The 72089-nt window shown below is 41.2% G+C and overlaps 1 long non-coding RNA gene across 1 annotated transcript; it reads left to right on the forward strand.

The window, feature by feature from the left end:
- Window positions 1–3601: 3601 nt before the first annotated feature.
- Window positions 3602–19902, forward strand: LOC117079185. Its single transcript, XR_004435299.1, has 4 exons — window positions 3602–3646; window positions 15053–15184; window positions 15542–15720; window positions 19678–19902. It is a non-coding gene; the product is annotated as an uncharacterized LOC117079185 (long non-coding RNA).
- The last annotated feature ends 52187 nt before the right edge of the window (window positions 19903–72089 follow it).

The following is a 72089-nucleotide window of genomic DNA, read 5'->3' on the forward strand; positions in this document are numbered from 1 at the left end:
ATAAAAATGCATATGAATAGGCAATTTTATTGCTTGATTTGAGCATTAAATTTTATTAGCACAGTGGGTGTGTTTTGTCATATCCATTATTGTCTGTTAACAGCAAGGATCAGAGTGTTGTTCTAGGTTGCATGAAGAGAGACATTCAGGACAGTGTTCTAGGGGAGCCCCCTGCAATATTTCACCAGTTTTCCAAAGCACCAGTCTCATGAGTCACAAGTTATTTGATGCTCTATTTCTGCAAGCATTACAGGAAGTTGTCTCCTTGTGGGCAAGGAGTACTTGTTAACTCTATCTGGTATGTGCCTGGTGTACAGTTGATGCTCAGTAACTATCTTGATTTCCATTTCCTTCTTTTGATTCTGATTGCAATGTTTTCCCTTCTGTCCTGTGCTGCCCTTAGAGATAGATCAGACTTTTTGTGCTTCCTCCAAAGCTTGTGCTTTATCATTCACCAAACCATCCTTCCCTGTGCCCACGGTAATGTGTCCAAGGATGGCGTGTGGCCTTGCTGATGCAGCATTCCTTGGAGAGGCTGTCTCCTGTCCAAGCCCCTGTGGGAGCAGAGGCCGGCAGGGTCCCATCTTGCCACAATTCATCTCTGCGTGATCTGCTCAGGAAATGAATTGGCAGGCAAGTTGGGAAATGTTGCAAAACGAATAGTCACTTATAAGGGATCAGGAGTTGGAGCCAGAGTCCAAGAGAAACTTATTACCAAACACTAAGACTTAGGGAGAGGTTCCCCAGGATGCTAACTTCTGTGCTGAGAGCTCTTGTTAAGCTATTTAAGCCCCTGCAAGAGAGATGTCTGCAATCATAGAAGAAATGAAGAGTAATCCTGAGTCATGGCAGGAGAGGCCCTGGAGCAAGGCGGACCTGAGTTCAGATCTGCCCCCTCCACTTACTAGGAAGGCTTCCAGCAGGCTGCTTAAGGTCTCTGAGACTCAGGCTCTGTAAAATGGGTAACAGAACACCTTTTTCTGTTAGAGGTACATGAATTAGTAGAGATCCGGTGGTGAATAAGTAATCTGTTGAATGAATCATTTAATATAAATCACCTTTCCCATTGCCTAGTTCCTCATTTATGCTTTTAATGAGTGAATAAATAAATCAAGAATATATTTTTCCTACCATAATGCATGATATACAGTCTGTTTTTAAAAATAAAAAGTTAGCTCTTTCCCCCACTAAAATTTCACTCCCTTCAACTTCTTTTGTTTCGTGATTTGTAATGTCCGGCCCAGAGAAATGAAATGATCTTGTGAAGGTCACAGAGAGCCAGCAAGTCAGAACTCGCTCTACCACCCCTCACCCCAACTCCTTTTCTCTATCTGGCACCTTGTGTTTTCTTTTCTATATAATTTACTATCGTGTATTGAATTTGTACGCCTTTTGTCTGTCTGGGAACACCCTGAGGGCAGAGATTCTCTTATTCATCTCACATGTTGTAGCATAGAGCAAAGTTGTATTTTAAAAAAAGGAAGGAAGGAAAGAAGGAAGGAAGGAAGGGAGTAAGAAAGGAAGGAAGAAATGAAGGAAGGAAGGAATGGAGAGAGGGAGGGAAACAAAATGGCCCAAAAGAAATGCAATACTGGCCTCCATTGATGGGACCGTGTCATAGGAGCAGAACACAGGAGAAGAACCAACTGGAAGCGCTCCTGATGGCCAAAGCTGGAACAATATGAACAAGGAAATGAATGAATATTGGATTAAACCCAAAGTAGAAAATATTCATGAGCATATGCTCATATAAATAACTGAATTAAGGAATGAGGAAAATTTTCAAATAATTTACGTAGATATTATTTCCTCCAAGAAGAGAAACATAACTTTCTACTTCTTAGGTGTCAGTCATACATAGTGACTTTCTTCTAAAGAGAACAGTCAGGAAAGAGGGAAAAATAGCAACTTTTCAGTGAAGAAACCTGACAAACACTACCTCAACCAGGTGATCAAGGTTAAACATCAACAGTCATAAATCATGTTGATTATGTGTACCCTGATATGATGTGAAGAAAATGGCACTTCATCTCTTCCTCCCAAAAAGTCCAATCATGAGAAAAAAAATTAGAAAAAAATTCAGTAGTGGAACATCTTACGAACCATCCTCAAAATTGTTAAGGTCTGGCTGGGTGCAGTGGCTCACGCCTGTAATCCCAGCACTTTGGGAGGCTGAGGCAGGTGGATCACCTGAGGTCAGGAGTTCAAGACCAGCCTGGCCAACATGGTAAAACCCCGTTTCTACTAAAAATACAAAATTAGCCTGGTGTAGTGGCCGTCACGTGTAATCCCAACTACTTGGGAAGGTGAGGCAGGAGAATCATTTGTACCCGAGTGGTGGAGGTTGCAGTGAGCCAAGATTGCGTGACTATGCTCCAGCCTGGGTGACAAGACCGAAACTCCATTAAAAAAAAAAAAAAGTCAAGTTCAAGAAAAACAAGGTAAGTCTGAGAAAGAGCCAAGTAGAGCCTTAAAGAGACATGACAAGTAAATGTAACGGGGTATCTCAGATGAATACTGGAACAGAAAGAGAACATTAGGTTAAAATTAAGGAAATCTGAATAAACTGTGGACTCCAGTTGGCAATATGGTATCAATATCACTTTATTAATTGCAACAAATGTATCATGCTAATGTAAAATGTTAAAAATAGAGGGAACTGGGTGTGGAGTACGTGAAAATCTGTAATATCTTCTCAAGTTTTCTGTAAATCTAAACTGTTCTAAAGCATGAAGTCTATTAGAAGAATAAGAAAGAAGAATAAGAATAAGAAAGAATAACATTAGCCTATAGCAAGGTCTTGAACTTCCTTATTTGGACCTTGATTCACAACAAATAAACGACAGCAAGGAGAGAGAGTGAGAGAGAGAGAGAGGAGGAGGCAGAGAGAGAGAGAGAGACAGAGAGAGAGAGAAGAGTGAGGACAGTGGGAAAGAGAGAGACAAAAAGAGAGAGCAAGAGGGAGAGACTGGGGAAGGGGAGAGGGGAGAGAGAGAGAAGGGGGAGAGAGAAGAAAAGGAGGAGAGGAGAGGAGAAAAAAGAGAAAGAGAGAGAGATTGAGAACCAGGACTCAAACCCAGGGCTGCACCTTTCAATAAGTCTATACTTATTACCTGTGAAAAACAAAGTATTTTTATTTCTTCTACTTATTTTCCCTTCTTGTAGAAGATTATACCCAGAGCTTAGTTTAAGTAGCAAATTCCAGTTTAGCCTTAATCTTTCAGGTTTGGGAGACTCATCTCCTTTCACCCCAAGCCTAGCCCATAGCAGTGATTTTTATCCTGAAGAGGGAAATCAACTAACAAATAGGATGAGTGAGGACAATAGCCAGTTATTAGCTCCTCCTCATCAGCCACAGAAGTTTGTGTCTACTCTCTAGCTCCACCTACTGGACCTTGTGTAAATCACCTGAATAAATGCACAAGCGCTCACTGCAAGACCCCATGCTATGCAACGCACTGAGGGAAAGGAAGCAACATGCATTCTTTCAGGGACTGCTAGGATTAAAATAAACTATTAAGGTGAATCTCCTCTTTTACTGAAGAGAAAACTAAGTGCTAGATGCATTGGGCATTTGCTGCATGTGAAGTCAAATTGGCCAGAGTTTGAACCACGTTCCTGCCACTTTCTGATAATGGCAACTCAGGTAAGTCACTAACTCTTTGGAAATCGGCTTCCTCCTCTGTAAAACGAGGATAGCAAACCTATACTCTGTGGTTGTTGTTATTGTAGTTTTTAATTTTTATTACTTAGTTATTAACCTTTAATGTGAGGGCAAAGATATTTTTGGTAGATATTTCTTGATGGATACTTGAACTTATAACTGTCCTTCTTTTGGTCCCCCTACACACACATGTGCACACACACATTCACACATATACGTCATCTTTCCCTTGGGAGTTTTGGAGAGTGGACAGACAGCAAGACTTGAGTTGGACCATTTCAGTCTAGGCTGGGCCAGGTTAGAAGGAAAAAAGGCAAAAGAAAGACAGTTGGGACCAATAAGATTAGCAAAGTGAACGTCTGGCTCCATCTCACTGTCACATTGCATGAAACCCACTATATATTCATGCATCCAAAAATATTGACTTCATACCTTCTATGTGGGTGATCTCTGCCCTCATGCCACAGCATCACTAGCTATTAGACTTTGATTGCAAAGAAATTCCTATAAGAATGGTTTTTGGTTTCTCTAGTAATGTTCTCAAAATGTGAGTGATTGTCTGGCAATCAGTATCTGGTCAACTGAGAACGTCAATCTTTAGGCAAACATGGCCATCAGGCTACTATTGCTCCAAGTCCATAGTTATTAAGATCCTAACTAACTCCCCTAACCCCGCAGCTCATGAGGAGCAACTTTCAAACTAGTAACAACAAATCTGAATGTAACTCTGCTTCCAGGAATCAGATGTTCTGCCCAACAGATGCCCACATTCTGGTCTTTCTCTTAGTTACACATTCTAGTCACTGTCACCTGATGGTAGGACATAAGGATTTCTACATTGTAGAAGCTCAGTTTATATCTGTTGAATGAATGAATGAATGAATGAATACCAGCCTCTACATAATGTAATACTTGTAAGTTAAGAGCAAGAGACAGTTCACCTCTCCACTAGTCAAATGGAGATTTTGACTTGAAGATCAGACCTTGGGGTTGTACTAACACCAGGAAAACTTTACCCATTTGCTTGTAAATGAAGCACAGAGACAGCCTCAGTTTCTTATGACTCAGTACATGACACCCAGTTTACTGCTTGATTGCATACCTTTTAAAGGTCATATTGCAATTTTTACCAATATACTTGCTTATATTCTTAGTTAGATTGTGAACTACTTTTGAAAGAAAAATCCTCAGAACATGTTCTCAAACTAAGGCACTGGGGTCCTTGTCCATCGGTCTGACTCTTGCTTCTACCTGATTCATTCACTTTTATCTACTGAGAGTCCACTGTGAGCCAGGCATTGCACTAGGCTCTTTGAAATAAGGATCTACACCTTTTACCGCAACACTTTTCCCCCTCTCATTCCTTTGTGAAGTATTGCAATTCGGTGTCTTTCTCCTTCTACCAACATAAATGTGTCTGATAAGGCAGTGGTTTCCAACCTTTTTGGCACCCAAGACCGGTTTTGGGGAAGACAGGTTTTCCACGGATTGTAGTATGGGGGATGGTTTCGGGATGAAACCATTCCACCTCAGATCATCAGGCATTAGTTAGATTCTCGTAAGGAGCACGCAACCTAGATCCCTCAAGTGCACCCTCTCATAATAAGGTCCATGCTCCTATGAGACTCTAATGCCACCACTAATCTGACAGGAGGCAGAGCTTGGGGTCTGAGTACTGGTCTGTGGCCTGGGAGTTGGGGACCCCGTAACAAGGGAAACCATTGGCCGTTTTGTTACAAAACCTGATAAATACAACTCTTTATTACTCTATTAGACTTCTCTGTGATATCCAATTCCATTTACCATTCCTTTCTTACAGAAAGTCCTTACTTTTAGCCAGGTGCTGTGGCTCATGCCTGTAATCCCAGCACTTTGGGAGGCTGAGGCAGGTGGATCACCTGAGGTTGGGAGTTCCAGACCAGCCTGACCAACATGGAGAAATTTTGTCTCTACTAAAAATACAAAATTAGCCGGACATAGTGGCACATGCCTGTATTCCCAGTCAGTTGGGATGCTGAGGCAGGAGAATCACTTGAACCCAGGAGACAGAGGTTGCGGTGAGCTGAGGTCATGCCATTGCACTCCAGCCTGGGCAACAGGAGTGAAACTCCATCTCAAAAAAAAAAAAAAAAAAAAAAAGAAAGCCTTTCCTTTTTCTGCTTTCCATGTCAACACTATCTTCTGGTCTTCTTCACTTTCTTTCTGGAGCTTTGAAATAACAGATCCAACTCTATCCTCTCAAGCATTGTAAGTTCAACATATCCGAAATTAAACATGTCATTACATTCCACCAAAAAAAAAACGGTACTGAGAATAAAGGGGTGTTTTCTGAATGGGGCACTCAGATTGGGTCGAAGTGCAGATGGTTGCATTCCAAAAAGATTTTGAGGTCAAAGGTGATACCACTACTCCAAAGCTAAGTGATCAGTGCAAGGATCTAGATGCAGAACAGGAGGAGATGGCTGTAAAAACAGGAGCACTGCAGCTGAGTGGGAGATGGACGGCAATATTAGAAAATTAAAATGCGGACGTGGAGATGCTAATGAAGTAATTTTTAAGCTGCTTTATGTGGATGTATAAAGTTCGTTTAAATGGGCCGGCTGTCTGCTTTCAAAGCCCAAGTCTTTTAAACTATGAGAGATTTCAGACAGGGGAAAGTAACATATGGCCAATGAGAATGATATTAATGGAAACCCAATAAAGCCATCCTCGAAATGGGCCCTGCAAACTCTACGGTAAAGGGAACTTAGAATTCTCAGTGCAGAGAAACAAACACATTGGTGACCACATGCATGGTGGTCTTCTCTTTCTAAAGGAATTTGACTTCAAGTACAGAAGTCCTCATAGCCATATGCTGCAGACTTCCAACTGATAGAGTCCAGGAAAAAAAAATTGGCAAGAATTGTCCTACATGTTACATGCTTTTGCTTTAGAAGAATGAGAGAAGAGAGAGAAAGAGAGAGAGCAAGAGAGAAAGAGAGAAAGATATGTGAAAAGGTTAATTAGTATTTAAACACACAGTTGTGTTTTCTATTTGGTCTGACTGGGAAAATAAATTATGTTCTTCAAAGCACAGGCTTGCAGGCTATAATTGAAAGTAGGCATGGTGAGTACAGCTTTGCCAATGTGGCACAAAGAAACAAAAGAGAATCAAATAGAAACAAGCAGAACAGTTACCCCCCATCCCCAAGCCTGGGGCTGAATGAGAAAGCAGAGAGGGGGCTGCAGCCGCGGAGAAGCTCGCTTTTTACTCTGGCTCTGCCACTTTCCTCAGGTCACCTTGGGCAGGTGACCTGGCTTTTCTGAACCCCGGGATTTTCATTTATAAAATGAAGGTAATAATGCTTTTTTCTGAGTGTTGTTAGGAGTTAATGAGAAAGTGTTTGGGAGAAGGACTGGCATGGTGTCAGGCACAAAGTGGTTATTCAGGAAGTGCTTGTCCGCAATAACTGTCTGTTTAGTCCACTTTCATCTCCCTCGTCTCTGAATTTCTGTAATCCTGTAAAAGCTGGGAGAAGTCCTTAATGCGGTGGAGTCTCCTATTGTTCTTTAATTGTATCATGTTTAGGTTGCATCTTTGTCAATTCAATCCAATTTCATTCCATTTACTTTAGTTCAATTAAAAAATATTTGTTAATAAGTGACTGTGTTCCTAGAACAATGCTTGGGAATACAAACATGAATAAGAACCAGTATATGCCTTCAAAGACCTTAAGCACATTGCGAGAAATAAGAAAAGTATTCGAGGGACTCCAATCAGCATTTGGACACCCATTATTAATCAGTGGGGAACTCCTACAAAGACGTGAATCAACAGGTTCATCATGATTTTCATTGCAATCTCATGAAGCAGTGACCGTACAGATCAGGAAACTGAGACACAGAGAAGGGTAACTGACTTGCTCAAGGTCAAGACAAGAGGATGGGCCCTGAATACACATCTGCTCGCCGGAGTTCTCTCTGTGCTTTGGCCGGAGTTCTCTCTGTGCTTTGGTTTTCTCCAGGACTGCTGTACCACCCCTGCTCAGCCCAAGGCATCTCTTATCTTCCTGCGCTCAGTGGTGCCTGTGTGCTAAAGCTCAGCTATTTGCAGCTCTTCATACTAAACCCATGGGATAAAGACATACATAATATATCAAATATGCTCATTGCTAAAGACAGTAGCATCAGGGTTCTCATCAAGAAGACTTTCTTTTTCCAAGACCATCAGGGAAGCACCCTAATATAGTTTGCATATTTGTCCTTGCCCACATCTCACATTGAAATGTAAGCCCCAGTGTTGTAGCTGGGGCCTGGCAGGAGGTGTTTGAGTCATGGGGGCAGAGCCCTCATGACTTGGTGCTGTCCTTGCAGTAATGAGTAAGTTCTCACCAGATCTTGTTGTTGTAAACTGGGACACTCCCCCGACCACACAACTCTCTCTCTTGCTCCTGCTTTCACCATGTAACATGGCTGTTCCTGCTTCACCTTTTGCCATGAGTAAAAGCTCTGTGAAGCCTCCCCAGAAGCCAGCAGATGCCAGTCATGCTTTTCCGTACAGCCTGCAGAACTGTGAACCAATGAAACCCCTTTTCTTTATAAATGTCTTCTTTCTTTCTTTCTTGAGGCAGAGTCTCACTGTTGCCCAGGCTGCAGTACAGTGGCACAATGATAACTCACTGTAGCCTTCACCTCCTAGCCTCACGCAACCTTCCCGCCTCAGCCTCCCATGTAGCTGGATCTACCATAAGCTGCTAATTTGGGGGTTCTTTTTGGTAGAGACAGAAAAGATTTCCAGCCTCGGAAATTTTTTACAGCAATGCAAGAATAAACTAACTCATATCCAAAAGGCAAGTCCCTCCCCATGTAACACTCTATCTATAGTTTATGTGCACCACCTCTTTCTAGAAAAAAAAAAAAAAAACTAAAGTGGGTCTCAGCATTCTTGTACGTAACCAAGGTGACTCTAGGAATACATTACAATTTACATTAACAAATCCATGCAAAAAAAAGACTTTTCCATCTTGCTCATCTCTGTATCATCAATGCCTAGAAGAGGGCCCCTAACAGGAAGGTGCCGGATACTTACATTCACTGCAAGATGATGACGATTTCCATTTTTTCTGCTGTTAAACTTTATTTCCAATATTCACACTCAACCAATTGCTTTTCTAACAAATTTTACATTTATTCTTTATCTCAATCATTCTCATAAGGCACATATTATCTCAGACACTTTACTTATTAAACACCCCAGTATCTTCTTTGTTATTAATTTTAATTTCACCACCAGTAAAACACACTATAGCAATCATTATTAATTTCTTGAAGTCAATTGTTAAACGTACTTTCCACTATATTTTACTACTTTCTGTGATCACCTGTATTTTCTCCCTCCCGATCCATCCTCTTGCTGATTGTTTTTTCAGTAAGGGCCAATGAGTAGTGGATTTTTTGTATTCCTACATGTCTTTATTTAACTCTCATTATTAAATAATTGTTATGCCAAATACAGAGCTCTAGGCTACCATACAAGTGTTCAAAAATGGATGCCTACTATTTATTGTTTATATTGGATTGTTAATCATTTCTCCTCAGCATTTTCCCGATGATACACCATCTTTCCTGACATCTGTTGTTGGGGATATAAGGTCTACTGAACGTATAATTGCCATCCCTTTGTAGGTAACCTTTCCTTTTCTCTGATGACTTTGAATACTGCCATTTTCACTTTGATGCTCTGGGGCTTGTCTCTGAAAAGTCTGGTCAGGGGCTGCCTGTAATCCACCCTTTGCGCTTCCCACCTATGGGGTGCTGAGGGGCATCTCCTGACACTCTTGTCTTGGGGCTGGAGGCATCAGTATCTGATGTCAGCTCCTCATCCTCTCCTGACAGTGTGTCCCTAGCATACACATCTCCTTCCTTTCAGTCACTTGGAAAGATCCATGGTGGTTCCTCACATGCCAGGTTCTTTCACAGCTTCTCGCCAGGGCTGGGGCTAGGGTGAGGCATGTGAGGTACCCAGGGTGCATGACTGGAGGAGGCTCTTACTCCCAGGCACTGGCCCCACACTTGCACAACCCTGTAAGCTAAAGTCATCCTGAGTTAGCAAATAAGAAAACCAAAGCAGCCCAGCACAGTGACTCCTGCCTGTAGACTCAGCTACTCAGGAGGCTGAGGCAGGAGGATTGCTTGAGCCCAGGAGTTCAAGACGAGCCTGGGAAACACGCAAGACCTGTTTCTTCCAAAAAAAAATTGGCTGGTTGTGGTAGTCCCAGCTACTTGAGAGGCTGAGGCAGGAAGTTTGCTTGAGCCCAGGAGGTGGAGGCTGCAGTGTGTTATGACTGTGACACTGTACTGCAGCTGGAGCAATATTGAGACTGTCTCAAGAAAGAAAGAAAGGAAAGAAAGAAATAGAAATAGAAATAGAGAAGGAAGGGAAGGGAAGAAAGGAAAGAAAGGAAAGGAGAGAGGGAGGGAAAGAGAGAGGGAGGGAAGGAGAGAGAAAGATAGGAAAGAGACAGAAAGAAAGAAACAGAGAAGGAGGGAGGAGAGAAAAGAAAGGAAAAGAAAGAGAGAAAGAAAAGAGAGAGAAAAAAAAAGAAAAAAAGAAAAGAAAAGAAAGAAACCAGGGCAGAGGAAAGTAAATACATTGCCCAAGAGTTGGTGGCTTATCAGAGACAAAACTTGCATTGAATCTCTGATCAATGTGAAGTCAAAGTCATTCTTTCTAACAATCCTGGGCACAAATCGTTATCCAGCTCCTGCTCACTGAGATGGGGATGGAACAATTGTCATACACAGGCAGAATGGGCATGGAATGCAGGAGGGTTCCTGGTTTGCCCACACACAGGGCTCACTAGCATGGAGGCATCATATTGCATTGCTCTGTTTTTAGCTACAATTTGGGTTTCACTTTTGCATCAAAAAGGTCCTTCTGGGGCTATAGACTTTCTGATGACTAGGAGGGGTTGGGTGTTGCTGCTCAGAGAGGCCCATGTCCTGCAGACTCTTGCTATGTCAACCTTTATTCCAGCTCTGAGCCTCTGTACTTCAAAGACCGAATTTGGCCATGGTTTTCAGAATCACAGATGGAAGCCAGTGTCTATCGGCAAAAAAAGTGGTGTACATGGAGCTCTGGGCTAAATTCCAGCTCTTACACCACATGTGTGCGCACACACACACACCACAAGCACACACACACAGGGGCATTGAACAATATCCTATTGCAGACTTACAGGATAACCTGGAGGCATGACATTTATTTCTTCTCTCAGAAAATCAGGTTTTTATTGAGTAGCTTTTATGTGCCAGGATCATTGGTGATATATATATATATATATGTATTCTGGGTGAATAAATACATAAGTGGGCTAGTATGATAATCACAACACAATACCATGCTCATTAAAGCCTGGTATTTATCTTACAGCCACCCTCCCTTCGTCCCAAGACTGCCGCATGCCTAACTGTTCCATCATACATATCTCCCTACCACCTTTCAGTGTCTCCTTTCTCCTACTTATTCCTTCCAGATTCATTGTGTTAAAGTTTTTGATCATGTGATTCCCTTGCCCAAAAATACTTATTGACTTCCCTATTGCCTACTTGGTTATGTACCGATTATCTGGCTTAACTCCTAAGTCCATCTATCTGGGAGATCTGTCCTTCAATTTTTGCCTCTGAAAGCTCCATTGTGTTTACCTTCACGAGGCTCTTCCTAAACCCCTAGTGAACAAGAAGCAACATGCACAGCATAGCCATCATGCTGGATCCAGCTAGCGGGCTCATCCTTCAGCTCTTCTGTTTACCAGCTGTGACAGGATCTTGGGCAAGTTGTCTATGACAGCATCAGTTTCAGAATGGCATTGTGAGTGAGATGCATTGACTCAGCGTGAAGCCCTCATAACACTGCCTGGCACGTGCTAAGTGCTCTGCAATCTTTTGTCCTGGCAACAAAGTCCCTGGGCACTCTGTTTATAATAGACTTATTTTTAGCTTTATGCCTAACATTGTAGATAATTGCATTATTTTTAAAAATCTTCTCAACTGTTGGAGGATGGAGACAGTGTCATGTTAATCATCTATAGTACTTACAACAGACATTAAACTAACACTAACGAATGTCTGTGAAATGGAATTACTTATCAAATGAACATCCAGAATGTATATGTTCCGCTCTGTTGGGTTGTGCCAATAGCCTACTTGGATGAGTCAGTCTTCTTTGTTAGCTCGTTTATTCTACCTTTGATTGTAAACACTGTCCAAGAAGCCTATGTGACCTCCCATAGAAAATGAAGAATAAGTGGGAGAGGCCTGGTGTCTGAGGGTCCTAGAGCACTTATGCCAGACCAGTCTTCTGAGAGGCTGGAATTCATCCCCCAGGTGCAAACCTGATATCTGGGCATGGAAATTTCCATAGCTGACTCAGGGTTTCATGGCCGCCTATAAGTAGATCTGAGTTCCCGTTCCATTCTGAAAGTTTTCCCCCCAAATAGAGGAGTGAAGCAGCAGATTTCTGCCTTCTGTAAGAATTCTAGAATACTACAAATTCGGCCGAGGCGGGCAGATCACGAGATCTGAAGATCGAGACCATCCAGGCTAACATGGTGAAACCCCTTCTCTACTAAAAATACAAAAAAATTAGCTGGGTGTGGTGGCGGGTGCCTGTAAGTCCCAGCTACTCAGGAGGCTGAGGCAGGAGAATGGCGTGAACCCGGGAGGCAGAGCTTGCAGTGAGCTGAGATCACTTCACTGCATTCCGCCTGGGCATCAGAGCAAGACTCTGTCTCAAAAAAAAAAGAATACTTCAAATTCTTTCATAATTCCTCTTGTAGAAGATTTGGATATCACTTTCAAGTGGGATGGAAATCAGATATCCATCATGGTTCTGAGCTTGACATGTGGTCGGCTGGACCACCAGCCTTGTATTTCATTTCCAACTTCTTCATGTGGCTCCCAGCAGGGCTGGTAACTCTCTAGAAATGAGAGATACATTTTCCTCACTAGACTATTTAAGGTTTCCCTCAGTCCCTTAGGGAACAGAAATAGAGTTGATGTCAGAACCATCTCCTTTACTGTGAAGTTTATTGAAGTTATGCATAGTTACATCACCTGTGATGTAATCAATACCACTCGCCACATGGCGTGTGTTGTCTTTTATTTTTAATTTTTATTTTTAACTTCTGTGAAGTGTAGATTAAAAGACCCCTTCAGTTAGTTCAAATCAAAACCATGCCAGTCCCTATATCTCATGCATTCCAAATACCCACATGACTGCTGGTGGGCGTGTTGACTTGGACAGCTGTTTTGGAAATCAATGTGGTAATATTTGTCAGGTCCCGATCACTTCAGGATCTCGATCACTTTATTTCAGTAATTTCACTTCTAAAAATTTACCCAGTGAAAAGACGTAGAAATGTAGACAAAGACCTATATGTGTGTAAGTATGTATTTTGAAGATGATCTTTTCGGTAAGAGCACAGAGTGGAAACAACCTGTCTAACAATATTGTGTCATTAAAATGACAGTACATTGGAAGGCTGGGATATAATGCAGCCACTAAAAATGACATTTATAATGAATGTTAAGTGATGAGGAGCAATATCATGATGTGACATTAAGCGAAAATGCAGAACTTAAGATGGTGTGTGGATCTCAACTGTGATGTTTTACACATGCATTTGATTAAAATGTGTTTTTTTCATAAAAGAACAAGAATTCATATATGATTGATCTAGGTCAATCGTTCTCAGCTGGAGGCAATTTTGCCCCCCAGGGCAATGTCTGAGGACATTTTTCACCGTGATGCCTTAGAGGAGGGGAGGCTGCTGGTCTGGAATTGTAGAGGCTGGAGATGCTGTTAAACATCCTATGAATTGCAGGACAGCCCTGCATGGCAGAGAATTTTCCAGCCCAGCATGCCAACGGTGCTGAGGTTGACAAACTGTGGGTCCTCACCTTCTTTCAGCCTCTTTCTAACATGGGTAAATTCCCTTATCTCTTCCTCCCTCTTTTCCTCTCTTTTTTTCTTTTTTTTTTTTTTTTTGAGACGGAGTCTCGCTCTATCTCCCAGGCTGGAGTGCAGTGGCCGGATCTCAGCTCACTGCAAGCTCCGCCTGCCGGGTTCACGCCATTCTCCTGCCTCAGCCTCCCGAGTAGCTGGGACTACAGGCACCCGCCACCTCGCCCGGCTAGTTTTTTGTATTTTTTTAGTAGAGACGGGGTTTCACCGTGTTAGCCAGGATGGTCTCGATCTCCTGACCTCGTGATCCGCCCGTCTCGGCCTCCCAAAGTGCTGGGATTACAGGCTTGAGCCACCATGCCCGGCCTCCTCTCTTTCTTTATCTCTTCTCTTTCTAATATTTACTGAGGCCTTAGTATAGGCCAGGCACTGTCTTAAGCGTTTTACCACACGTTAATATGTTGTGTAATGTTGTGTTGTGTAATGTTAATACACAACAACCTCATGACAATAACTGTTATTGTTACCCTAGGTGAGACAACCTTTCAAACCGTTTTGTGGTTTCAAAATAATTAATCAACAGTGCTTAGTAGTACAGTGTCTGATACACAGATAAATACATACATACATATATGTGCCTGTGTATGTACACACATATACACAAGGAGTGTATATGTTACCTATGTATATTATGGCAAGATTACAGAAATGACTAGTTTGGGATTGGAACTAGACTAGAATTGGAAAAAAGTTTGGTGTTTTTTCTTTATACTTTATATTTTTCTATATTCACACGTTTCTGTATCTCCACATTTTCTTCAACACGTATAATTTATTTTTGTTACTGAAACAACCTAATAGTGTATTAGAGCCCCAGAGGGCGTAAGGGCTGTCTCTGGGAAGAACAGTCCCTGCTACATGAGAAAGTTTAAAGAAACTCTATTCTCATCAAGCCACTTACTTCACTAAAATAGAGCACTGGATCACATTGTCTAAACAAAACTTCACTTCCTCTGATTCAATGCAGTCAGCATTGGGGCCACAGATCCTGCTTGTAGCGATCAATTTGCTTGCTATGTTTTGCCGAGGCTACCTCCCTTGGGGTTAATCATTTCCTATTGATCTCATTATGCAACAGAAATCTTTTTCATTTATCCTTTGAATGACCCTTCTGATTTCCTCTCAGTCAAATAACACTCTAGTAGGGAAGATGTAGGCTTTTCAATTTTGTTTACATATCAGATTTATCTGGGGAGCGCTTCAGAAATAAAAATGACCCATCCCTATCTTGAGAGATCATGATTTCACTTCTCTGGAGCTGAGCACTATAATTTTAAACTTCCCAGAGTTTTTCATATGTAGCCAGGTTTGAGAATCACTGCCTGAGCTGTAGTCATGCTGACAATTTTTGAACTGGCCCAAAGAGGAGGGAATTAACCTTTCAGATACAGCCTACATCAAGGAAGCTGCCTGCTGTTAGGGGAACAGGATACCTGCAGAGACTCAGGTCCTGACAACGCCTTCAGCTCTCCTCCCACCAAAGACCTGTGTGGTGTCAGTAGCAGCCCCATTTGCAGGTGAGGAGACAACCTAGAGCCCTGACTGCTGGGACACTCTCCACCTAAAATGCAACCCCTTGAGGTGCTGAGGAACATTCCAGAGGCTTCTTCCACTTGTCAGCCCTTCAGCTATTTGCAGGTGGGCCTCATGTCCCTCCAGTCTTCTCTGCCCCCCTCCCCCCGCCCCAGATAAACATTCCCAGTTTCTTCAACATCTCTCAGGGGATAAATGTGCTTTCCACACCTTCTGTTTCTCTTGGTTCCTGCTTTCTATCAAACAAGTTGTTTATAGCACCTGGCTGATCTTTGCCATATGTTACTGCTCATTTCTAGAGTCTGAATAGTCTGGCTAATTATCATTTCTCCCATGGGCAGAACTTTCCAGAGCAGGTTATCTGCAACGGAAGCAGTGATGCAGCACCCACATGTCCCAGAGGAAGGGTTGTCAGCTGACAGCTCACAGCTGGATCACGCTGGGGGATTTTTTTCTTTCCCCTGGGAGAAAATGTATCTAATGACTGATTGAGATGAGGAACAGAAGCCTGGCCCTTTGCGTAAATACGAAAGGTCTTTGAAGGGCCTTGTCAACTTCTGCACTCCCCATGGAATCAGCTGAGATGTCTGTTTTAACTGTATGACAAGTTAACCTCGCCCTCTGCCCAATTCTGCTTCCTTTATCACTTCGGTTGCTGATCCTGACAGCACACCACAGTAAACCTTCTGCATAGATATTTTCATCTCAGGGCCTCTTTCCCAGAGAGCCCAACCTAAAGACACCTGCTCGTAAATGCAAAATGAGCCTGTGAATTAACTGCCCTGAGTCAGATAGTTAGAACTCATGATTGGCCAGAACTTTCTTTAGGAAAAAACAGCCTAGGGATAAGGATAGAGCTGTTTCCTTTACAAAGGGGTGACAGGAAGTCCTATCTCCATGACCATACCAGAATAAAGTGCTTTTGAATTCCTTTGCCACCCTGGCTCCCTTCACTGCTTCCGTTGCAGATAACCTGCTCTGGAAAGTTCTGCCCATGGGAGTGTTATATAGGACTAGAAATTTCAGACGGGATCTGGATAGTGGAGAATGGAGATGGAACCTCACACCATAAATAATTGCCACTGATTTATGTACTATTCTAGCTCCAATAGCTCTAGTCTTGTGTTAGCCTGAATATGACCTAAAGTTGTGTTGTAATCTTGGCTAGCCTTGTTTCTCTGACTGTATCTCCTGATATAATCCTGTGTTGCACCCATTGCTATGGCTTGTATACTCTATTTACTTTAGTATAGTCAGTATATGCTATAGCCATAGTACAGGTTGTCCTCTCTGTAACTGAAATTGCCACCTGGCTTGAACCTCTTTGTCTTTTCACCAGCTATTTCCCCTGCCCACTTCAGTCAGCCTGAACAACTTCTGTATTTCCTTGAAACACTCACTCATCATCTTCTTCTACATTCTTAGCACCTTTGCTGACCTCTTGAAGCTAGATGGGTCATCTCCATTTGTGCTCTCATCCTAGTTGCCCTGGAGACCTCTAACACAGCACTTGCCATTTTTCTTTGCAGGACCATATCCTTCAGGGCACTGGTCACATTTCATCCACCTTTGTACCTCTAGCAGCTAGCACAGTGCCTGGGACATATGTAGTGGAATTAGAGTAAACTGAACTCAAATTTTATAGCTCTAATTTTGAGACTTTCAGCCTATTAGAGAAGTACCAGCTCTGCCAACCTACCACATTGCCTTGTGATACATTAGGCAACTTTGCAAGTAGTTTCAAAGTTTCCATTTGTGATTGACCTAACTCCTCCCTAAACCCACAGGAGGGAAGTGAGAAATGGGCTTGATGTTTACAATGACAAACCTAGCCATGGTAGTCGCTTCTGTTTGAGTCAGAAATATTTCAGCACAGAGCGTTGGATTAAGGGGGATGCCTGAGGGAGGTGAATCATGTGATCATCCTGACTTTATGTTTGGGGCTACTCCTGAATCATGGCTTAGGAAAGGGGAATTCAAGCAGAGCATAGCAGGTTTGCTTAGCTGGTGAGGCAGAAATTAGAGTTTAAAGTTTACAAAGTTTCAGGATAACAGAAAGAACAGAACTGCAAAAAAGAGTAGCTCCAGAAATTTATGTATCAGTCCCCTTAAGACACCGGAAGGAATTAAAGTATACATGTTTAGGGCAAAACTACTCAACCTTTGGCAAAAACAGCTTCTGGAGAGCTATGAGATGAGCAGAGATCACTGATGATACACAGTGCTGAGAAACACAGGTGTTCCAATCATCCAGAGTGGAGAGAAGACCTCAACTGAGACCCAGAAAGACCACATCTGAGAAGCACTGTTCCTCTCATCCTAGAGCGAGAGTACTCTAGAACTACTCTAGCAAAGCTTAACAACAAACCTTAAAAGAATCAATCTAATCTTCCAGCGAATTAACTGCCTGTGATAACAAGACTTAGCAGTCTCTGAAGAGAAACCACAAAATGCAGATTCTCAATGTAGCATTACAATGTCTAGAATACAATAAAAATTTATAGACAAACATAGAAGCAGGAAAATGCAATCTATGCAAACATAGCTGATGAAAACTCATCCTAAGATTACTCAGAGGTTGGGTCAAGAATTTTAAAGCAGCTTTATAAATATGTTCAAGTACATAAAGGAAAACATAGTGATAATAAATTAACAGATGTGGAATCTTAACAGAGAAATGTAAATTATAAAAAGGAACCAAATTAAAATTTTGGAACTATAAAGTACAATATCTGATGTAAAACATTAACTGATGGGCTTAACAACCAATTGGAGACAACATAAGAAAGGACTAATAAACTTTTATAAATTAATAGAAAATTTCCAGCAGAAAACAGCTGGCAGGAATGTCAATATCTGGTAAAACTAATATTTATTTTAATATTAGTTTGCCTTAAAACATTTCTCTCTCTCTCTCTCTCTCTCTCTCTCTCTCTCCACTCATTTCTCTCTTTTTCTATTTCACAATGATAACTCCAGTTTTAACTTAGCACCATAGGGTTGATTCTAGTTTTCTCTTTCCTATATTTGTCATTCCCTTCTCTGACAGTGCAAAACCTACGTCCCATTTCCTTTAATACCATTACTTATTGGATCAATCCTCTACATATGTTTCAATCATATATGTCCCACACCATCACCACCCTCTCTCTTGTGCAGGTGCCCTCCTCACTCTGCTTAGGCTCTGAAAGCCCATGCCAAACCACTGCCTTCTGTGAACACTCTCCTTAACCATCTCTAGCTTAGCTGCCTCATTGTGTTTCCCCCCCAACCCTTGCAAGTGGAAGACTCAACATTATTAGACCACTTGGATTTACGAAACATGCCAGACTCACTTGTATTTCTGCCCATCCTCAAATTTTCATTCCCTTAGCATGGAATAGCCTCTCTGACATGACCAATGGGCAAAGTCCTCTTTTTAAATTTGAGTTTAAGTATTTTCTAATCTTCAAAGTCTTCTTCTGTGCCAGGGCTGGTTGCAATGCTCCTTTATCCTAGTGTTGATCTTGCATGCCCCTGCACTGCCCAGGTATTTCCAGACCCTTGTGCACCCTGGTGCACTCTGAATTCCTTGCAGGGAATCCAGTGCTCTGTGCTAAAATATTTCTGAATCAATATGTCACACATCAAAGATGCCTGATGGTGTGGCCACTGAAACTTACGCCTGTTGCAGCAGCACCAGGGAGGTGAGAATGGCTGTGTATGGCAAACAATGTGTGAAGTTAATACACCAGCTTCAAGTGTGTTTTGGGGCACCCGCATATCTATCTCTCATGCCTTCAGCTCTACCATGATGGGTCAGATTCCACCCCCTGCCGCTTCATTGCTGGAGTATCCTAAGAAATTCAAGATCATTTTACTCCTTAGTTGTTTTTCAGGCTTTGGACAAAGTCTGCTGCCCACAGTGCAGTTTTTGTCCTATCAAATAACTTGGGAATAGTTCTGTCTTCACAGTTAAATGAATATGAAGCTTTGAAATCCATAAAATAAATAGAATGAAAATTTAGCCCATCAGATTTGGCAGCTTCACAAAACTCACCTAAACCTTCTTGTGCCTCTTGGATTCCAGTTTCCAGCCTGAGGCGGGGAATGAGAGACATGTTGATGTATTTAATACTCATGAGAACCACTCCAAGGTTGGAACGGAAACCCCAAGAGGAAAGTTTCATGAAGAAATAGGAGGTGAGAAGAGACTTCTTTCTGCCTCTGAATATAACACGCAGCAGGAGGCTGGTTTTTAGTTTGGAGTTAGTCTGCATTTCTTCATGGGGCAAAGTAAAGAAAGAGGTTTTGGTTGCAGGATTCAGGATTCCCTGAAAGATAGGAGGGAAACACTCCCTCTCCCTCTCCCCGCACCTTGCCGCCACCCTCTCGGGCAGCCGCCATCAGATCTCTCTGGGATCCTGAGGGGCCTCTCAACCTGACCTACCTGATTTGAATCTCTCTCCGCTTTGATCAGGTAACTTGTCTCTTTCAGATATCTGGGCTGCTGATCCAAAAAAATGGAGACGCTGTGACCTGCTGTCAGGGCTTTCACAACGGGTCCCGCGTGAGCATCCTGCCTGACAACCTCGGCTTGATTTCAGCCTTCCTCTTGCTGGATGACTTCAGCAAGTCAGACACTCTGCCTGCATTTGCCTTCTCGTTTATAAACCAAAGACAGGATTATTGTGAGAAGCAAAGAAAATAATGGATATAAGCATTTGTCGATTGTCAAGTGTTAAAAAAGTTGTTATAGTTATTGTAAACTCAAGGAGACATGTTAAAATGAGTTTCTCAGTGGTTTGGATAGTTAAATACTATAACAATTACTTGCGAGACATGTGGAGCCTCTTTGAGTGGATCATAAAATCAAAAACTAGGAAAGACTGGGGCAGTGAATCAATCTACCACCCCAAGCCATGGCTTTGTGATGACTATCAACATCTAGGTGTTCAGTATATGCCCTTATCAGTTCTATGATATATAGAGCCTAAAGAAAGTCCAGGATCTTGCAATCTGATCCTGAAAATTCATAAATGAGGAAATAGAGCCCCAAGAAGCAGCATGATTTGCTCAGTGTTGTACAGCTAGAAGAAGTGCAACTAATAATAAGAGGACTGTACGCTTTCAGCAAAACATCATTCCTACGTGACCTCACTCTGGCTTCAGAACTGCTCAGGACGGACATTGAACAGCTTACCAGAGTTTCTCGGATACTCGTTTTTCAAACCAATCTCTGAAGGTAGGCTACAGATGTTCTTCAAAAAACAAACAAAACCAAACAAAAACTAGTTACAGGTTTCTCCCCCCATCCAAAAATGGAGATTTAAATGTTCAGGGAACTCGTGTTACTTTTATCTGTTTTATGATAATGTTGGGGTTTTGTTAAAAATTCCCTTTGAAACACAGGGTCTGCTACTGAAAATGCTACGAAAATCATTGGTCTAGAAGAAAACGAGTATGTGAAGGGAGCAAGGATAAGATTGTAGGCAGGTGGGTTTGTGCATACATGTAAAGGGGTGGCTTGTATTCAGATGGGAGCAGGGGAAAAATCAATGCATTCATCAGATATTTTTCAAGTCCCTAACATGTAAATGTGTCAACAATGGAAGTGGATTTTACAATTCCCCAAGTACACCAGAAAGTATTTTCCATGCCACTGTCTGTTACTACAGCTCTCTCTGGAGTCAAGAACTCCTGCCCTTGTCTACCAAGTCATCTGCAGAACACACTCAGCTCTATTCTGTGAGGACAGATGGACTTAGCCCTCAGATAGGAGCTATGAACACGGGTTACTCTCTATGTTCCTAAGGATGTTGCCATTGAAGTGCTCTGATGAGGAAACATATCAGGGAGTCCTTTTATTTTATTTTATTTTTTTTGATAAGGGCTTTCTATCTTAGAAAGAGAAGAGAGTATGCTGTGGATAATTCCAGTCAATGGGGCTCCAACATTTTTTAGGTAAGAAAAGCTTACGATAGTGTTTTATAAACAGCCTTGTCCCATGACGTACAGTCAAAAATATACTTTACATTATACTGCAATATGCACACATGCACACAAAAGACATAAAACAGAACCAAACATATTGCACAATACTCACTACAGGCAATACACTCATTCCATTCTATTCCATTCTATACTTTTAATTTAAACATCTGGAAAGTACCCACTAAATTGACACTAGCATCCACTGATATATCTTGTAGTTTTAACACATTTACTAAGGGGCAACAATCTGAAAGCTGGCAGCTAGAGGACTAATCTTAAAACTGGTTTTGCACTGTGTGTGACAGTAGATTGAGGCTATGTCACTGTCCATATCAGTGAAGGGAACAGGTAGAGATTACGGGGGAGTTTTCACCTCCACTGACTCCATGTGGCATGGAGTCAGTGGCATGGCCACTGATGCTAACGACATATTGAAGCCTATTGATTTGCCACACATCGACTCCCCAAAGTGTTCCCAGAACAGAGTAACCAGGTTGGGAGCGGGCTTCACATCTGGTCTTCTGAGAAGCTAGGTATTTAGGGGAAGAGGTGGCTCGGGGCAGTTGAGCATGGTTTGAGCATGGACTTCCAAGGACAGGGTCAGGGGAAAGTATGGAGACTCGAGGGAGAGGGACTGGTGCCCTGTGAAGGCAGGCCCTTTTTGCAAGCCACCACTGCCTTCAGGGGCTGAGTGCCCAGGGAGGGAGTCAGTGTGGGGAGAGCAGAAGCCGTGAAGAGGCGCTTCCAGGCAGACTGTGCTGATTCTAAATGCATATTTCCTGCCTCTTTTGTGACAGTCATTTATCTACTGATTGTTAATATTAGCTGATTGTACACAGAAGTCATTAGGTGTCAAGAGCTGTTCTAAGTGCTTTATATATAAAAACTCATGCAAGCCACACAAGAACCCAGGAGGTAGGATTTATTGTCAACATCCTGCTTTACAATTGAGGAAATGGAAGCCTGGAGAGATTAATTGCCCAAGATTGCCAATTCAGGTTTGACCTCACGTGTCAGGCTCAAGAGCTCCCCACTCACCACAGATCTGTGTGGATTTTTGCAGGGCAGTCACGTGCCCAGCATGCTGACTGACGCAGGTCAGGGACTGAGTGGACTCGCCATTTCCTGTGATTGTTCTGTTATAGCACAAACTATGAAGCAGGGATTGACAAGACATAAGGCTGCAGAGACAGAGGGCATGCATGATGCCCTGGGCCATCTACATCCTGCCTGAAACCTTGCACTCTATTCTATAGGTTGGGGTTTTCTAAAACACCAGTTCTGATGGACAGGATCAAATATGTGTTTAAAATATTAGGATTAAAAAGTTAAATAGGTTCCTGCTATGCAGGTTCAGTCAATCCTTGAGGCTGGGGTGAGGCATAGCCTACAACATTCCCTTCGGGTATTCTAGGTTCTTGGCAGCACTGATGAGAGAACAACTCTTCCAGGCATCAGAAGTTATCTTGAGGTCTGACATGGGGGCAGCGATATGGGGGGCTTGCATTTTAGAAAGATCATTCTGGTTTCAGAGTAGAAAAAGGATGGGTGGGGGCTGGGTGGAGGTGGAGAGATGTTGCTCGGAAGACCCATTAGGAGGCACATCCACCAATTCTGGGTGAAAAATGCTTAGGTAAATAGAAGATAATCCGTATATGCTACAGTGATGTATGAGGAGCATTTGTGGATGGGAAGGATTGCAACTTGTGTTAATTTTCAAATGTAATTGTACCTGTTGTGGAAAGGAAACAGCCCAATTAGCGCATCCTAGGGTGAAGATAATTGCATTTTGGAGCTTTCATTTTCCTACAAACAGAGCACATGGATTATGGCCTCTTTCCCCGATATGAACATTGTCAGAAAGTAAAAATGAAAAAGCTATTCCTTGTGGTTGACTTACAGGCATTCTCTCTGATCCTTCTTCAGGTTGATAAGAAACTAAGAACCAGACCCCTTGACTGCATTCTTTAGAAATAGAGGAAAGATTGTATCCCTTGACGATGTCTGTCAGTTTGAAAGAGCTATGAATCACAGCAAAATGGCATTTTATATTTAGTTATTCATTTCCCATTCAGATCCAGGTGACAAATCTTGTGCAAAACAGCTCCCTATGACTCACATCAGCTTTTAAAGATGTTAGTAACGAAGTCTGACAAATCATTATTGACCCAGCTTTGAGGGTATACACAGTATATCTCAGCTATTAATAAGACATGCAATCTTCATCTGGTTCAGAACATAATTATTATTATTTTCTCCCTTGTCATGACTCTCATGACAAGAGGGAAGATGTATTCCTGACTTAACAGGGCCTCTGTGAGCCATGTCAAAAGAAATGCTTCTGGATTTTACCACATCTAGAAGTCTTGGAATGGATTCTAGATATAAGACAAAAGTGAGGAACACATAAAAATGGACATGTTACAATCATGATAATTTTATTATTAATAGATCAACAATTTATTAATATTAAAATTTATATTAAAATTGCAAAAACTTGAAGAGATGCTAAACATACAGGTGGTTCAGAATCACCCCATTGTTGTTTCTGGTGGCTCAAGCCCGGGTTTTTTTCTATCAGCCCCTCTGATTGGTTGTGCCAAATCTGACCTTTGTTATTTAATTAGTTAACTCATTTTTTGAATGGATAGTTATTCAGAAAACATGCTAAGTGCTGGAATATGAAGCTGGATAAGCCCTTGTTTCCAGCTGAGAAGGTGCTCACAGCCCCAGGGAGAAGTCCATGATACTCACAATTCACCTTGATCCTGCATAGATTTAGGTAGGCCTGTGCGACCACAGAGAAGAGAGTGGGCAATTTTGTGTGTGTGTAGATTCCCCTCAGATTTCAGAGAGGAAGAGATATTTGATTTGCAGTACAGCACAGTAATAAAATCACAGAATTGGGAGTTAGTGGCTTGGGCTTGAGTCTTAGGTTAGAAACTTTGGACATGGTGTTTACCTTTCTAGCTCTCACTTTTTTCTTTTGTAAAATGGGATTCATCATCTTTGCGGTAAAGGGAGGCTTAAATGAGCCTATGCATGTGAACAGGCTCACAACAACACATGAAAAGCACTTAGTAGTGTGTTTGGAGAGTCATCCTGAAGATCTGCTTTCTGAGTGAGTAAATGAATACTCACTCTGGGTCAGGCATTTGGCAGTCTTAGAAACCCCCTGCCAAGCATGAGCTGGAGGAGTTGGATGGACTTGAATCTAGACCATGAGACCTCCACACTGGCAGCAACCGCTGTCTCTCTGGTGTCCATATGCATATGTATCTTGGTGCGATATGAGAGATGGTTTCTTCAGTTATTTTCTCTTCTGTCCTTGCCTGCTCCCTGCCTCACCTTGTTTGTGCCATCATCAATCTCATCCTTATATGCATTCAGTGGCAAATAAAAGACAACTCAAGTAATGAGAGTTTCACCACCAGTGGATTTTTTTTTATCTCATGTTAAACTGTTGTGTTGGAAATCATTAGAAACCAGTGCCTACCATGCCATCTCCATGTTTGATGTTGTGACTCATCCTCATAGTCACATGAAGGCTGCTGCATCTCCAGGCTTGCTGTCTACATTCTAAGCAAGAACAAGAGAGAAAGGCGCAGGAGCAAAATGAATGGATGCTGGGCTGAAGTCCATGCTAGCTGGGTCTCTCTTAAAGAGTTCTACCCAGGGACTTCTGATATTCCACAGGGCAGACTGGGCCACATGGTCACTACTATCTATAAAGGAGTCTGAAAAGGAAGGCAAGGAGACAAGGAGTTGTGATAGTTTGGGGGTTGCCCTGACATGGTGTTTGTAACACCTGCCAACCTTCAGGTCCTAATTTAACATCACTGGTACCATTAATCCTCTCTTGACAGCTGGCATCATTCCTGTTACTCTTGTCCCATGAAAGGCCATGGCATTTGCCCTCCATAACCCATTGTTAAGCCTTGAACACTGACATTGATGACAACACTGGTGAGCACATCCCTTCACAGTTAGCAATTACTAACAGTTACTTTCTACCATGACCCCATGACTTCCTATTCAACTCTAACAACTGTTCAGTGAGCCATACAGCTTTTCTGAGGTTCTAAGAAGGAAATTGCCCAATCTCACACAGAAGGATGGTGACAGAAGTACTAGATTTAGTGCTGGAAGTAAGAACTTTTAGTCCTAGCTTAGGAGTATTTTGGAATCAAGTGGAATCAAATTCCAATGTTGGTTTGGCCACTTATTAGCTATGCTAACCTGGTGTCTTAGTCTGTTTTGTGCAGCTATAACAGAATACCACTGACTGGGTAATTTATAAGGTGCAGAAATGTCTTGCCTTATATTTCTGGAAGCTAGAAAGTTCAAGATTGCAGGACCGGCCTCTTGCAAGCTCCCTTCTTTCTGTGTCATCCCGTTGTGGAAGGCAGAAGGGCAAGAGAGAGAGAAAGAGGATTGAACTCACTTTTATAATGAATCAACTCCCATAATAAAGGCATTAATTCATTCATAAGGAAGTTAGACAAGAGATTGCAGCTTTGATTTTTGTAACAAGTGAGCAGAAACAAAAACAGCGTGGTACAGAAGGAAATAAGGTAAAGTCAAAAAGCAAAGATACTAAGGACTGTGTGATGGAGCTTCATCTGGTTGCTTATGAAGGACGGAAATTCTAAGATATAAGTGTTTTTCTCAGCTCACCTGCGATGCCATGCAGCAGATAGGATCCAAGTCTCAGAATACCTAGGGCAGGTGTCTTTCCAACACACTTTTCATAAATAAACCAAATAAGCAGCTAATGTCCAGAGTGTATCTCTTCAGCTTTGTTCAAGAGGAATGATGTAGCTATTTGTTCAAATTTTGTAGCTGGGACTTCAGAATGAGGTGAATGGTAAATGTCGTGGCTCAAGTCCCATTCAATGCCCAGATGCTATGTTTCTATGAAACAATTGATGGTTCTTGTTGTTGTTTCCCTTTCTTTTTCTATAAGTCATTCATTCCTTCATTAATTCTGCTATAGATATTTATTAAGCACCTACTGTGCACCAAGCATGCTGCCTCCGTCTGGCTCTTTCCTCTCTCCACTCACAGCGTGGCACTGCGGATGACACACCTGCCCCGTCTGGCTCTTTCCTCTCTCCACTCACAGCGTGGCACTGCGGATGCCACACCTGCCCCGTCTGGCTCTTTCCTCTCCCCACTCACAGCGTGGCACTGCAGATGCCACACTGAATGAGAGGAGCTGCTTCATGAAGCTTTGAGTCTTGTTCAGAAAGAAACTCATCAGGTAACAAACAAATAAACAAGTCGTAACAAACAAATAAACAAGTCATAACAAACAGAAGAGAAACATTAGGGAGGAAGCCCACTTTCTGGCACGAGGAAGAAACCAGGGGTGATCCACACGGTTAAGGAGGTCGGGAAAGACCCTACTGATCAGGAGACATTCAGTGAGATGTGAGGAGCGATATGGACCAGGTATGGTCTCCAGACTCTGCTTCCCTCAGCACCCTCACCTATGTGGGCAGACAGATTGCAGGGCCAGGACAGGAGCTGGGATGAGTGCTTAGGGATCCAAGTAATCCAGAAGCTTCTGAGTGATGAGTTACCAGCTGGAATAACACAATTTCTTGAATTTTCAAACACTAGACTCGTCTGCAATTGAACAGATGCACACATGCTATTCAGCGTCTGGCAGAATGGAGGTGGGCTTTCAGCAAGGCAGGCAGTTAACATGGCTCTTTGCCAGGAAAGCCCTGCCTCCTGGTGGATTTTTAGGGAGACCCTGCAGGGGTGGGCTGGGGAGGGGGGCATCTCAGAGCCCCCGAGAAAGGAGGGCATGGTTGGTACAGGGGCTGTCTAGGCAGCTCTGGGCACTCCATTCTCTGGCTTGCACAGGATCTTGTTCCAAACCTTCTCATGGCCCTAATCCTAAGATATTTTGCAATTTACTTCCACATCTATGTTCTTGGATGGAAGAAGTTTCTCAGAATGTTCTGAGTAGAAACTATCATCCCTGCCACCATTCTCCTCGTCTGCATCTCAATAAATACATCATCCCAATAAATTCCCATTGCAACAGCAACTAAACTAAGACTTTTACATAAACTATCTCTCTTGCTTCTTATGGTAAGGCAATGGCACAGGCAGTGTGCCAGTTATTCCCACTTCACAGAGGAGAAATGAAGCTCGGACCGTGCTGTGTGGAGGGTAGTGGGAGAGTTGGCATTTGAACTCAGAGCTGACTCCAAATCAAATGCTTTAAGCCCTGTGGAAGACCACTTCCTCCTTGAAACAATGTGTTTATGGCCCCAAGGAACACTATGTCTTGTGGTACTTACTAGTAGAAACATCAGCAGCAGTAGTAGTAGTGGTACTGCTAGCAGCAGCAATAGTAGTAACTGTATTCATAGTAGCAGTTGCAATAGCGGTAGCAGTGGCAGCAGTGGTAGCAGGAGTAATAGTAGTAGCATCAGCAGTAGTAACAATAGCAGCAGCAGTAGTAACACTTTCTGAGCACTGCCTACGAGTCAGGCACTGCTTTATGTGATTTCTGTGAGTCAGCTCATTTAATTTCAGAACAATACTGAGAGGTAGATAGTATTGATGTCTCCCTTTTCCCTGCACTGAGAATCACAGAAGGTAAGTAGCTTGTCTGCAGTCACACAGCTGGTAGGTAGCCATATAGGTTTTCTGCCTCCACCTGGCCCTTTCCTCTCCCCACTCTGCCTCTTTCTACGTTTTTCAAGTGGAATGTCTTCATGTCATAGATTAGAAGGTGGGTGATCACAAAGGGCAAACATGGCTATGATGAGACTCAGGTAGACCCCATCGAGATTCCCGTTCTACTGCTTACTCAACAAAGGACTTTACCTTTCTGTCCTCAGTTTCCCCTTACATAGATTGGGAAAGGGAATAGAGTCCAACTAAGCAGGTTGTGTCAAGAGGACAGAGGCATTCAGCATGTAGTTGGCTGGTGCAGGACTGGCCCTGCATGCCTTGCAGCTCACGTTAAGAGGTGTTAGAGAAGTCCAACCCGGGTCCCATCCAACATTCCAACAGCCCAGTGCATTGCCAACAACCATGCATTAGCCACAGTCTGCAGGCATTGGTGGAAGAAGCTCACTTGTCCTGTAGCAGTCCATCCTAATGTGAGGATCCTAGAGGACTCTGAAAGGAAAATAAAATCTCAGGACCCCAAACTGATGATGCCAAAGGGAAAATTTAAGCTTGGAAACTGACTCATGCGAAAAAAAAAAAAAAGCCTGCTTTTCCTTTTGCTCCTAAACAAATAGCTACAACACAGAAGACCACATATCTCCCTAGGTGGCCTTTCTCACCCTGACGATGTAAATTAACAGCTTATCTTCACAGGTACAGGACAAAGACAAAACTAGACATCATCCTTCTGCCTATCCAGAGACAAATGCAGATTTACTGAGCATGAGATGAATGCATAATTGACTACTCTTCTACCCTCTCCTTTCCCATGTGACATACAGATTCAGTGAGCACTTCTCAAGAATGTGGCCACTTATTTCACTACTAACCCTCCATTTTTTTCTTTCCCCCTTCCCTCCTGCCTGCTCTTTTTCCTTTAAATTTGAAACCAGTGGGTGGGGTGCACCTATAATCCCAGAACTTCAGGAGGTGAAGGTGGGAGGACCACCCAGGAGTTTGTGACCAGCCTAGACATAGTGAGACCCCCATCCTACAAAAAAAATTAAAGAATCAGCCTTACATGGTGGCGCATGTCTGTAGTCCCAGCTACTTGAGAGGCTGAGGAAGAAGAATCACTTAAGCCTGAATAGTCAAGGCTACAGTGAGCCATGATCATGTCACAACATTCCAACCTGAGCAAAAGAGTGAGACCTAGTCTCAAAAAAAAAAAAATATATATATATATATGTGTGTGTGTGTGTGTGTGTGTGTGTGTGTGTGTGTATTTCTAAAGAGGGTTTTGAGGGCTTATATATGTGTGTGCGTATATATATATGTATAAGCCCTTGAAACATATATACATATATATACACACCCCCATACACACACACATAAACACACATATTTGTGTGTGTGTGTGTACGTATGTATGTGTGTGTATGTGTGTGTGTGTATATATATATATTTGGGCTTATATATACATATATAAGACCTCAAAACCCTCTTTGGAAAAACATGGGCCGCAGATTTTACTGTGATGTGTCTCTTTTTCCCAGGTACATCCTCAACCTTGACAAAATAAACCTCTAAATTGATTGAGACCTGTCTCAGACACTTTTTGTTTCACAACACAAAACAGACATAATCCCTGTTCCACATGTGGTGACACCCTTGAGCACGCTTTCCTGTCCACATTCTCAGGGTGGAGCTCTGCAGGCCTGCCAGCTCTGCCCGCCATACAGGATCCTCTTTCCTGAAGAGAACCCAGCCTTTCTGGTTCTTCCTTGGCACCTGTATTCTGGACACTTTTTCTCCAAATCTTCCTGCTTCTTTACCCTGCATTCCTTCTGCAGAGACCCCACCCCACATCCAGAGGAAATTTCTGGGGCCCTGGCTTCACCTGGCATGACCCCAGCTTCTCACCATTGTCTAAGCTATGCCCTCTGCTAGTGTGGCCTTCCTCCTGCACCTGGGGCCATTCACTCCTGCACCATCCAAGCACTGAGGGACTGCTTGGCAGGGAATCAGGCAGGTAACCGGTCATGCAAGTCTAATTCATACTCTAGGGAAAGAAGTGAACACAGCCTGTCCTGATGATGCTAGCAGAGGAGCTTCTTAAGAAACTTGGGAGGAGGAGATGGGGAAGTCCAGGAAGGCTTCCTGGGGGAGGTACCATCTATCTGCATTGGAAATGTTGAGAAGGCCTTTGCTTGGTGAAAATGGGGCAGGGGTCTAAGCAGAGGGAACAGTGTAAGCAAAGTCATGGACAAGAGAAGAGCTGGTATGTAGGGGAAGCACTCACCATCTGCAGCTTGTTGTGTGTGTAGGAGAGAGGTTGGAGCCATGGGCCAAGGGCAAATCTGTGGAGAATACTCTGTGCCAGGGGAAAAAGCTGACTTTACTTTGGAGTCTTGGATGGGTTCTAGAAAAGAACGTGCCACAGTCTTTTGGAAATACTACTACTCATCCTTCAAACCTGCAATTCAATTCCCACTTCTCTGAAGGGCCACCTGTGCTCCTCTCTCACGAGCAGTAGGGGAACGTGGTCCCAGGAGGCAGACAGCCAAGTCAAAGGCCACGCACTACCATGTCTTCACTGTGCGACCAGCAAGTTACCCAGCCTCTCTGTGACTCAATTTTCTTATCTATTAGTTGGAGGATATTATAATCCACCTCACAGCCTTTTTTATTTTTGATAATTCAATGGGATACAAAGTACATTCAATAAAAATTCTTATTTTCCCCACTAGAATGGAAGATTCGTGAGGTCAAGAACTGTGTTTTGTGAACTGCTACATCCCTGCTGCTTAGAGGAATGTGCCATATTGATATTTGTTGAATAAATAAAGGAATGCAATACAAGATGACATAACATGGTATGAAGGGATGTATTGTTCTTAGTAATTTGTTTGTCTGCCCACCTGGCCTCTGCCCTCCAGGATAAAGGTCTTTTTCACTGGCCTCTGAATCCCAGTCCTCAGGCTGTGCCTGGGACACTGGGAGTCCTCACACAGTCTTTGATAAATGAATGAATGAATGAATGAATGAACATGTAGCTGAAAGGAGTCCATAAATCAAGGTGAGTATTGGCAGAATGGAGGTAGGACACTGCACAGCCTAGGCCTGATGAACTCCTTTGGTGGTCTTGTTTAAGGAGCCTCTCTTGGCAGCTCTGAGAAGCTGGTGATGGGGAAGCTGCCAAGCTCAGTCTGTGGCTCCATAAGCACATGCTGTGAATTGGAGGCTGAGTCCTCATTTAGACCTTCAGGATGCTCAAACTGTCATGTGGGAGATTTGTCCAGCCCTGGTATCGCCAATTTACACCTCTCAGCTGCCCTCAACCACCTCCTCTGTAGGAGCTTGAACTTGCCGGAGTCTTGTTACTCTTTTCAGAGGCTCCCTTTCTGCCAGCACTCACAGGTCTCTTTAGTATATAAATTGACTTTGCCTCTTTGGCTAAGATTTTGTCCCCTTCCTCTCATCTCTCATGTTGGGATATTCTTTTTCTGCTCTCTGAGAAGACATGAAAATCATCTCGTAACCACTCTAGTAAGTACTTGCCTTGCATTGTGTACCATGGTAAAATAAGGGTTGCATGTATTAGTAAATCCTGCCCCTGTTATCATGTTAATGCAATCCACACGTTGATAATTACACCTAACAGTTAATAACTGTCAAGAATATGTTGTCTTCATGTACACTGTCCCTCAAAACTCAGAAAACTTCAATGAAAGTGTGAGTGCTAAGTTGCCTGCATTTAGCTCTACTTCCTCTTTGCCAGGGCCTAATGAACCCGTCGAAGATGCACGGATGCATCTTCTTACACCGTGGATGGAGGTGGTTCCTCTCTCTGCCACTGGGGATGAACAATAAACAACCGGCCTCAGCTGCAAAGGGAAGCAGTACTGAGGGCAAAATGAACATTGACAAGAAGGCCAAAATTCATGACAAAATGGGTGGCAACTGGTCACCCCACGCCTGGGCTCACACTTCCCCCTGATTTCCTGCCCAGAAATGTGCTTCTTAGGTCACTTTAACTCAGAAACCCACTGACATGTTCAAAGCTCTAAGATTTAGGGTGATCTAATGGTTTTCTTTTTTCAATCGTCCAAGACATCTGAATAACTTTCTTCTTGACAAAAGTGTCACTTCCATATTTCCAGCACTAAACATGTGGGATTTTAAAGATAAAACCAGAAAAAAAATATTGACAAGAAAGAAGCGATTTCTAATCCCGGGTTTCTTCAGGGTCTTTCTGTTTGGAAGCAGCTGTGTAGAAGGGTCTGGCTGCCTGTTGACTTCATCATGCTGGTTGCAGAGCACTGACCTCACTGTTGACTTTGGAACATGTTCTAGGCTCCAAAAAGAAAAGAGAGTCTCCACCAAGTAACTCCATGGGATTAAAAGCAACTACAAGCAATAGTTTCCTCTGAAGCTCAGCTCTGGAGAGAACCCATTCATTTCATAATCAAATTATATCAGAGGGTGAGAAGGCAGCCCAGCAGAAGGTCCTCATGAGATCTGCTGGCCCTTGGATCTGAGGAATAACTGAGGAAGAGTTGGTCTTAAGAGAAGAGGTATCAGCCGGGTGCAGTGGCTCAAGCCTGTAATCCCAGCACTTTGGGAGGCTGAGGCGGGTGGATCACCTGAGGTCAGGAGCTCCAGACTACCCTGGCCAACATGGTGAAACCCCATCTCTACTAAAAATACAAAAATTAGCTGAGCGTGGTAGCGGGTGCCTGTAATCTCAGCTATTCCGGAGGCTGAGGCAGGAGAATTGCTTGAACCCAGGAGGCGGAGTTTGCAGTGAGCCGAGATTGTGCCATTACACTCCAGCCTGGGGGACAAGAACAAGACTTCATCTTAAAAAAAAAAAAAAGAGAAGAGGCATCATCTTTAGCAAACTAACACAGTAACAGAAAACCAACTACCACATTTTCTTACTTATAACTAGGAGCTAAATGATAAGCCATGGACACAAAACATCAGACATTGGGGCCTACTCGACAATGGAGGGTGGGAGGAGGGAGAAGATCAGAAAACTTAACTATTAGGCACTAGGCTTAGTCCCTTGGTGATGAAATAATCTGCACAACACCCCCCATGACATGAATTTACCTATCTAACGAAAATTCACATGTACCCCTGAATCTAAAAGTTAAAAAATTAAAGTTAAAAAAAAATTAAAAATAAAATTAAAAAAAAAAAAGAAGAAAAGAAGAGCAATGATCAAGGTACACACTTTGTTCTAGGGCCAAGCTACTGCATTGGAGAGGACTGGGGAGTTCAGCTGAGGTCTGTCACGGAGACTGTCTGTAGACCCCCAGCCAGGCCCCATGTCTTCCAGCCTGGGTTTGAGGTGAGAGGGCTATTGCCTCAAGGCTCTCTGAGACACTGGAAGCCCAGAGCTGCTGTGCCTTGGGGTGTAGGGTGGGATGGAGAGAGATCCTGCCTTGAGCGGAGCACACGTGGGAGCTGCGTGCTGCAGCATGGCAGGGCTGAAGCTGCCAGTTAATTATGAAAGAGCAACCCCTACTGCTCGTGGGCAGGTTTCAGCAACGGGGTCCCAGACATCAGGAAACCAGAGCCCCAGCAGGAGAGGCCATGGCGAGTCCCGTGGGTCTGAGCAGGAAGGTAATCCTGCCCCTCACCAGGCTCCCAAAAATGGATGGACATTCCTGGTCATGGGGGAGGCTAAAAGCCTTTACTGGGTGGTCTCCTTCATTCCCCAACTGGAAAAATCTCAGAATTAGCTCAGACTAAAAATACATTAAAAATACAAAGACATGTTGTCCTTTATAATAGAAATGTTAGGCCGGGCGCAATGGCCCAGGATGGCTGGGCGCAGTGGCTCACACCTGTAATCCTAGCACTTTGGGCGATCAAGGCAGGCAGATCAGGAGGTCAGGAGACTGAGGCCATCCTGGCCAACATGGTAAAATCCTACCTCTTCTAAAAATACAAAAATTAGCTGGGCATGGTGGTGTATGCCTGTAATCCCAGCTACTTTGGAGGCTGAGGCAGGAGAATAGCTTGAACCAGGGAGTCGGAGGTTTCACACCACTGTACTCCAACCTGGCAACAGAATAAGACTCCCTCAAAAAAAAAAAAAGAAAGAGAAAGAAAGAAAGAAAGAGAGAAAGAGAGAAAGAGAGAAAGAAAGAGAGAAAAGGAAGGAAGGAAGGAAGGAAGGAAGGAAGGAAGGAAGGAAGGAAGGAAAATGTTAGCCACCAGTGATTGCATTTGTTTATTTTATTTTATTTTCTGTTCAGACACCTGTTTCCCAAGGGAAACCAGTCCACTCCCTGACTTTAGCCACCCAGATCCTGCCCTCTCCGAGCATAGGAGACAGAAAAAAATCCAGGTTCTATGAAGTCCCTTGAATAGTGAGGGAGGCAAGCAGGGAATCAAAACTTTTCTATGAAAAATGATACATAGACTCTGGGAAATAAGTGGTCTTCTTTTTTCAGGGATCATGAGCTATAAAAATACAGGCATGGGATCTACAGAAGGCATCTTTTCTACTACCACTGCAGGAAGTCCAACTGAGAGTGAAGTCAGCAAACAAGAAACAGGCAAAGCGCTGCTGGAGACACAGAGACCAGGCATCTGCTGAGCCCCTAGACCTGATGTGCCTTTAGCCAGTTTCTACCTCGGATTTCCTCCTATTTTAAGCCTACATTTTCTTCCCTGCATCCCTTTCTTCCTTCTTAATTTACTTTTAGTTGAGTTATTTTGAAGGATTTCCATTTAACCAAGAAATTAGTGCTTGGAAGTGACTAACCCTATAGAACAGGCTCACCTGGGTCAAGACAAGGTGAAAGGTGTGAGGAGTCCCCTGTTGCATCTGAGAAGCTGGAAATCCCTGGTTTGCAGTAGTAACAAAACAGTCTGTTAAATTGTTACAATGCATATCTAAAGCCTCAGTCCCTGGTCCTTCTGAGAGGAGGAGTTGGTAGTCAATATCAGGAGGTTAAGAAGTAGACTCCTATGGCTTTAACTATTGCACACTCCATCCAAGCCAGTTATTTTTAAAGAAGCAAGGAAATGGTGGAAATTTTGTTTAGAGGCATTTTCTGCCCCTGGGCAGCTGTTCAAGATCATGGAGAATCAGATTTATGGGGCCTGTAAATTTGCAAAAGCCCTGTTCCTTACCCCAATAAAGCTAGTGAAGTTGGAAAATATAACTGGAAATAAGATCGTGGCCCAGAAGGAGTTGGAAAATTAGGAAAGCCTGACCCGCTGTATTCCTCCAGAGATATTCTCTCTGTGCACTCTGTTTTATAGCCTGGAGGCAGAGCACAAGGAACAGATCAGCCTTCCTACTGAGCCAGACACCCAAATAGAGGCCATCTAGCTGAAAAATATGAGACAGGGCAGAGCTTTCAGATCCATTAATAAGTAACAAAACCTATGGTCTGGCACGGTGGCTCACGCCTGTAATCCTGGCACTTCGGGAGGTCAAGGCAGGTGGATTATGAGGTCAAGAGATCGAAACCATCCCGGCCAACATTGTGAAACCCCGTCTCTACTAAAAATACAAAAATTAGCCGAGCTTGGTAGCCAATGCCTATAATCCCAGCTACTCGGGAGGCTGAGGCAGGAGAATTGCTTGAAACCCGGGAGGCAGAGGTTGCAGTGAGCCGAGATAGCGCCACTGCACTCTAGTCTGGCGACAGAGCGAGACTCTGTCTCAACAAAAAAAGTAATGAAAACTTCAAGGGAGTATCCAGATTCGTGGACTCTGACTCCAAAAGCTCTTGTCTTGGTTACTGGCCAGTGGTGTTTTCAGAAATTGCATCAATTAACAGATGACTGAGATGTTAGGGGATTTTCTATGGCAGGAGGAACTTCAATCCTGGTAAATGCAGGATGGTGGTTACACAACTCCCCAGGCCTCTGAGACAACAGGAAGTGGGCTGACAAGTGATTGTAGGCCGGGGAGGGGAATCCTTCCACTGCTTATCTCAAATGCAGCCTAGGGAGCAGTGGACAAAAGCAAGCTGTTTAAAGAACAGAACTGGATGGGCCAGGTTGACTGATCAGGAAACTTCCTGACTTGCCAAAACGATGGAATCTGACTCTGCTGCCCGACAGGATGGCTGTGCAAACATAAGCCATTTCCCCCTCCCCATTTATCCAAAGGTGGAGACAACCTTGATCTTTTTCTTTTCTTGTTTTTCCTCTACTATTGTATACTGAGTGTCAAGACTAGTTAAAATTATTATTCATCGCATAGGTTGATCGACCATGAAAAATACACTGGAAGATAACTAAGAATTTAATCAGAAAAATGTGGATTTGAAACTGAATGTAGTAATTGAAAACATCTTGGAGTTGTCTCTCTTTCAGGGAGGAGTGGGTACATTTTCATTTATATATGGGATCGTTCTCTTTTTTAAGAAAGAAATATTTCTGGAACTTATGAAAATGAGGGTTCAGGAATGCACAGGACAGCCAAGGGGTGGAATGTAGTGGTGAGAGCATATCTATTTTCTTTGGGTCTACTAATTCCCCTCCCCAATTCTATGTGTTCACACTGGGATTGTTCATCATGGTGGATCATCACGATGATGGACCATCCCAATGTGATTGTCTGCCCTCATTAGTTACAAGGTGTTTCAGTTATCTATTGCTGTGTAACAGATGACACCAAAACTTAGTGGCTTAAAACAACAATAACGCATCACATCCCATGATTTGTGGGTTGGCTGGACTTAGTTTGGCCCTGCTGCTGTTCTGTGTGATTGTTGTGGTACATTCTGCAGGTAACTCATCCGGGGCTGGGATATATCCAGGATGACCCCAAAAGACTAAAAACGAAAGCTACAAGGTCTCTGATGACATAATCCCAAAAGTTATACAGTGCCACTTCCACCACATTCTGTTGGTCAAAATGGATCAAAAGGCCAGCTCAGATTCAAGGGGAGAAACATAGGCGCTTCCTCCCTCTTAATGAGAGGAGTAGTATGCATAGATAAGGTTGAAAGGAATGTTGGTAGATCTCTTTGCTGATGATATATTACACTTCACCCTGGCTACAAACATTTATGTCTCTCATGTGTACAAAATACTCTCAGACCCTCACAAGATCCCTGAAGTCTCATTCAATCATGGGATAAGGCTACTCCAAGTCCAAAATCTCATCATGTAATGAGGTCTAGGTACAGATTAAACTTAGGTGCAATTCCTTGAATGTAATTCCTTGGGTGCAACACCAGTTGATCCAGTGGCCTGGGCACTTAAAAAAAATTATTTTCTACATAAACACTCAATATGCAATGATAAGATAGGACCAAAGAGCTACATTTGATACTTGTGTTTATGAATGGGAAAGGAGGAAGAATGGGAAGTACCAAGCCATCTTTAGCCACTCTTAAATTTAGCCAGGCATATGTAACTTGCACCCCAAGCTTAGTAGCTTAAAAGAGAAAACTATAATAATGTATTCTTTGTTGATGATTCTATACATTGGCTGGGTTCTGCTGGGTGGTTCTGCTCCATGAGATGTTGGCTGGTATCACTCAGATAGCTGCAGGACTAGCTTCATGAGCGTGTGACCAGGGCATTTTAAGGGCCCTGTACTTAAAGGGCCTCAAGATTGAGGTTTAAAGCTTTGTGGTCTCTATCTTAAAATAGTGGTCACATTTATCTTTGAATTTGTGTTTTGTAAATAATAGGACAACTGAATATTCACAGAGGGCTTGAAACATGTGGCCCTGCTTCCCACTATATCGCTCCTGTCTCCCCACCACATCCCCAGATGAGATTTTCAGCCACCTTCTCCATGTACCTTGATGTCCTGGGCTCCACCTGGGATTCCTCTCTTGGCTTCTGCCCCATGACCACTGTTGCCCTCCACCTGGGATGGTGACAAGGTTGGGTCAGCAAGGGGAAAGTCTGTGTTCTGCCACCACTCTCTACTCTCTAGTGTTGGAGGAACCCAGGCACAGAGTGTTGGGAGGATCTAGGTCAGACATCCATGCCCCATGGCTTCTTGGGGTGGGTCATGGCAGTGGCCATTCCTGCCCTGGGCTGGCAGCACCACAGAACCATTTGGTCGGTGACTCAGCACTTGGGAGCCTCTTGCCCACCCCTGACTTGCACATCCTGGCATGGAGGTTGCCATACCCTTGAGGATTGTTTGTTCATTATGGTTGGGGTGGCAGGTTATAGGATGAAAAAATGCCTCACTTATCTTCTCCACCCTCATCCCAGTTCTGGCCACCATTCCAATAGTTTGTGGAAGGAGGATCCCAGTGGCCATCAGGCTTGATCCCAGGTTGCAGGGCAGGAACCCCAGACACTTGTGAAAGTCTGCACCTGCCCCATGAGTGTCCTAAGGAGGCCCTCCTTTGGTCTTCCCTGTGCCTGGGGTTCCCACTCCCAAGCTTTCTTTTGGTCATCTGGAGGCACTATCCAGAGATGAGTCACAAAACACAAATTGTGAAATTTCAGTGATTCTGCAGGTGAGTTAAGTACTCTGATGTTTGTACTTAAAAGTAGAATTTAAAATGAATGGTAAAATTCATGCTAATAATTTAGTATCAATGTTCTTTACTTAAAACAATATTAAATTGCAAATTTTTTAAAAAGTCACAAGCGGAGAGATAAACCATGAACTAAAGGGAATACTTTGTATATTTTAATACATTTCATGGTACTTTTTTTTCTGCTTTTTGTACAAAAGGCTCCGTATTTTTATTTTGCAGAGGGTCCCAGGAATTCTGTAAGCAGTCCTGTGTGGATGCAATTAACTGGGAGCTTGGCTAGTGTTGGAACATCCAACACAACTTCACTCCCAGGTCTGTGGGCTCAGCAAAGAGGCTGAAATGGCTGGGACTACCCGTGCCTCTCTCTTGTGTGATCTCTCACCAATGAGCAGTCTAGCTCAAGCTTCTTTACACGGTGGCTTGCTCCCAAGAAGATGAAACTGAAGGTAAGGGAGCTCTAAAAACTTAAGACTGAAAGTCTTACATTGGTCACTTCCACTGCATTTATGAGTCAAACTATATCACAGAGACATCCCAGATTCAAGGGAGAGATTACAGATATACTTCTTGATAGGAGAGGTGACATGTGCAACCAGGGTAGAGAGGGATTCTAGTCAGCCTTGTTGCAGACAACCAACCACAGAAGAGAAAGTGACTGGTTGCTGAAGTTAGGTTAATCAGCATGCCCTCTCCCCTGAGTAGCAGTCGGAAAGTAGTCCCCAGGTGGACACATGCCTCAAGAAAATCTGTTCAATTCACAGCATCTAGCATTTATATTCTGGAAGAGGAGTTTCTTTTTCTTTCAGATTGCAGTTGTATGGATTTACACTTGAAATGATCAGTAGTCATTTTTCCTTTGAGGTAGAAAGAGCCTGGTTAACAAATGAAGCAACAGAGGAACAATGTCCTGCCATCATCTTTGGAAGGTCTGGAGCATTTATACATACAGCCAGCATGACTCTTAGCTTCCCACTGTGTAAGTCAACACCATTTATGTGCTTAAGCCATCTTGAATTTGATCTCTGTCATATCCTCAAAATATTTAGTAATACAATGAGGCACTATGGACAGACTATGCACATTGTTTTACATCATCCTTTCAGTACAATTATCCTGTTGCCTAAGTCAAAAGCCTAAGAATCATGACCCTTTCTTTCCCCGCCTTTTCAGACTTTAAATCTAATCTATTAACATTTCTTTTTGACTCTATTCCAATCTAAAGCCTAAATTCATCTACTGCTGATCATCCTTTCCCCTTAATTTAAGCCAACATCATCCTTCTTCCTATAACAGAATCCTAACAAATCCTCTTGCTTCCACTCTTGTCTCCTTATAATGAATCATCATGCAGCATAGTAATTTCTAAAATAAAATGAAATCACAACACTCCACTAATTACAACCCTCCTATGGCTTTCCATTGTGTTTAGGTTAAAATCCAAACAGTTTAATGGCATTTACAAATTCATTATGTTCTGGTGCCTGTTTATCCCTCCAAATAAACCTTGGACCCACCTCAGCTCACATTCTCTGTACACCAAACACATTGTCAGGCTCTTCCATGAACACTTGTGATTTTTCTGTGTCCAGGTTTCTCCTTCTCACTTCACACCCATGATTTCCATATGTCTTCCCCTATTCACCCTTTAGGACCAATCAAATGTTTGGTCAAATGTTTCCTTTTTATAGACTCTCTCCCAGAAGCCTCTCCATCGGTCTAAAAGAGCTTCCTCCCATTCACCCTCAATCATGTTATAAGATAGAGATAATTTCTGCAGTAGCACATGCCATTCCGTGGCATTATTTTATTATTATTTTTAAATTTTTGGTTTGTCTACTATCTGAATTTTTCTATTAAAATATAAGCTCCTTGAGGGCAGGCACTATTTTCAGTGCCTAGCACAGTTTTCTAGACATTCAACAAAAAGTAGCAACAATGAAAACCAATAAAACAAAAATCCACACTATGAGGCACATGTTATAATCTTCATTTTACAGATTTAAATTCTAAGGCTCAGAGAAGTCAAATGACATGTTTACGATCACATATCTAAGAAGAGGTGAAGCTAGTATTCAGGTCAAACTTTGCCCGCCTCCAAAACCCAAGCCCTTGTTGCCTTTGTGTGCCCTTTTTATAAAGATGATCTACTCATGGGTTATATTTAAAGGTCTTGTAGATCAAGAATCATCCACAGTGGGACACTGAAGCTATGAGGCAATTAAGTGGTGTCTTGGCCCCTCTCACTGTGTTCTTATTACCAAGCATAGATTCAAATAATTCTCAAGCATGGCTGTCAAGGTAAAAGGTAACAAATGGTAACACACAACCTCCAGGTGAGTCCAAAGGGTTTCTTCTTGACTCCGGTGAAAGTATTCAGGAGCTAGTTTCACATTTAAGAGTTTTGTTTTACCATTAAATAAGTCACTTTCTTCCCTCCATTTGGAAAGAGGGAGGGAGCTCCCCTTGAAAGCTTGGAATAATTGACTTAGTTTGTGCTGAGATGTTCTTTCCTCATTTATCTCACCTTCTACAGGTCTTGCTCCCCCTTCTTGTTCAGGTTTCTGCTCTAATGACCTCCTCAGGGCAGCCTGCACCCACCACCCTATGCACTTCTGTGTCCTGAGCCTGCTCCTTTGCCTCAGTGCACCAATCATTACCTGCCATATTTTCTAAATATGTGTCTGTGTCTTCCAGGACAATGTAAGCTCCCTGGCATCAGGGACTTTATTTCATTTACCCACGCATACCTGGGGCCTAGAAAGGTGTCAGCGCATAGTAGAAATTCAATAATATTTGTTGAATGAATGGACAAATACATAAGTGAATCCTTTCAAGTATGGATTTAGAGTGTGCTAAGGAAGACCCTCTCTACTCAAAAGGAATGGGAAGGAGCTGCCATTTCTTGAGATTCCCTGATGCCCAGGGCTCTTTCTCCTAAGAAACTAAGAAACTCACTTGTCCTTCCCACTCTGCAGTTAGAGAGCTGTAATCATGCCCACTGGTCTGATGAGAAAGCTCAAGTGTTGGAGAGGTTAGGTGACATGTGCATGATACGTAGCTGGAAAATGGTGCGGCTAGGATTACATTCTGTTCTGTCCTACTTGAAAGGCCATATTCTTTCAGCTAAGGAATATTTCACAAGGCTAGGTGGCAGGGAGACTAATACTAATTACAATATTGAAATAGAATTGTGGTAATTTAAAAGTAGGAAAAATGTCCTACTCCCATTCTCTATTAGGCATTTGACATTTTCCTTTCAAAGTAGAATGAAATTTTATAGCTCGGATGATCAGACTTTAAAAAAAACTACGGCTCAAAAGTTTTTTTCTTTGTCCTTCTGGTTATTTCACCATTTTCTTTGCAGTAGTATTGTTATTTCTAGAATCTTTCTTAGCAGAATGAATTCCCCTGGTATGTAACATTTATTTAACTTAGAATTTTAGTTAGGTTATTTGGAAAGCTGAACTCACCAATTGAGTCATAAATCTTGGAATATCATAAGACAAGCCCTCCAAACACACAACCTTCAGGACCCTGACCCTGTCTATGTCAGCAGACCACCATAGTAAGGAGAGAAAGCAGTTATTAGGGGATCATTATAGAACAAATTGTAGTACAGATGCTCTTTGACTTATGATGAGGCTACCTCCTGATAAACCTATCATAAGCAGAAAAGATCATAAGTTGAAAATGCATTTAATATACCTAAACTACTGAATATTAGCCTACCTCAAACATGCTCCAAACACTTACCTTACCCTACAATTGGGCAAAATTATCTAACACAAGGTTTATTTTATAATAGGATGTGGAATATCTCATGTAATGTATTGAATACTGACAGTGAAAAACAGAATGGTTGTATGGGTACTAAAATCACACAATATAAATTTGGAAAGGAGACTTTATTTCTTATAAAGGGTTTCAGCCTGCAGGGTGGCCATCTGACAGGCTGAGAAGTGCAGTCTTTGGTCAAAGCCATTAGCAGATCTTCAAGGGAGGGCAGGATGAGATGGGAATCTATGTTGCATAGGTTGGCCAAGTGTACGCATTCAACAGGTTATAGGAGGAGCTATGAAAACTCATGAAGGTGGAAGAGTATTCTGTTTATGTATAGAGAGTAAACATATATGTTACCTGCAGCCCATGTTCACATTGGCATGGAGACTTAGTATTTAAATGTATCACAATTGGGCCCTATATGTCAAAATGTGAAATGGGGACACAAAGGCACTCCATGCACAGCCTCTGTAAATCAGCCAGAATCAGTCCATAGTCAGTGATCTTTTTTTTTCAGGTGGAAGTTACTGAAATCAATCTCTTGTTCAATTGAAGCTGTAGTTGTGGCTTGTGGAACAGGGAGTAAGTCAGTGTCTGGCAGTAGATGAGCTGCAATTGTTTTCATGTTGCTTATTTTGAGGCCAGTGCTTGATTAGCTGCTAGAGAAAAAGAAAAATCTTGTGGCAGTTAGAAAACAGTTCATCCTTTCAGTGTTGGGTGTAATATGGTTTGGTTGTGTGTCCCCATCCAAATGTTATTTTGGATGATAATCCCTATAATCCCCATGTGTTGAGGGAGGAACCCAGTGGGAGGTGATTGGATCATGGCAGCAGTTTCCCCCATGCTGTTCTCATGATCGTGAGTGAGTCCTCACAAGATCTGATGGTTTTATAAGGGGCTCTTTCCTCTTTGCTCCTCAGTCTTCTCTCTCCTGCTGCCTTGTGAAGAAGGTGTCTTCTTTCCCTTCTGCCATGATTGTAAGTTTCCTGAGGCCTCCCCAGCCACACAGAACTGTGAGTCAATAAAACCTCTTTCCTTTGTAAATTACCTAGTGTCTGGTAGTATCTTTATAGCAGTGTGAAAATGGACTAAAACAGGGTAAGTGACTTAATCCTTATTTGGCATGGTCTTAGGTTCTATTTATAATTTGATATCTTATTGCCACAAAGTTCATTCCATCAATCTTACAATCTCCATTTTAACATCAATGCTGGTCATTTATGTCTATATCGTAAAAGGGAGGGAGTATAATGAAGTGTGTCTCTGACCTCCCATCCTGTCATGGTTTGGAATCCAGTTTTTTTTTTTTTTTTTTTTTATTATACTTTAAGTTCTAGGGTACATGTGCATAACATGCAGGTTTGTTACATATGTATACTGATGCCATGTTGGTGTGCTGCACCCATCAACTCGTCAGCACCCATCAATTCATCATTTATATCATGTATAACTCCCCAATGCAATCCCTCCCTCCTCCCCCCTCCCCATGATAGGCCCCAGTGTGTGATGTTCCCCTTCCCGAGTCCAAGTGATCTCATTGTTCAGTTCCCACCTATGAGTGAGAACATGCGGTGTTTGGTTTTCTGTTCTTGTGATAGTTTGCTAAGAATGATGGTTTCCAGCTGCATGCATGTCCCTACAAAGGATGCAAACTCATCCTTTTTTATGGCTGCATAGTATTCCACGGTGTATATGTGCCACATTTTCTTATCCAGTCTGTCACAGATGGACGTTTGGGTTGTGGAATCCAGTTTTTAATTAAGTTTTCTCTGAGGTCCCCTGGGTCAGAGGAGATCAGGTAGGGGATTTAGATTTTATTTTTTGGTGCTCAGTACTCATCATTAACATACACAGCTAAAAGCACACTGGGCCTGAAGAATGTTTGAAGCATTAAACTAAAATTAATTGCTGGTTGATGGGGAAGCTATAACAACCGGGTCCCTCTTCTGATGAAGAGAACAGAAGGGAGGCTGGAACAGCAGTCCCCAACCTTTTTGGCACCAGGGACCGGTTTCATGGAAGACAATTTTTCCGTGGACCTGGGTTTGAAATGCTTCCATGGAGGAGGTGGTTTTGTGATGCTTCAAGCACGTTACGTTTATTGTGCACTTCATTCCTATTATTATTACATTGTAATATATAATGAAATAATTATACAACTCGCCATAATGTAGAATCAGTGGGAGCCCTGAGCTTGTTTCCTGCAACTAGACAGTCCCATCTGGGGTTGAAAAGAGACAGCGACAGATCATTGGGCATTAGATTCTCACAAAGAGTGTGCATCCTACATCCTTTGCATGTGCATTTCACAATAGGGTTCACGCTCTTATGAGACTCTAATGCCACTGCTGACCTCACAGGAGGTGGAGCTCCAGTGGTAATGCAAGTGATGGGGAGTGGCTGTAAATACAGATGAAGCTTTGCTTGCCCACCCGCTGCTCATCTCCTATTGTGCAGCCCAGTTCCTGAAAGGACACAGATAGATACCGCTCTGTGGCACAGGGGTTGGGGACTCCTGGGCTAGAGATTGGCAGGTAAAGGCACTGAGGTACCAACCCTGTATAGTGTTCTTCAGAAGGATATCAAATTTTGACCGCATAGTTTTTTTCTTTTTGTTATATATTTCCCTAGAGCAAGCATGACCATCCTGTTACTGCCGACTGGCTCCTGTGCATCTCTTACAATTGACCATTTCTTCTAAAATCCATACACCACTTCTGATAGTAGCAAATACTTTGGCCAGTTTCTTTGCTGTTATCTTTCTTGGTGCCTCAGGTATAACTTCTCCTCCCTCTGCCTCAACTTCTTTACATTTTTTTTTCCAGTTCAGTCTTCCAGGTCATCATTGAAAAGCTCTCCAGCCTCAATGCCAACAAGGTCGTGAATATCCTCTTCATCAATGTCCAACTCTAGCTGTTCCCAAGTAGTAACGTCTTGTGTTTTTTACTATTTCATCCGCAGAAGAATTTTTGTTAAAGCCTTTGAATGTGTTCACACGTGTTTTCAAAACTGTCTTTCAAAAGCCATTTATTCATTGCTGTGTGACTTCTTCCCATGCTGCAGTGATATTCTGGACAGCATTTAGGGTGTTAAAACCTTCCTAAAACTCAGAGCGTACAGCCAGATTCAGTCACGTCAACAGCCTGCACAAACATTTGGCATAAATAGTATGCTTTGAACGCAGCTATTGTGCCTTGGTCCGTTGGTTGAATCAGTGTGGTTGTGCATGTGTGGTGCCAAATACACAACTTTCACAGCAGCATGCATGTCCCCAGTATGCTGTGGATGCCCTGGAGTATTGTCTAAGATCAGAAGAATCTTGAATGAGATGTTGTTTTGCCTACAATATTCGCTTGCCTGTGGAATAAAACTGTTCAAAACCAGTCTTCAAACAATGCAGATGTCACCAGGCTTTCTTGTTATAGAGCTAATAAAGGGAAATGCATACTTGCTCACATTTGTGAATGCTCTAAGATTCCCCGTGGTAGATTAGGAAAGTCTTTTATTTGAACCTTGCAATACTTCCATCCCAAAGCAGCATTACACAGTTCTTGAATGCCTTGATTCTGACATTGTTTGGACTTTTGATGACTGTATGTAGTCTCCAGCATATGCTTCCGGAACAAGATTGTTTTATTGACATTAAATATTTGTTCCAGCAAATATTTCTAATTCACAATTACCCTCTGCAGCCCTTTCTTAAGAGCTTCAGCACCTTCAGTATCAGCACTTGCTGCCTCACTACTGACCTTCATGTTATAAAAATTACAGTGACTTACGAAGCATTGAAACTGCCCATGCCTTGCTATAAGCATTTTGTGTACATGAGGTCGCTGGAATTCTCTTTTAGTATATTGAAAAAACATCTTGCCTTAGTCTTGACCATTAGTAGAATAAGTGATGTGGACTTCTGTATCTGATCTTCTGTCCACATGACAAGTAATTTTTTATATCATAAATCTGCTCAGCTCTTTTCTTCATGGTGATGATGGATTTAACCAATGCTGACAATTTCACATATTACTGATTTACTTCTTATCCTTTAAGATGGTCGAGACAGTGGATTGTGAAAGTTCTAACTCCCCTCGCACTGGTCACATTACTGGCTTGCTCCCTTTATGCCAGGCAATTACCTTGAGTTTCATCTCAAGAGTAATTGCCTTCCTTTTCTTCTCACCAGAAGCAGGAGACACAGATGGGCATTTTGTAGACACGATGGCATGTTAAAACACTAAACACTGTTTACCACCATGATCCTGTGGCTGACTGGGAGCTGTGACTTGCTACAGCATCGTGGAAGAGTAATGCTAGCAAACGAGAAGATCAAAATCTGAAGTATAGGTTCTAGTGAATGCGTATCACTTTTGCATCATGATAAAGTAATGCTACCACAGGAGCATTACTCCTGTAATCAAAATTATGTCTACCTACTAAAGGTGGACATAAACATACCCACATATTCCATGGCTTAGCAATTCTGCTCCTAAGTCTATATCCAGCAGATGCATAGGCCTATATGCACTAAAGAAGTACAAAGTGTTCATAGCAGCAAGTCCTGGACTAGGGTGAGGTCAGCCAGGCACCTAGGGTGCACATTTGAAATAGCCTGGCATTCTCAGGATCATACAAGTGCTGATCCTGCACTTTGCAGAGCCTTGAGGATGATTGGTTCTTTCAATTTTGTTCCCTAGGTGCCTCCCTTGCCTCACACTAGTCCTGACCCCAATAGCAGCATGTTTCATATCAGCTGAAGCAGACACTGTTAAAAGTGCCCCCCAGTGTCATCTGCTTTCCTGTGGCAGTGGCCACTGTCGATGGCTTGTACCTGCAACCTTCTCAGAACACTGCCCTGAGCAATTGGGACTGCCAGATCAAAATTCAAAATGTCGTTTCTAGTGAATACATATCACTTTTTCATCATGATAATGTAAAAAAGTCAAGTCAAAACATCATAAGTTGGGGACCATCTGTAGTCTGTTTTATAAAACCTTTATAAAATTTATTTCTCTCCATTGACCTTGTTAATGTTACAAGAATGTTACCTGAATTCCACTCACACCCATCTAACCTCTAACCAGATCAAGAAATAGAACAATCCTGGAATCACATAAACTCCTCTTAGGCCGTGACCTGCTACTCCCTCTTCCCAGAGGTAAGCACAGTTCTTGCTTCTCCTGCTCCAGGTTAATGATGCTGGTTTATAAACGGTGTATTAGGTTATAATGTGGTATCCACTTATCATACCTAGTGTTTTTCCCTAATGACATGACTGTGTACTTTATTATGTGGTTGTATGTAACAAAGTTTAACTCATTTCCGAGGGTGTTTTGTTTCCCATTGTATAGACATAACATGATTTGTTGATCCATTTCTTATGACAGACATGTGGGTGGCTACCAGTTTGGGGCTTGTCATAGGTCGTGTTTCCTAGAAGCATAACTTAAGACAGGAATTCTTGTACAAGTGATTCATTGAGAAGCCGTTATTAGAAGAAACCAGTAATGAGGTGAAGGAAGTAGGATGGGGAAAGTTCTGTGGCTAGGGGAGAAGCTAACAGTGAATGTGGGTTCAGGTAAAGTCCACCCCCAGTCTGATTCCTTAGGAAGCTCTGGAGCATAAATTCCACCACGGAATCTGGTCTGCCTTAAGGAAAGAGAGTGAGGCTTTTGCATTCTCCAGTAGTCAGTCCGGGCTCCAGGCCACCCAAGGTGGTGCGTATGAATTTACCTCTTAGGAACTTTTGGGGAAGGCAGTCCCAATTGCTCAGGGCAGTGTTCTGAGAAGGTTGCAGGTACAAGCCATCGACAGTGGCCACTGCCACAGGAAAGCAGATGACACTGGGGGGCACTTTTAACAGTGTCTGCTTCAGCTGATATGAAACATGCTGCTATTGGGGTCAGGACTAGTGTGAGGCAAGGGAGGCACCTAGGGAACAAAATTGAAAGAACCAATCATCCTCAAGGCTCTGCAAAGTGCAGGATCAGCACTTGTATGATCCTGAGAATGCCAGGCTATTTCAAATGTGCACCCTAGGTGCCTGGCTGACCTCACCCTAGTCCAGGACTTGCTGCTATGAACACTTTGTACTTCTTTAGTGCATATAGGCCTATGCATCTGCTGGATATAGACTTAGGAGCAGAATTGCTAAGCCATGGAATATGTGGGTATGTTTATGTCCACCTTTAGTAGATATGGCCTACTAGTTTTTCAAAAATGGTTGTATCAATTTTCACACCCACTAACAGAGTATTGAATTCCAGTGCTACACATTCTTCGTATTTTCAGTTTTTCTAATTTTAGTCATTCTGGTCAGATATATTGTAATCCCAGTGGGTTTAATTTGTATTTTCCTGATTACTAGTGACATTAAACACATTTTCATATTCATTAATTATGCATTGCTTAGTACTTTTGTTTTTTATTTGTCCAATTGTGTTTGTTGTCTGGTTTTTATTGATTTATATGGGGGGGAGAGAGAGAGAGAGAGAGAGAGAGAAAGAAATAAAAGAGTATTATCCTGCATACAAATTCTTTGTAGATAATATTTATTGAAAATATCTTGTTCCCACCCTGTGGCTTTCTATTTACTCATTTAATGGCATCTTTTGATGAACAGAAGTTCCTAATTTTAACATAGTCCAACTCTTAGCAATCTTTTTTATAAATTTTGCTTATTTTTGTGTTCTGTATAAGAAATTGTCGCTACTCCAAGGTTATGTATATTTTACTTTATCTTCTAGAAGTTTTATAGTTTATATTTTAATAAATTTTTATTTTAAGGTAGCTTTAGATTTCCAGATGAGCTGTAAAGATAATGCAGAAAGTTCTCATGTATTCTTCACTCAGTTTCCCCTATGGTTAGCATCTTACATTATTACTGTGGCACATTTCCCACAACTAGTGAATCAATACTGATGCATTATTATCAACTAAGTCCTTACTTTTTTGATATTTTCTTAGTTTTTTCCAATATCTTTTTTTTTTTTTTTAATTTTTGAGACAATGTCTTGCTCCATCACCTAGGCTGGAGTGCAGTGGCACGGTCTCAGCTCACTGCAATCTCTGCTTCCCTGATTCAAGTGATTCTCCTGCCTCAGCCTCCTGAGTAGCTGGGATTACAGACACCTGCCACCATGCCCGGCTAATTTTTGTATTTTAGTAGAGATGGAGTCTCACCATGTTGGCTAGGCTGGTCCCAAATCCAATATCTTTTATCTGTTTCAGAATCCCACTCAGGATACCACATTATGTTTAGTCATCATGTCTGCTTAGACACCTATGGCTGTGATAATTTCTTAGATTTCTTTTTCTGTTTTTTATGACTTTGACAGTTTTGAAGAGTTTTAATCAAATGTTTATAGAATGTCCCTCAATTTGGATCTGTCTGATGTTCTCTCCTGCTTAGACTAGGGAAATGGGGTTTTGAGAGAAAGACACAGAAGTATGTCTTTCTCCCAAAAGAGACCAAAACATGGTCTCAAGGATACATGCTATCAACATGACTTGTCACTGATGATGTTAATTCTGATCCCCTGGCTAAAGTCATGCTGCCAGTTTTTTCCACTGTGGCGTCACTATCCTCTCCTCCTTTTCTACACTGTACTCTGGGGCAAGTTCCTAAGCATAGTTTGGAACTTAAGGTTCTAGGTTCTACCTCCTTGAGAGCAGAGAAGATACATAAATTATTTGAAATTCTTCTGTATGGTGGATTTGTCTCTTTCTCCTCCTCCATTTATTTATTTATTCAGTCATTTATTTACATTGATATGGATTCATGGATATTTATTTTAGACTTTGAGTTATTTATTGTTTTGATCAAGTTGTTTCAGTTTTGGCCAATGACTCTGTTGGCTCATGTGTCTTTATAATATGACCCAATCCTTCTTTTTTTATTACTTCTTTACTTTCTAGCACCTCAAGATTCTTCAGATCAGTTTTGCATCTTCCATGCCCCCATCCCAGAATCAGCCATTTCTCTAAGAAGCCCTGATTCTCTTTATTGGAGAATGGTATTAGAAACCAAGATCTGAGTGTTAGGGGTGCTTGTTATACTGGGGCAGGTGTCATTGTTTCTAGGCCTTCTCAGAGGACTGTTAGAGAAAAATTATTTAATGATATGTATTAAAGCATGATAAGGAAGATTTTATTCAAGGCCATCACAGGTTATGTAGGGGCTGCTGCAACACATCTTCCAGTGGAGGAGAGGGATTGGATTTGACTCTGAGCAAGTGGGAAATGATAGCCAAGCAGCAGTATGGGAATCAGTGAGTGAGAAATTACCAAGAGAAAACATCAGGGTAAAGGGAATTCTGGCTCAACTGACCCAAAAGGATTATTGCTGAAGACAGGCCAGAGTCATCAGACATCGCCTGGGGGTGGGGGAGGATGAGGAACTTGATTAGCTATCAAGGATGAGGGCTTCTCACTAAACTGAGTTAGCAGGTGTATTGGTCCATTTTCATACTACTATAAAGAACTGCCTGACACTGGGTAATTTATACAGAAAAGAGGTTTAATTGACTCACAGTTCAGCATGGCTGAGAAAGCCTCAGGAAACTTACAATCATGGTAAAATGCAAAGGAGAAGCAAGGCACTCTCTTTACAAGGCAGCAGGAAGGAGAATGAATGCAGGAGCAACTACCAAACACTTATAAAACTTTCAGATCTCTTGAGAACTCACTCACTATCACAAGAACAGCATGGGGGAAACTGCTGCCATGATCCAATTACCTCCACTTGGTCTCTCTCTTGATACATGGGGATTACAGAGATTATGGAGATTATAATTCAAGATGAGATTTTGGGTGGGAACACAGCCAGACCATATCAGCAGGGTTCTTTGTTAAAACTGGAATTTGCAAGGAAGTGCACAGATAGTGCTAGCAAAAGATTCAGAAGCCTGACTAAAGTTTGTCCAAGCAAATAATCTTTGTCAGGACAGAGCTAAGAAATATATGTATGTGCCTTCAAACCATTTATACATGTATCATAGACATCTGTAATTATTTTTATGCCATCCAGTAGTATCTATATTAAGCTAAACAGTTCATACCGATGGTTCCAACTTTAATTCAATATCAGACGGATAATTCTAGTCTTTCTGCCTGTCTATAACCTCCCAATTCAACAGTGAAAAATCTGCTTTCCACCATCTATTTACATATTGTTTAATCACTGTATGCATTCACAGTGGGTTTCAGAATTTTTTTTTTGAGACTGTTAGATATGAGTTCTAAATTTCTCTTCAAATAATCAATATGTCAGTATGTTCAATTCTTTGCCTTCTACTTTTAAACTTAACTTCCTCATAAAGCAACCTTTTCTGATTACCTGCTCCACCCTGACTCATTCCGATTACCTGCTCATTCTCCACCCTGACTCATTACGGTTTCCTGCTCATTCTCCATCCTGACTCATTACGATTTCCTGCTTTGCCATAACCATTTTTCCCACCAAACCACTCACCCCGTCGCTCTTTAAATTAGCCAGTTGGAATTCGTTTCACCTGTGTGGTGTAACCCTAGCCAATAGGGGAAGACACAGCAGCAGGGGCCACATGTGTCAGGAATAAGACCCCTTTTTCCTCCCTTGTCCAGGTGTGCACTCACCATTGCCCCATCTGTGAGGTCACACTCCTCTATAGAAGTAAACTGCCTTGCGGAGAAGAAAAAAGAAAATTTTATATTCGAATGCTATTTCTTTTGCGAAACCAAAACTTTATTTATAGCAAGACAGAGTCTTGCTCTGTCACCAGGGTGGAATGCAGTGGCACGATCTTGGCTCACTGCAACATCCACCTCCCAGGTTCAAGCGATTCTTCTGCCTCCGCCTCCCGAGTAAGTGGGATTACAGGTACCCGCCACTACGCCCCACTAATTTTTGTATTTTAGTAGAGATGGGGTTTCATCATGTTGCCCATGCTGGTCTTCAACTTCTGGGCTCAAGTTATCTGCCCACCTCGGCTTCCTAAGGTGCTGGGATTACAGGTCTTAGCCACTGTGCCTAGCCTTCAATGTTGTTTTAATCTGTGTTTCCATGAAGATAATTAATGTTGAACATCTTTTAATATCCTTATTTACCATCAGTATATATTCTTTATTGAGGCATGTCAATCAAGGAAGATGACCAAGGCAAGACTCAATCATTTTAGATTTATTTGCCAAAGGTAAGGACATGCATCCTGGAGACAGGTCTATGCCTTTTTTTGAAGACAATTTTGAGGGCTTCACATTTAAAGAGGGAAGGGCAGGATATTGAGAAATACACAATTTTCATGTGAGGTCATTCATGCCTTTGTCTGCCTCAGTGAATCTGCATTTTTACATAAAATAACATAGACAATAGGGCAGAGGAAACAATCAGATACGCATTTGTCTAAGGTGGGCAGAGGAATGACTTTGAGTGCTGCCCTATGTCCCCGCACCTGTGAAGATAAGCTATCAATTTAGATTGCCATGGTGAGTTTTAACAGAAACACTTTAGGGTAAAGATCTTGGGGCCCACAAGGAATTTCCTTGCGTGCAAAATATTAGGGAGGCATATAGCTTTTCATCTTTGTAGCCACCTTGTTTAGGAACCAAAATGAGAGGCAGGTTGGCATGACCCAGTTTGCAGATTGACTTTTCCCTTTGGCTTAGTGAATTTGTGATCTGAATATTGACTTTCCTTTCCCAGGTGTCTGTTGAGACATTTTGCCTGTTTTAACTTGGGCGGTTTATTTCTTTACTGTTGTATTTTAAGTCTTCTTTGGACATTCTTCATATAAGTCTTTTATCAGATATGTGATTTTCAATATTTTATCCCAGTATCTTTTCATTCTCTTAACAGTGTCTTCACAGAGTAAAAAGTTTTAATTTTAATGAATTCCAACTTATCAATTTTTCTTTTATAATAAAGTCAACTTTTCAATTTTGCCATACTTTTTGCTATTGTATTAAAAACTCTGTATAAATATGCATCCACAAAAAATAAAATAAAAACTCATCACCAAACCTAAGGTCATGCAGATTTTCTCCATGTCTTCTTCTAGAAGCTTTCTAACTTTGCCTTTTACATTTAGTTCCACGATCCATTCTAGCTAATTAGAACCTCATGGAATTGACTTTTTTTTGTAGGGGACAAAATAGGGGTCAAAATTCTTTTTTTTTCTCCATATGAATTTTAGTTGACATAGCACTATTTGTTGAAAAGATTGTCCATTACTCACTAGTCTGCAGTGTCACCTTTGTCATAAATAAAGTGTCCTTATTTGGCTCTATTTCTGGACTTTATTCTGGTCCATTGGTATATTTGTCTGGCCTTGTACCAAGGCCATACTGTCTTAATTAGTGCAACTGTATAAGAAGTACTTATACTGGTTAGTGTAAATTCTCCAACTTTCTTTTTATTTAAGATTGTCTTGGCTATTTTCTTTTGACTATTTTATTTCCATATGAATTTGAGAACAAGCTTGAAATTTCCCTAAAGAAACTAGGAACCCTGGTTAAGATGGTATCAAATTTATAAATTGTGGATAATACAATATGAAATTTTAATAATATTATAACAACTCTTTCCAGGCATGAACATGATATATTCTGTCATTTATTTGAGTCTTCTGTAATTCTCCTCAATAGTCTTTTATAATTTTTTTCGGTTGCAGAGTTCTTGAATACCTTTAATTAAATTTATATTTATGTATTTGGAGTTTTTTAGTTACTATTGTGAAAGGAAAATATCTTGAGGCCCCCAAAACACTAAGCTAATGGGAAAAGTCAAACTGGGAACTGCTTAGGGCAAACCTGCCTCCCATTGTGCTCAAAGTCATCCAAAGTCTGCCCAATGAAATAAATATATATCTGATTGCCTCCTTTGGAGAGGCTAATCAGGAACTCAAAAGAATGCAACCATTTGTCTCTCATCTACCTATGACCTGGAAGCCCCCTCCCCACTTGGAGCTGTCCCGCCTTTACAGACTGAACCAATGTTCATCTTACATATTTTGATTGATCCCTCATGTCTCCGTAAAGTGTACAAAACAAAACTGTGTTCAGACCACCTTGGGCACATGTTGGCAGGACCTCCTGAAGCTGTGTCATGGGTGTCAGTCCTTAACTTTGGCAAAATAAACTTTCTAAATTAACTGAGATTTGTCTCATATTTTCAGGGTTCACACTATATATGTGTATGTGTGTGTACATATATTTATTTATTTTATTTTATTTTATTTTTAATTATTTATTTTGAGATGGAGTCTCGCTCTGTCACCCAGTCTGGAGTGCAGTCGTGTGATCTCGGCACACTGCAAGCTCCGCCTCCTGGGTTCACACCATTCTCCTGTCTCAGCCTCCCGAGTAGCTGGGACACAGTTGCCTGCCACCATGCCCGGTATTTTTATTTTTTTTATTTTTATTTTTATTTTTAGTAGAGACAGGGTTTCACCGTGTTAGTCAGGATGATCTTGATCTCCTGACCTCGTGATCTGCCCACCTCGGCCTCCCAAAGAGCTGGGATTACAGGCATGAGCCACTGCTCCTGGCCATATATATTTAATTTTTATTGCTCATTCCTGGTATGTATAAATACAATTGGCTTTTTAAAAGTATCTATTTGTATCTAGTGATTAATTATAATAGTTTTCTGCATTTTTTCTTTGGCTACTGGGCTGAATATCTTCTGAGTGCCTCTCTAAATATGCATTAATGGTCTTCTACTCTTCTCTGCTCTAATGATTAATGATCAAAGGATCCAATGGCTTTTGCTCCCTACTGAGCTTGGTCAATGGGAGTTTCATTGGAGAGAGTTGTTGGGGAGGGAGGAGAGTGCACCCACGGTGTTTATTCCTGTTTCTACCCCTGTGGGATTGCCACTGGCTAGCTGTATCTTTCAACAGATGATCATAGCCCCTCTCAAAACGGCTGATTCCAAAGGGATCACTCTCCTAATTTCTTTTTTTTTTTTTTTTTTTTTTTTTTTTTTGAGACGGAGTCTTGCTCTGTCACCCAGGCTGGTGTGCAGTGGCGCGATCTCGGCTCACTGCAAGCTCTGCTTCTTGGGTTCACGCCATTCTCCTGCCTCAGCCTCCTGAGTAGCTGGGACTACAGGCGCCCGCCACTGCGCCCGGCTAATTTTTTTGTATTTTTAGTAGAGACGGGGTTTCACCGTGGTCTCGATCTCCTGACCTTGTGATCCGCCCGCCTCGGCCTCCCAAAGTGCTGGGATTACAGACGTGAGCCACCGCGCCCGGCCCACTCTCCTAATTTCTAAGACTCTTTGTTCCCTTGGGTTTAGAGGTGATGAAAACTGTAGTGCCTGCTGGCCTGGGTTTCTTCACTATTCCTTGTGGTTCCACTACATTCTGCCTGCAATTTTCTTTTTTTTTTTTTTTTTTTTTGAGGCGGAGTCTCGCTCTGTCGCCCGGACTGGAGTGCAGTGGCCAGATCTCAGCTCACTGCAAGCTCCGCCTCCCGGGTTTATGCCATTCTCCTGCCTCAGCCTCCTGAGTAGCTGGACTACAGGCGCCCGCCACCTCGCCCGGCTCGTTTTTGTATTTTTAGTAGAGATGGGGTTTCACCGTGTTAGGCAGGATGGTCTCGATCTCCTGACCTCGTGATCCGCCCATCTCGGCCTCCCAAAGTGCTGGGATTACAGGCTTGAGCCACCGCGCCCGGCCATTTCTAATTGTCCTCTTGTAAGTAAATTCTGTTTGAACTATCCCAATTTGCATACGCTATCTGTTACTGTTGAGCTCTTAACTGAAACAGGTAGAGACTTGTAAAACAGTGGAGCTCATATTGCATGAATGAGAATCAAAAAGTTGGTAAGTATGTTCTTAGGAGAGTCACAACTGCCTCATTTCTACTTTTGCCCCTTAGATCCCACCTCCTTCTATTCTAGCGCTGGGAGAAATGGCACCAAACGTTGGCTGCTGGTTCAGAATATATACCACATATGCAAAATAGTCCTCATGCTTACAAGATACTGGGGGTAAGGGCTTCAAGATGTGTATTTTGAAGAGGTACAATTTCGTCCGTTACAGAAGATAAAATCATGTATTTTCTTTATTCTCAGTTGATCTAATAAATAATTGTTTGCTCAAAATTATAATAATATCACTATATTGGGGGATTATAGCTTATGGATAAATGAAATAAAAGACAATGTGTAATAAGAGAAAAGAAAAGGGAAGGAAAAATCAAAAATACTCTGTTTTAAGGTACCTACACAACCTGTGAAGTGGTTGTAGTGAAAGTAGATGGATTAATTGTAAATGTATACTACAAACTCTAGGATAACTGCTAATTTTTTAAAAAATGTATAGTAAGATAGAGAGAAAATGGAGGTATATAAAATGATAGGACCAGAGAATGCAGAAAAAAGGGATTTTTTTTTTTGAGACAGAGTTTTGGTCTTGTTGCCCAAGCTGGAGTGCAATGGCATGACCTCAGCTCACTGCAACCTCTGCCTCCTAGGTTCAAGTGATTCTTCTGCCTCAGCATCCCAAGTAGCTGAGACTACAGCTGCATGCCACCATGCCTGACAAATTTTTGTACTTTTAGTAGAGGCAGGGTTTTACCATATTGGTCAGGCTGGTCTCAAACTCCTGACCTCATGATCTGCCTGCCTTAGCCTCCCAAAGTACTGGGATAACAAGCATGAGCTAAGAGGAATATTTTTTAAAAAAACAAAGAAAGGATAATGTATGGAAAATTACAAATATGGTATAAATTAATCCAACTATATTAATAATCACTTTAAATACACCAATTAAAAAACAGGCTGTCTGGGTAGATAAAACACAGGACCCAACAATATATCGTCTAAAAGAAAACCATCTTAAATGTAAAGGTACAAATATGTTAAAAGCAAAAGGATGAAGAAAGATATACCATGATAACACTAATGAAAAGAGAGCTGAAGTAGTTACAATAATTTAAATCAAAGCCAACTTCAGAGCAAGGAAAATTATGTGATAAAGAGAGGCTTTACATAATAATAAAGGGGCCAATTCTCTAAGAAGGTGTAATAATCCTTAGTAAGTATATGCCTACCTGAGGGAAAAACTGATAGAACTGTAAGGAATAATAGACAAATGAACAATTACCTCTGGGAACTTCCATACCCCTCTTTTAGTAAATGACAGATCCAGCGGGCAGAACATTCTAACAGCATAGTTGATCAACTGGATTTAATTGACATTTATGGAATACTTCATCCAGCAATACCAGAATACACATTCTTCTCTAGCTCACATGGAATATCCACCAAGACAGACTACATTCTGAACCATAAAACATATCTTCACAAATTAAAAATAATAGAAATCACACAAAATATGCTGTCAGACCACAATGGAACTAAACTAGAAATCAGTAACTGAAAGATAGCTGAAAAATCCCCAAATATTTAGGACAACACACTTCTAAATAACAAATGGGTCAAAGAAGTCCCAAGAATAATGTAAAAATATTTCAAACTAAATGAAAATTAAAAATGCAACTTATTAAAATTTGTGGGGTATAGGAAAAGCAGTGCTTGGGGAAAAATTTATACCATCGAATGTATATTAATCTGTTTGAACTGCCATAACAAAAGACCACAGTTTGAGTGACTAAAACAATTTTTTGTCTTTTAGTCCTAGAGGCTAGAAGTCCAAGATTAAGGTGTCATCAGGGTCTCTTTCTAGTGAGGCCTTGCTTCCAGTCTTGTAGATGACTGCCTTCTTGCTGTGTAATCAAATGGTCTTTTTCCTGTGGTCTAATCTAATAGGACTGGTATTCTTATAAGAATATCTTTATGATGTCATTTAATCTTTATGGCCTTCTCATAGACCCTAACTCCAAATACGGCAACATTGGGAGTTAAGGCTTCAAAATATGAATTTTGGGAGGAACACAGTTCAATTCATAACACATATTAGAAAAAGAAGAAAGATCTCAAATCAATAATCTAAACTTCCATTATGGGAAACTAGAAAAAGAAGAGTAATTCACATCCAAATAAGCAGAAGAAAAAAAAATAAAATCACAGTTAAAATTAGTAAAATTGAAAATATAAAAAAAATAATTAAACCAAAAGAGTAGTAAATTAATAAGCCACTATCCAGACTAACCAAGAAAAAAAAAAACAAAGCCATAAATTATTTATATTATAAACAAAGAGCAGCCACCACTATTGATCTCATGGACACTGAAATAATAATAAAGAAATATTATGAACAATTTTGTGCCTACAAATTATATCTTAGATTAAATGGGCCAATTTATTAAAAGAAACAATCTACCAAAACTTAACACAAGAAGAAATACATGATATGAATTCATCTGTATCTATTGGAGACACTGAATCATTAATTAAGAATCTTCCGGCTGGGTGTGGTGGCTCATGCCTGTAATCCTAACACTGGGAGGCCAAGGTGGGCGGATCATGAGATCAGGAGATCGAGACCATCTTGGCTAACACAGTGAAATGCTTTCTTTGCTAAAACAAATACCAAAAAAAAAAAAAAAAAAAATAGCCAGGCATGCTGGTGGGCACCTGTAGTCCCAGCTACTTGGGAAGCTGAAGCAGAAGAATGGCGTGAAACTGGGAGGCGGAGTTTGCAGTGAGCAGAGATTGCGCCACTGCACTCCAGCCTGGGTGACAGTGCGATTCTGTCTCAAAGAATCTTCCAAAACAGAAAGCATCAGGCCCATGTAGTTTTACTGTTAAATTTTATCATATATTTAAGGAAGAAATTATACCAATTTCTACAACTTGTTTCAGAAATTAGAAGCAGGGGGAACACTTTCTAACTTTCTTTCTGGAGCCAAATTACCCAAATGTCAAAACCAAAGACATGACAAAGAAAAGCAAAACAAAACAAAACTGCAGACTAATATGTATCATGAACATAGATTCAAAAATCCACAAACAATTTTAGAAAACAAAACTAAATGTATAAAAAGAATTATACACCACAACCAAGAGGGATTTATTCCAGGTATGCAAGGCAAGTTCAATATTTGCAAGTCAATTAATGTAATCCATCACATCAATTGACTAAAGAAGAAAAACCATATGATTATATCAATTGATATAGAAAAAACATTTGAAAAAAATTCAACATTCAAACTAGAAATGAAAGGGAACTTCTTCAACTTGATAAATAACATCTACAAAAGACCTACAGTTAATATAATACTTAATGGTGAAAAACTAGAAACTTTCCCATTAAGATCAGGAACAAGGTAATAGCATCCTGTCTGATCATTTCTATCCAGCATTGTACTGGAATTTCTAGCTAATGTAATAAGACAAGAAAAGGAAGTAAAATGTACATTGGTTGGGAAGGAAGAAATAAAACTATCTTTGCTCGCAGATGACATGATTGTCTATGTAAAATAATCCCAAGAATTCAAAACAACAATAAACATTCCTGGAACTAACAACTGAATTCAACAGAATACAAGCTGCTTTTCTATATACTAGGAATGGGCAAATGAAATTTGAAAGTAAAACACACACATCCTTCAGAACCTAAAGAAGGAACCAGATTTCAACTTGGAAGGTAAATGAAATTAATCTGGCTAGGACTAATGAATCACAAAGAGTGGAGAATGGTAATATCCATATTTTGAGACTTTAACTCCTCTATGAGATCAAAGAAAGAGAGATCTATTTTGTTCAAAATTTAAATTTTATGTGACACACAATCTGGTGTAACCTGTCTGGTAAATTTGCTTAGATAATCAAATTCAGGTTTTACTTGAGACCCAGAATAGTAGATAAAATCTTGGTATTCTGTGTAAGTTATTGCAATACTCTGATGTATTTAAGGGAATGTTGTGTATAAAATGAAAGAAATATTTGCAAGGCCCTTGAGGGGCTGGGGAAGGAAATCATGAAACTGTATGCATTGGATCTAAATTGTACAGGAAAGACCCATCTTCAAGGTTATTAAGTTGGCCAGCTATTGTAATCACCCAACAGATTCTTTTGCCCACTGTACAAAAAAGCCAATACATTGAGACCACGGTGTTGCAGTAGAGAAAGAGTTTAATTACCACAGTGTTAGCCAAGCAGGAGGATGGGAGATGTTTCTGAAATCCACTTCCCTGAGAATTCAGAGGCTATATTTTTTTCAAAGACAGTTTGGTGGGTAAAGGGCTAATGAAGAGGGAATACTGCTTGGTTGGGTTAGGTATGAAATCATATGGGGTCGAAAATAATCTTTGTGTACTGAGTCAGCTTCTGAATGGGGGCGATAGGACTGGTTGAGTCAGTTCCTTAGTGTGGGTCATAGGTCTGAGTGATTCCAGGCAGAGTCAGTCATCAGAATGCAAAAACCTGAAAAATATTTCAAAGACCAATCTTAGGTTTTATAATACTGATGTTATCTATAGGAGCAACTGGGGAAGTTACAAATCTTTGGCTTCTGGCTACATGACTCCTGAGCAGTAATGAATCATAGAAAAGCAAGCTAGGGGACAATGGCTGGTTATCATTTAGCTACACCTACATCTTAGAAGAATTCAGCCTCTTCCAATAATCCTAACCTTCTGGCCCTTCATTAGTTTTTACAAGGGTGGCTTTTTGTTCCTGAACAAAGAGAAGGTCAGTTTCAGGAAGGGGCTATTATCACTTATTTTGAGCTGGGCCATCCAGCTTCTCTTGCCCCCAGACATTGTTTCCACAGCCTTCGAACTCTGGAACTTACATCTTCAGCCTCAGACTGAATTACAGCATAGACTTCCCTGGTGCTCCAGCTTTTAGACAGCATGTTATGGGACTTCTTGGCCTCAATAATAGGATGAGTCATTTTTCCTATTAAATCTGTCTCTCTCTATATATCTATATATACATGCATACATATTATATATATGTAGTCTATTATATATATAGACATTATACATATAGACAATTCTATAAGGGTCTCTAGAGAAACAGAACCAACAGGAGAATATATATATATAGAGAGAGAGAGAGAGAGAGAAAGAGAAATATATATATATATATATTCTATATATATACACACACATATATATAAATATATACATATTCTCCTGTTGGTTCTGCTTCTCTAGAGACCCTGACCAATGGAATTGTCCAGTTGTCCAATTGTCCAATTTATGGAAGATAAAAAGAGTCTCCATGAGATCAAAAGAAAAAGCAGTAAGACATATTAACCCCATTGATTTTGACCTTAGTGAAAATTCCTTTTTTGTTTTTCACTAGATTTACCCCTGTTTTGGTAAGTTGCAAAGAAATTTGTTTTTGACTTTGGCTGAACTTGAACTAATATCTAAGAAGAGATAGAGCAAGTTTATTCAAGCCATAAGCTGCTACACACACATACATACACATATATACATATATACACATATATACACATATATACATAATGTTAATGCATTAAAGTTTTAAAATGCTTTAACTTTTATGCTTTGGAAGTAAAGGAGTAAATACAAGGGCAACAAGGGAGCTAAGCTATGACACAAAGACATAAGAATGATACAATAGACTTTGGGAACTTGGGGGAAATGGTGGGACGGGGTGTTGGGTTCAGTGTACACTGCTCGGGTGATGGGTGCACCAAAATCTCAGCAATCACCATTAAAGAACTTATTCATGTAACCAAAAACCACCTGCTCCCCAAAAACTTATTGAAATTAGAAAATGCAGTAATACAGGGTAACATTTTTTTGATGTTATGACTGTATACATATAGGCTGACAGTTCCTAATTGTCCATCTATCCTTCCTTCCTTCCCTCTTTCCTTCTTTCTTCCCTCCTTCCTTCTTTCCTTCCTTCTTCCTCTTTCTTCCTTCCTGCCTTCCTTCCTTTCTAACTCAAACTGCTTACAGCCCAGAGGTAGAGATTTACTCCGGTCAGAACAAACCGGGAAGTGTCAGGCAGTAGTATAGGTTTTTCTCTGTACTAGAGGGTTGTCAATAGTAACTATCCTTGGCAGAGCACTACTATGCCAGCTATGAATTCTGGTACATATGCATAATGTGAAGATAAAAGTTAACTACAGTTTGAATTTGCTGTATATAGAAAACATCATTTGTAATAGGTCTAAAATTGTTCTTTTGTTTAAGAAAATAAGTTACTGAATTCATTCAGCCATTCAAGGTGAACTAGACTGAGTGATGCTTAAAATGACATGTCATCCTATGAGAGAAATTTTCAATTCTTTGAGAACATTTGGAGAGAGGGCTGAGGGGCCTAGAACTAGAAGAAAGAGAGAGGAAAGAAATCTTCAGAGACAAAGGAGGGGCCGCAACAAATGATATGTGTAGCAGGAATTCATGGAAGGACATAGCCATGGAAGCTCTCTGATAGGGGAAAGTGTCTAAGAATTTCTAGAAACAAGGATGTCAGAAATTCCATTTGAAGCATCCTCCATGGCAGATCCTGTAGAATATGTTACTCAATAGCCATTCCAACATTTTACTTTCTTCCTTCTCTTCCTCTGCTGCAGAGTCTGGGAAGAAGCAGATGCCTGCTGAGGATTTGGGAGAAAGTCTTTGCTTCCTAATTACAAAAGCTATTCTTGCTTTCTCTACTTCCTCTGTTCGTCATTCTTCCTTCCAGAATGGAATGGCTGGAACTATGTTTATCTTGTGAGCACAAGGGAAAGGCCAAAAGATGTCCACAAACTTTAGCCCTGCTATCACAGAAGCTATGCAAAGGAAGTTCAAACTATTTGGGAACTATTTAAGGAATCTCACAAGTTATAGGTGATTTAGGGATATTCTTGTGCTGTTACATTAAGATGTTCCTGCTTAATTTTTGCTCTTAAATACAAAAATTTTGTCAGCAGTAATTATAAATATAGATCATGATTTGCTTGACATGATGATCAAGAAAATGGTGTAAAATGGTACTTCATATGCATATTTCTAAAAATGTATGACAATATTGACAGCAGCTAATTGAAACCAATGAGCAAGGGATGATAATGGGAATATATTGCAAAATGCTCACTTTTATGTAAGCATTAAGTAAAATGCATATACTGTCTTACTTAGTGAGCTTGTCTATTATTCTTAATAGCCATGTGTACAGCATCTTAATTATTCCAACTCTGCCTTTTCCTATAGGGTCTTAAATTTCTCAGCCATAAAATTTTCTACTGTGGGTTCCTTTAGGAACTTGAATCTTCAGAGGAAATGCTAGGTCTGTGTCCCCAGGAGACTGATGTGGACTTGAGATGAGAGACAGTCAGAAGGGGTCAAATGAAAGCCAGGCTGCAAGGAGAATGACCTTGTGAGCCCCACCTTGTGACTGTCTCCACCTTCATCAGGCAGCTTGTTCTGCCAGTCAGAGGGAAGTAAGGGAATCAAGAATGACATTTATCCAAACAGGGTGAGCAGGTGAAGAGCCGGTGACCCTGGAACGCACACAGTGTAAAAAGCTTGTGCCAGTCCCTCAGTTCATAGGCAGCCCATCTCTCATAAAGCCTGTCAAAGTATTACCAACTTCTAGGCGTCTCATGAAAATATTGATAGTTGTGCTTTATCATCTCTGCCCCCACCTTGACCCTCTCCCTGTTCATTGATCCTGGCTGCCAGGTGCTGCTTTGAGTTCTTTGAATTCTAGCTAGGGTAACCAACTTCTCTACAGCTGTCTGAGACTTTTCTGGACATTTTTTGCACTGAAAATCCCTCATCTTAAGGAAATCCTCTGTCAAAGTCAAATTGGGAAGCTGGTCCTCTTAGTCCTGGAAAAGCTGCAGGTACATGAAGACCCTGCTGATGACACAAAGCTTAGCCTCAGGATTGTCTTGAAAACATTATGCTAAGATATGGGCAGCATTGCATATCCAGGCTCAGGTCTCTGGAGCTTTCTTGAAATCTGGCAGAATGGACAGCTACAGTTGACTTTCTTATTGCCAAAAGCCAATTTTATAATAAGTAATAAGGCTTATTATAATAAAACTGATTTAATATAACATAACAACAAAAGTTTATTACAAATGTTTTCTTACAAAAACTCAGAGGAAAGTAACCAAAAAAGTATTGGGTTAGCTAGGGAAGATATAATTTTAAAAGTGCTTCAAGATGATATCATAAAGTATTATAGCAATTTTTTCTAAAGTAAGGATATATCTTTGGAAATCACAAAAGGCAAGATTGAAAGTGAGGCCTATGTGTTTCAGCAGAAACTTAAATAAATGAATGAACTTTCTCAAGAAAATGAAGGGGACTTGCAGGAAAGTAAGTCTAGACCAAAGAGATAGTTCAGAGAATGCAGAGAAATTTGTCAAGTAGATAAAAGCATGAGTCTTGCCTCTGAAGAGCCAGACAGCTTCAGGGAAAAATAAAAGCTACAGGTCTAGGAGAAGAAATGGAAAGATTCTTTGAATCTTTCAAATGTCAGCTGTTTATACTTGATATCAAAACTCCTAATAAGTGGTTGACAGTTAAGGCTGGTGAGACTGGTCAAAGAAACCCCAGTGAATTTAGAAAAGAAAATACACATCGCAGGTGAAATTTCCCTGAAGCAGATATTAAATTTGAGCCTTTACAGATGATCTTCAAGACCTTAGTATTTCAAGATCAGCATCTGGCAGAGGCTTATGGGAATAAGGGAATCCTATGGGCTATCAGATCACTGAGGCTTCAGGTATGTTTAGCTGGGATGGCTCAGAGATCTCGTGTCCAAAGTGCGTCATATGGACCAGAAGCTACTTCCACAGTATTCAGATCTCAGAATGAAAATTCCTCCACCAAGGCAACCACATCCTAGAACAACTCTTCTTCCTCAAGCAAAAAAAGCAGAGTTTATCCTCTTGTTTCCAACTCTGGTTATCTCTTTCAGACCAACAGGGTACCGAAGTTTTTATGTGCTTCCTTTTAAAGAGGCAAATGGCCCAAGATCCTCAAAAATGATGTTAATGGGCTAGGCACAGTGGCTCATACTCGTAATCCTAGAACTTTGGGAGGCTGATGCAGGAGGATTGCTTGAGCCCAGGAGTTGGAGACCAGCCTGGACAACATAGGGAGACCTTGTCTCTTTGAAAAATAAACAAAATTAGCCAGGTGTGGTGGTACACACCTATAGTCCTGGCTACTCAGGAGGCTGAGGTGGGAGGATCACTTGAGCCTGGGAAGTCAAGGCTGCAGAGAGGAGAGATTGTGCCACTGCCCTCTATCCTGGGTGACAGTGCAAGACCCTATCCAAAGAAATGATGTTAATAATACCTTTAATATCTTAGGTTCTCTTTATATGTCTCTCACACTTGAGAGTGGTGCAGCTGATCCGGGCTTCATTTCCCCATCTCATGAGCCAGTAGGAGGAACCAGGGAATCAGGCCCTGAGGATGGTTCTAGGAGAAGGACCTCCTCTCCTTCCCTCTTCCCTAGAAACTCATCTGAAGTCTTGATATTAGTTTGCTTTGGCTGCCATAACAAAATATCACAGATTTGGTGACTTAAGCAATATAAATTTATATTCTCACACTTCTAGAGGTTGAAAGCTTAAATATCAACATGCCAGCAGGTTTGGTTTATGGTGAGGCCTCTGTTCCTGACCTGCAGACAACTATCTCTACATTCTCACATGACCTTTTCTGTGTGTGTATGAGGGTGGGGGTGGGCTGGAGGAAGGGAGAGTAAGAGAGAGAGGAGAGATGTCTCATTTCTTTTTATTGTCTCATAAGGATACCAGTCCTATTGGATGGAGCCCCACTCTCCCACCCTAAGACCTCAGTTCATCTGACCTCCTAAAAGACCCTATCTCCAAATGCAGTCACGTATGTAAATTTTAGGGTAAGGGGACAAAATGGAGTCTATAATAGCCCCCATAGATTACTTTCTGCAGTCCAGGGGGCTTCCCTGAACTTCTCTATCTTCTAATAGCACTGAGGACACTCTAGTCACAGGGGAGTTTCCCTGTCATTCTTATCCAAACACTACATCTCCCCACATCCCTAGAGAAGAAGTGAATGTTCAGCAGGACTGAGTCCATCCTCCAGAGTACCTCCTTCTGAAGGTCTATAACCAGATAAATACTAAAGTCATTTTGAATTGCCTTCCGTTTAGTTAAACTACTAGTGTTTAAGAAATTGCACAATTATTCAAATTGTACCTTGATAGTATTATAATTCATAGAGTATATTTTATAAATAGAGATTATATATATATATAAAGAATCCTACAAATTATTTTCATTTTGTAATTCTCTAGGTAGTACATGTATTATATTTGTATTGCATTTTGATATCATTAACCAGTCACTTATAACATAAAACACTTTACCAGGCATTTTGCATGAACACTTCAGCAATGAGACATATTTAAAATTTTAAATGCCACATTGGGTTGCCAAAGTTGTATTTAATATTGTTAAAAGGCAATTGTGGAAGGAGCTTAAAGTTTACCTAAATAAATTTGCATTGGCTAAAAGAATCAGTTCAATATATGAAAATCAATCAATGTAATACACCACATTAACAAAATGAATACAATAATAATCATTTCAGTTGATGCAGAAAAAGCATTTCATAATGCTCTTAATACAATTCAACATTCATGATAAAAGTACTTAACAAAACTAGGATTAGAAGAAACTACCTCAACATAATAAAAGCCATATATTAAAGAAATACCACATAGTTAACATCATACTTAACGGTGAAAGATTGAAAGATGTTCTTGTAAGATCTGGAATAAGGCAAGGGTACCTTCTCCGGCAACTTACATTCAACGTAGTATTGAAGTCCTTGCAGAGAAATTAGGTAATAAAATAAAATAAAATAATTAAAAATGTAAAGGAAGAAGTAAAATTCTCTTTATTCTCAGGTGGCATTATCTGTAGAAAACCCTAAACATTACATACACACACACACACACACACACGTTAGAATGAATAAACAACTTAGGTAAAGTTGCAGAATGTCAATTTAACACACACAAATAAGTTGTTTTCTATACACTAGGAATATGCAGTATATACAAAAAAATTAAAATACAGTTCTATTAAAATAACATCAGAAAGAATAAATATTTTGGAATAAACTTAATCAGAGAGGTAAAAGATTTGTACACTGAAAACTACAAAGCATTGCTGAAAGAAATTCAAGAAGATATAAATTAATAGAAATACATTCTGTGTTCATGGATTGGAAGATTTGATATTATTATGATGCCAATACTACATGAAGTGATCTACAGGATCAATGCCATTTCTATCAAAATCCCAGTGGCATTTCTTTTGCAGAAATAGAAAAATCTATTTTGGGAAAAAAAGAGGCTAGGTGCAGTGGATCACACCACCTGTAATCCCAGTACTTTGTGAGACCAAGGCGGGCGAATCACTTGAGGTCAGGAGTTCAAGACCAGCCTGGCCAACATAATGAAACCCCATCTCTAATAAAAAAAAAACAAAAATTACTCAGGCATGATGGTGTGTGCCTGTAATCTTAGCTATTCAGGAGGCTGAGGCAGGAGAATCACTTGAGCCCAGGAGGTGGAGGCTGGAGTGAGGTGAGATCATGTCCTACACTCCAGCCTGGGAGACTGAGTGAGACTTTGTCTCAAAAAGGAAAAAAAGAAAAAAGAAAAAAAAATTGATAGTTTTACACTTCCTGATTTCAAAACTTAACTACAAAGCCATGGTAATCAAAACCATGTGGCATTGGCATAAAAAACAGTTATATAGAACAATGGAATAGAATAGGGACTTCATAAATAAATCATTGCATATATGGTCCAGTAATTTTTTAAAGTGGTTCAAAGATTACTTAATGAGGAAAGAACAGTCTTTTCAATGAATGGTGTTAGGAAAACCGAGTATACACATGGAAAAGAAAAAAGTTGGGCCTTTGCCATATACTATATTCAAAAATTAACTCAAAATAGACCAAAATATAAAAGCCAAAATTCTAAAATTGTTAGAAGTAAACATAGGGGAATAATTTCATGACACTGGATTTGGCAAACCTGTCTTGAATATGACACCAAAAGCACAGGCAACAATTTAAAGAAATATAATTTTGCCTACATTAAAATTAAAAACCTTTGTGAATCAAAGAATACTATCAAAGGGAGAAGGCAACCCATAAAATAAGAGAAGACATCTGAATATCATGTTCATTGTAAGGGATTAATATCCAGATATATCAAGAAAAACTACAACTCAACAACAACAAAAAACAAACAACCCAACTTAGAAAGGGGCAAAGGACTTGAACAGACATTTTTCCAAAGAAGATACATTAATGGCCAATAAGTATATGAAATTTTTCTCAACATCCTTAATCACTGGGAAAATGCAAATCAAAACTACAATGAGATATCACTTTATAGCCATTAGTATGATTATTACAAAAATATCAGAAAATTACAAGTTTTGGTGGGAATAGGGAAAAAATGCAACCATTATGTTCTGTTGGTGGGAGTGTAAAATGGGGAAGTATATAAGGAAAACAGTATGGTGATTCTTCAAAAAATTAAAAACAGAATTACCATATGATTCACCAATTCCACTTGAAGAACCAATATTTGTTGGAAATTGAACTTTGGAAATTGAGGAAATTGAACTTATATTTGTACACTCATGTTCATGGCAGCAATATTTACAATAAACAAAAAGTGAAAGCAACACAAGTGCTCACCCACAGATGAGCTCATCCACTCATCCACAGATGAATGGATAAACAAAATGTGATATACACATATCATGGGATATTATTCAGTCTTGGAAAAGGAAGGAAATTCTCGCATATGCTATAACATAGACAGACAGACCTTCTGAACATTCTGCTAAGAGACATAAGCCAGCTACAACAGGACACATACTGTATGATTACACTTATATGAGTTACCTACAGCAGTCAAATCCGCAGAAAGTAAAATGGTGGTAGTGCAGGACTGAGAGAAGGGTAGAATAGAGAGGTATCATTTAATGTGTTGGAGTTTCTGTCTGAGAAGATGACAAAAGTTCTGGAGATGGATGATGGTAGTTTTTGCACCACAATGTTAATGTATTTAATACCACTGAACTGTGCACATAAAAATGGTTAAGATGGTAAATTTCATTATAGACATTTTACTCTCACAAAAAGTCATAAAAATCAAACATGGTTCCTCCCATAAAGTTGCCTGACGACCACTTTTTTCTTTCTCCAGAAAAAAGAAACAATTTTCTCTTATCTTAATATGAAGATTGTAAAGATTTTCCAACAATCCCTTGATCTACTTTTAAAGTTTAAGATAATTAGAATTCTCAAAAAAGAGTTTTGTCATCTTTGTCCATTGCTTTAGATGCCAACTCCCTTTATGGTCCTTTAAATATGCATTAATATGAAAATGAGGCATAACTCCTTCACATATTTTCATTGCTGGATTCAGAGTGTGAAGGTGAAGTGGATATAATCAAACCTGCTCAGATTCCAACTGCTACTTAAGGTCTGGGTTGATTGCAGACTTTGAATGCAGCACCGTTCAGTGAAATAAGGTGACGGGAGAGCATGAGCTACAGGAAAATGAGCTCACCTTGAATCTGTGACTATGGCTGCTTTTCACCATGATTAATGGTCACTAGTCCTTGCTCACATCAATCTAGGCTGGTTCCCCCACACAGAAAAAAGTCAGCTTCGACATCCCAGGAGTTCAATCTGGTCTTGACAGCTGCTGCAAAGGCTGAACAGACCAGGAGAGGTCCCATCACCTGCTGTGCAACACCTCATGGTGCTTCCAGCCAACGGGTGAGCAGGCACAGCAACTGGCTAGCTGCAGCCAAGATGAGGCTGGGCAGTCCCAGGGCAGAGCTGAATTACCTGGCAGAGTGGTGGAGGGCCAGGCAGAAACTTCAGGAGCCTGGGACAAAACCTCGCACACTCCTTATTTTGAAAACAGAGATGAATTACTTAATCTCCTAATTTTTGTCTCCTCTTTTGTAGAACGGGAAGAAGACTTGCCTGGCAGGTTTGTTTTCAGGATTGAATGTGACAACCTACATCTCTTGTCTGGTCCCACAGTCAGTACCTGATAGAGTTCAATTTTCCCTCACTCTCATTGCTTTTATTTAATATGATGTTCCAAATAGAGCAATTTGATTCTTGTCTTGCTCTCTGTGCCTGGAACGTCCTCTCACTGCTTTGCAAACTACTATTAATCCTTCAATATGCAACTCAGATGTCATTTCCTTCCCTGTTACAAAAGCCACTGTAGCCCTTCCTTTTATGGAGACAAATGGTGCCAATTGCCACAGAGCTTTCCCTCTCCTCCACTTCTGTGTCCTGGTCATAGTTCTATTTTTAGGTTCTCTATTCAATTACTGTTTACTGTGCCTCTGTCCCCTGCACTCATCATTGCTCTATCCTAAGGGTCAGCAAACAATTTTTGTATAGCGCCTGATTGTAAATACTTTAGGCTTTGCAGGTCCATGGTCTTTTCTGCAACCACGCAATTGTGCTATTGCACTGCCAAAGCAGCCATAGACAACTTGTAAATGAATGAGTGTGGCTGTGTTTCCAATAAAACTGTATTGATAAAAAGAGGCAAAGAGTCAGATTTGTCCCCTGGCCATAATTTTCAGCTCCTGTTTTACCCCATCCAGGTGGCATGGAGCTTGGCATAACAAACATTAGAAAAACGGTATCTGTTCCAAATTCTGGGGTTGCATTAGTCCGTTTTCACATTACTATAAAGAATTGCCTGAGACTGGGTAATTTACAAAGGAAAGAGTTTTAATTGACTCACAGTTCAGTATGGCTGGGGAGGCCTCAGGAAACTTACAATCATGGTGGAAGGTAAAGGGGAAGCAAGGCATCTTCTTCACAAGGCAACAGGAGGGAGAGTGAATGCAGGAGGAACTACCAAACACTTATAAAACCATTAGATCTCATGAGAACTCACTGACTACCACGAGAACAGCATGCAGGAAACCACCCCCACGAACCAATTATCTTCACCTGGTCTCTCCCTTGACACGTGGGGATTATGAGGCCTATAATTCAAGATAAGATTTGGGTGGGGACACAAAGCCTAACCATATCAGGGATCAAGTCTGACCCTGAAATGTCCTCTTCCTTCCAGGTGGTCTGTTCTTATCTGTGATGGGCCCACCCGATGCACAAAAAAGAAATTCAATGTGATCCATTGCATGTGTCTTTTCCTCCAGAGGCCAAAAATGCAAGGACATGTAATGTTGTGAAAAGGGTGCTCTTCATAGAATCAGAAGGCCTGGGGTGAATTCCTACTCTGGGCACTTGTGTGTAGTCTCAGGCTGGCCATGTCACACTTTTGAGCCTTTATCTACAAAATGGGTTTCTTATCTTTACAAAATGCATTGAGTGCCTCCACCACAGACTGTAGGGAAAATCAAAATCATATCACATGTGATGTTGCTTTGTAAGCTGACTTGCTAGTCAATTGTATTATGTAATTAATATCATCATCATTATTATTATTTAGACTCAGACTGTAGCTTTCTTCCACACTCCACACCATGGGCTAGTAGGAGAGGTATGCATTCATTCATTTATTCATTCACTTATTTATTTACAAGTTCAAAACTGGAAAGTTGTCAAATAAGGAAAGAAACTATCCTAAAAGGTCAGTACAGACTCAAAGAACATTCTGAGCACATCTAATTGAGGTTTTATTGCCTAGTTCTACTTTTATGTGTTCTGGTAATTTGGCTGTAGAACAGGGGTCTGAGATAAGAGAAACCTAAGTGCTTGCCTGGAGTTTTAGACCGTGAGAAGCAGTAAGTCATGCATTGTTATGAAGCCTCATTTAAAGGCTGGTTGGTGTGTCAGACATTGTCTTTATTCCACCAAAGTCTATTCTCTCTTTCTCCCTAAGTTACAGCCACATTACCTGTCCCTTGCAGGAAGATGTGGCCATGAGTCTGAGTTATAGCTAGTGGGGTGTAAACAGAAGTAAAATGCAACATTGTAACTTGACCCTTAGGAAAAACACACACACACCAAAACAAACAAACAAAAAACCTCTCAAGCACATTTCTTGTTTTTCCACTTCTCTGAGGCCTTAAAGGATATGGATGAGAGCAATCCTGGAAACCACACGTTGA

This window comes from Trachypithecus francoisi, unplaced genomic scaffold, assembly GCF_009764315.1.
Source record: "Trachypithecus francoisi isolate TF-2019V2 unplaced genomic scaffold, Tfra_2.0 Lachesis_group7, whole genome shotgun sequence".
In the NCBI taxonomy this organism is placed as follows: Eukaryota; Metazoa; Chordata; class Mammalia; order Primates; family Cercopithecidae; genus Trachypithecus; species Trachypithecus francoisi.